Source organism: Oryza glaberrima, chromosome 11 (assembly GCF_000147395.1).
Source record: "Oryza glaberrima chromosome 11, OglaRS2, whole genome shotgun sequence".
NCBI lineage: Eukaryota > Viridiplantae > Streptophyta > Magnoliopsida > Poales > Poaceae > Oryza > Oryza glaberrima.
The window spans coordinates 3900224-3956767 of record NC_068336.1 but is presented as its reverse complement, the minus strand read 5'-3'; the positions used below and the strand labels follow the sequence as shown (position 1 = coordinate 3956767).

The following is a 56544-nucleotide window of genomic DNA, read 5'->3' as shown; positions in this document are numbered from 1 at the left end:
TTTATTTTATTTGTGACTTACTTTATTATCTACGGTAGTTTAAGTACAACTTTTTGTTTTTTATATTTGTAAAAAAAATTTGAATAAGACGAGTGGTCAAACGTTGCAAACAAAAACTCAAAATCCCTTATATTGTTGGACAGAGGAAGTATAAACTTCAATTCATTAGTTGATAGATAAGCAATAATTAACCAAACGATAGTAAAAGTGGTATTAAAAAAGTGAGGATATATATATAAAGTTTGTGTATATAAGAAAATTGGTACTCCCTTCATTTTCTAATGTATATATAATAGTATTGGCTTTTGTTATAACGTGTGACCATTCAAAATAACTTTATATTAATCTTAGCAATATAAGTAATGCTTAAAGTTTCTTAATTTAGTGATATAAGTCAAGCCACAACAAAAGAAAAAATATTTACTTAAATTCTTTGAACAAGACGAATAGTCAAATATGATGTAAAAAACTAACGGCATCATATATTAAAAAAGAGAGGTACTAGAATAAGAAGAAGGTAAGCATGTTGACTAACTTCACCACATATTAACTTAACAAGCAAGTGGAAGCTCACACAAAGTGCAGGCAATAAATTATTAGCTACATGTATGGTAAACCTTGGCACAAACTGAGTATATGACGTCAACCAATCAAAAGCTTGTCTAACAAACTATGGCACGCCCAAGCCCATTATATATTCAGCGTGGCAACCTATTGCTACGAACCGAACAACCTAAATTTTGTAAATTGTTTACTAATTTAACAATCCAGATTTTATCCCACTTTTATTGCTATATAAACAGCCCATCAATCCAGATATATGGTCGGAAATTTGTAAATATTTTGCCGCCTAATTTTTACACTAGCAAATCCGAAGAGAAAAAAAAAAGGTGTCACGATATCAAGGAGCGAATCCGCAAGGTTTTGATTTACCAATGCAAAATATAGGGTGCTCACCGCAGATCTGCAAAACCGCGAACAGAAGCCCGGTTGAGCGCCACTAAAGAAAGCGCACGTATGGCGGCTTGGTTCCATCAATCGCCTGCGCTTAAATTGATTGATTTGCTTCTTTTTGTTAGGGTTCAATTGTATGTATATATATCTCACGTCCACTTTAACGTTCGTCGTGCGCGCATATATGTGTGTGTGTGTCTATTATATATAGAGAGAGATCAAATCGAGGTCGGAGCGTTCAGGTATTATTATTATTAATTATTGAGCATGTACGAAACGGTTTGAGCTAGCGTACGTCCGATTATGCAAGTTTGGTGTTTGCAACTCGTATTGGAGTGTGCGTCCGAGTTCGATCGGACTCGTCACGATTATATTTTCGGGACATAAAAACTCAACTGAGTTGTGTTCGACGACGACGCTGGTTGTGGATGTGTTGATTAATTGATGAAATCCTATCGTCCAGAGATAAGGGGATTGTGTTGGATAGCAGAGGAGGGGAGAAATACTGCGAATATGATACACTGTATTGAGCCTCAGGGCAAGTACAATGATTGTCAATAGTAATATCTTAGTGTTGCTAATTAGGAATGCTTGTTGACATGGAAGAAAGATAAAGAGGAGAGACAAAACATCGTTGTTATGCATAACAACGGCTTAACAATGACTCTTAGTCACTATAATATGAAAATATGGTTGTATGAGGGTAAAAAAATGAAAAGAATATTAACAAAAGAAATTATTTTGAGTTAATGATTAGAGACTTTATCGTTTCAACTATTGTAAAGATACGGTCTCTAAATAATATTTATTGTTTAAGAAACCAATCTCGTCTTTACTATTAAACATGCCATTAGGGACTGATATATATAGGAGTACATGGATTAGATCTAAGTAAACTCAGAGAGATAGAGATGGAAACTAATCATATCCTATGATAATACAATACGATTTTATCCATATATTCTAACAGATTGTATGGTTAATTGTACTCCCTTTATCTCTACTATTATAAAAATTGAAGATGTTTTTTTGGTACTTTGGTACGGCATCCGTATTTCAATAGGTTTAATTTGATGTTTCGGTTTTAATCTCTATCTCTATCTCTACTTAAAAAGAACAAGAAATTTCTATAGTAAAAAAAAAGAAAAAGAGTCCCACTGAAAAGGTAAAAAAAACAAAAAAAAAAGTCCGACTAAAAAGGTAAAAAAAAAAGTCCGACTCAAAAACTATAAAAAAAAGCTGGTGTCGTCGGTAAAAACAAGAAAAAAAATCTCATCGTAAAAAAAATTGTCCGACTCAAGTAAAGAAAGGGAAAAAAAAGTCTGGCCAGTAAAAAAATCCGTTGGTTTTTTGGCACCGGTATTTTTTCGACTTTTTTTTCACGCGAAAGAGTTTTTTTTTTCACAAGCGCTATTATTTTTTTTATCCGGCTTTTTAAATCCAATCTATTCACCGCGCGCCTCCCGAGCGCTTTTGGTTTTTGTCAATTTTTTTGTCACATGTTTTTTCTCCCGTGCGCTTTTGGTTTTTCTCATCCGGTTTTTTAATCATATCTACTTGCTACACGTCTCCCGAGTTGAACTCTAGCGCCGCACCGGTGCATATTGATTGTGTGTTTTCTACTCCAACTGGATTAAAAAAATCGATTCCCACTCCTCCCTCGCTATTTTTTCCATGATTTTCCCGGCTTTATTTGGCCGGATTTAATCTAACAGTTATCGATGATGACGGTGATCTTCCTGGATCGCTTTTATCTCAAGTTTTATGCTCTGATTTGATGGGTCGAAGGAAGCAGACCAAACTGAGGGAGATAGCAAACTAGCCTAGAACTGAAACGACTTCACTCATGGCTGGATTGAAGCCTTGAAGCAAGCAGCCCAAACAGGGAGGTAGCAGACTGGCAGGCCAAACGAAGGGAGGTAGTGGACTGGCCTAGGGCTGAAAAGGAAGGATGGCTTTCGGCCTAAAACTCAGGAAATATTTTCATTAACTTTTTTAATTATAATCTATAGCCATCCCAATATCAAGATTTTCATTAACTTTTTAAATTATAATGTATAGAGATCCCAATATTTCAATTTATTGCTCAGCGTCTTTACCCGTTGCAACGCACGGGCAGTTTTTCTAGTTAACTATAATATAAGGCACGATCAAACTCAGTACGGTCTCTAAAACTAATCTATAGATTATAATTTCTCATATATTTTAAGACTTATAGTAAAAAAATTATAACCATATAAATAATTAAAAGATTCGTACGTATTTTTCCAATTGTCACACCGCTTTTTCATCCGTACTGCTATTTTTCGTCCGTATGTAACCTCACGCACACCTCCTCTCCAAATCCCACATCCAACCCAAAAAACAAAATCTCAATCTCAATCCAAATACAAATCAGAATCATCACAAAATCCTAGAGAAAACACTACTACAAGATCACAAGAACACTACTACAAGATCACAAGAACATATTTCATCAACAACAACTACAACACAAGAACATCACAAGCATAAAAACACCGACGCCGGAAGAGGAGGATGCCACCTTCGTCGCAGGGACACCGAGCCGCCGCTGCCTCCCCTCCCACTGGATCCGGCGGGGGGGAGGGCGCTGTCCCTGCCCGGCACCGTGGGAGGGGAAGGGGAAAGGGGAACGGCGCCGCCGCCGGTGGGGGAAGGAGAGTCTCCCCTTGTGCTGGATCCGGCGGAGAAGAGGACGCCACAACTGCCCGCCACCGTGGGAGGGGGAGGGGGAGCGGCGCCACCGCCAGTGGGGGAGGGGGAGCGGCGCTGCCACCGGTAGGGGAGGGGGAGGCGCTGTTGCTGGGACATCGGGCCGCCGCTGCCTCCCCTCCTGCTGGATCCTGCGGAGGGGACGGCGCCGCCCCTGCCCGCCGCCTCCCCACCTGCCGCTTGCCGCCGCCAGCCACCGTGGGAGGGGGAGGGGAGCGGCGCCGCCGTGGCGGTGGGGGAGAGGCAATGGCGTTGTCTTGAGAGAGGGGGGAGAAAAAATGATTTTAGGGTTAGGGTTTAGCTGTCGAACTTTTATATAGGTTTGGATCAATCTGGAGTGTCGATCAGATCAGAAGGCTGTGGCTGCTCCTGCGTCGGGCCGCGATTCCCATGCCGCCTCTTGGGCCGCGTGTATGCTCCGCACGGAATAAGTTCAGTTTAGGTCCCTTAAGGCTGTTGTTTCCTTCTACTAAAAGGCGCATTTTTCGCAAAAATTATCTATACGAAAGTTGTTTTAGAAAACATATTAATCTATTTTTTACTAATACTTAATTAATTATAGATTAATAAACTACCACGTTTTTCGTGATAGTACTCTCTAAGAAAATGAAAATGGCTAATCTCTATCTCTACTTATATACTTCAAAAAATTGAAAATATTTCCATCTTCCGTCTAAAATAAAAAAAGAACGAAAAAATTTCGATTTCTATTTGGTTTCATCGTTTATACGTTATCTACCTCTAATCTAACATTCTATATACCTATACCTAATCTTCCAGTGAAATTTTTGCCCGTCCTCACCTATTTTTGTCCGCAACATCCGCAGTCCAACACACAACAAATCATACAGAGTCCACATCAAATAGCACTTCAACTTCGGTTACCCAGAAGAGAACGAACGGGAAATTTCAATTCGCAGGCTGAAGAATTGAAACTATGGACAAAGAAGACTCCCATCTACAGCAATTCACTTAAACTATGGACAAAGACTTACAATGGTTAATTTAGTTCTCATCACTTCCAACCTATTACATGTGCACTCTGAAATTGCCAAAAAAAGGTTATCCAACACATTGATCGAGCCAGAAGACATTGTTTATGGAGAAAAAATTCAAATATGGAAACAAAAACTCACTCCCTGGCAGCTTGGGATCTAGTCTGTAGGCCAAAAAAGAAAGGGGGTATGGGAGTAATCAATCTGGAGTTTCAGAACATAGCTCTTCTTCTCAAGCATTTGGACAAATTTTTTTAACAAAAAGAACCTGCCTTGGGTACAGTTAATTTGGAACAAACATTATTCTAATTCAGACAAACCACCTCAGGCTCACAAGGAAAAAGGATCCTTTTGGTGGAAAGATATCTTCGGATTGATTCCCTTTTTTAGAGCGTTCGCTCAATGCACCCTGGGGCAAGGGGATACTGCTCTGTTTTGGAAAGATAAATGGACTGACAGTTATCTGGAATCCGAATTTCCCATTCTATTTTCCTTTGCAAGGAACGAAGATTCCACGATTCAAAGTTTCTTACAAGCATCAGAGCTCAGTCAAAACTTTCACATACCTCTTTCAAGCCAAGCAACGCAGGAATGGGAAACTCTCACAGACAGACTGCAGAACTTATACAATGGCAGTAATATGGATAAATGGACTTACCCTGGAATTCTGATCGATTTCATGCCAACAAAGTTTATAAAATGTTCTTTGTCCATCTGCAACATGAACGACCTCTTACTTTGATATGGAAAAGCAAGTGTGTAATGAAATTAAAGGTGTTCCTCTGGCTTTTGCTTATCAACAGACTTAACACTAAGGAGATGCTCCAGAAGAAAAATTTTAACATTCAGGGGGGATACAGTGCGTCATGTGTAATGCCAGCCTCACTGAAGATATGATACACTTATTTTTCAAATGCCCGACTGCTCAACAATGTTGGCAAAAAATTGGAATCCATTGGAACTTGCAGTCAGACATCATGAACATGATCACCTCAGCACACAACCAGTTTCCTCATAGCTTTTTCTTTGAAGTTCTAGCATTTGGATGCTGACACATTTGGAACAGAAGAAATGATCAAATATTCAATAACATCGCCTACAGCTTTGACAAGTGGAAACATGACTTTCATCAAGAATTTGCCCTGCATATGTACAGAGCAAAAGTAACATATCTTCCAAACTGGCAATCATGGATTGACAACTTTCTTTAATTTTCCCTTGTAAATTTATACATACCCCTGTAAATTATTTATTATTATAATATAGCACAGTAGGAGTCTCTCCTGCTGTTTCCCGTCAAAAAAAAAGGCTGAAGAATAAATGCTAAAACTATGTTTGTATTATCAAAATTAGCAATTAAGCTCTGAAAATTTCAATAAAATTCCAAAGAGTGTAACTATAATTTAATTATACAAGTTTGTATAATTTAATTATACACTTACCAACTTAAAAAATATCCAAATTTTTAAGGAAATTTGTATTTCAATTAATTACATAATGTAAATCTATTTCAACTTTTCCTTAATTTTCTTGTCTTTACACTTCCCGTTGCAATGCACCGGCACTTTTGCTAGTGTAAATTAAATTCAAATATCAATTCAATGATATTATTTTCAACAAATAAAATTTAATTTATATTATATTTTTTTAGTCAAATGTTTTAAATGTTAAATCTTAAAATCACTACCCCATAACCCCTAATACAAGTCGGCACTAAAGGTGCCGGAACAGCTAAAACCGGCACCTATAGTGTTATTCCCACCTCCACAGGCTGAAAATAAGAAAAAAGACACCTTGAATATACTATAGGTATCGGTTCTAGAGAAAAACATACACCTATACTATATGTGCCGGGTTTTAAAAAAAATCGGTATCTTTGACGTATTATAGGTGTCAGTTAATTAAAAACCGACATCCATAATATATTATAGGTGCTGGTTTTTTAAAAAAAATGACACCCTATAAAACAAATTGAGCCGAGCTGAGAGAGAGCCGTTTTTTTTTCTTTTAGCGCACGGGGCTGGCATCGAGATAAAATACTGCGTAGATAAGGACGCCCCCATCCCCCCACCTCCTCACTCGTCTCTCTCTCTCCCTCTCACTCCCTCTCGCCCCCGTCCCCTCCCCCTCTCTTCTCACTCGCCAGCAATAGAGGAGTCGGCGGATCCGGCGGTGGCGGCGGCGTCGGCTTTTCCCGCGGCGAATCTGGCATACAGCGACGGTGAGCAGTGGTGGAGTCAACCTTCTCTCCTTCCATGTCGGTCTTGTTCTGCAATGTTTATTGATATGTGATGTGGAGTTCTATGATGTTGTGGATTGAGATTTCGAGGCAACGCGGGGTGGATGCACTCGGTGCATCGAGCCTTTTTCTTTTGGCTCGCGTACGTCTCAAAGGTGTCGGTTTTGAAACCGACACCAATCACTCGAGTCATCGGTGCCGCCTCCGTGGCACCAGTTAGGAAAGTCGGCAACTAAGGCCTTGTTCGATTTGGAGGGGATTGGGGGGAATAACTCCACACCGCAATAGGTGTAGAATAAATCCTCTTCAATCCCTCACTCATGGGATTAACCGAATAAGGGCTAAGGGGGTTTCCCAACCGACGCCTATCAGGTGTTCTATGGTAGTGAATGCATGCACGTCTTGTATAGTGAGATAAAAAAAGAGTATAAAGGGATTGGAGATTAACTACGCTGGTTGTTGGTGGGTTGATTAATTGCTGAAATCCTACCGTCTAGTAAGGGGATTGTTCGGTTAATCCTTATGCAAAAGGGATTGGAGATCCAACGACGCTGGTTTGTTGATGGGTTATGAATTACTGAAATCCCAGGTTCAGGTAAGTAGATTGTTCAGTTAATCCCAATAAGAAAGGGATTAACTAAAAATTTTAATAGGTATAGAATAAATCCATGTCAATACTCATTGGGAAGGATAGTTCTATTATAGGAAATTCGCACGCTCCAAGGAGTAAAAATATCATCGCATCTGCTAAGAGCAAACATTAATCTTTACATTCCATATATACAAGCGAAATGTTACATTATACCAAAACAATGGAAATGTTATATTTTACTTCTTCGTTGTCTTGGTATTATTTCCCTTTTAAACATAGCATCATCCATATTAGCATCTCAAGTTCTCTAATAAAAGAGAAATTTCTTCAGTGTTTTAATTCTGTGAAATAAGTTTTTTTTAAAAAAAATAATGTGAAGTATTTCCTAACCATGCATAAGTTCGTTTACGGTTGATTAAAAAAAAGGAATTGAAGGCAGTAGAAATATCTAGACTTTATCCAAGTTAGCATATCTCTCGCTTTCTATTAGCTATGAGCAAAAGTTCTTCAACGTTATCCTAAGTATGTAAAACTTCTAGACATAGTAGTAACATCTGTACAACAAATGTGACACAATCAAGCTTCTGAATCTTCATTGGCAACTTGTCTTCAATGATAAACTTTGCAAGGCACCAGAGTAGTCACTTGTTTACCTACAGCCATAATAATATTTAACGATGTTAAGCATATAGGGTGGAGACTTCTAATTGTGTTTGAGAGGTACATACCTCCTGTAATAGACATCTATCATTCAGGCCCTGGACAACATGAAAAGTAACTTGCAATCCAACGCGTGAAGTATTGTTGAAAATTAAACATAATTAGTATAACATATAAATTTGAATAGATTATAGAACACCAGCGATAGTTGTACCTTTGGTTTTTTAACAAAACTCCCCCAAACAATCAGCATGGTAAGGACCACGATCAGGAATATTGCAAGAAGAATGACAGTAGCATAAAACTGCAATCTTGTCCATGGACTCCATGGTAGAAGTCTTATGAATGCATAATACACTAATGTGATGCTATAAATGACAAAGTATAATGTCAAGCTTGCTACGATAGAAGTCCAAAATGGTCCACTTGCTAAGTGAGCAAAGACCATAGCCATTACGCCAGGTAATCCACACACCAACGAAACTTGAATCACAAGATCCTTCTCATATTCACCGAAATCAGATTGGCTGCTAGCATTGATAGCAGAAACGCAACAATAAATGGTACCATACAAGTGAGAAGCGACTGAAAAGACTTCATAAGAACATCATTTTCCTGAAATTTAATTAAGAGTGTAAATTATTATTTTTTCTTGACTTATAAAAATAACATGTATTTATCTTTTACCACTACAAAGTTAAATTAAGAGAAAAACATAATTATTTTTTAGATTGGCGAAAATAAAGGATTATTTTCAATATTGACAGTCAAGAGATGTAATTTTATAATATAGTGAATTTCTAAAAGAATATAATGCAAAATTATCTGCATAATAAACAGAATTTACTTACTTTGTTCTGGAGCGTTTGAACTTGCTGACCATGTTGAGTTATATTTGCACTCATGTCTTGCTCTACTCCTATGATTCTTTCATGCTGATGGATAATAGAATCTTCCATTTTCACCAATCTAGAAGCGTTCTGCCTTTCTGCTGATTCCAAAACTTGAATCCTATTCTCAAGCAAATGAGCTTCATTATTATTGGTTTGCAGTTGACTGGTGTTTGATTTTACCTGCCAAGAAAATAAGGATCAGCATATCCAGCAAGAGATAAAAAAGTGAAAGGTCTTATAGTAAGTCTTATGACACACTAGCTTGTTGCTGCTATCACCAAGGCCTATCACCACTTGTTTTGACCTCCTCAACGCCATCACCTCATAAAGGACAATGTCAACATGCTGTCACAACTGCAAGCCGCAACGCCTTGATCAAGCAATACTGCTTACTCTACCACATTGTGTTGGACAATGCTATGCAAGTCTTATAATGTGCTAGCTTGCTGCTGCTGCCACTAAGGACTATAAACATTTGCTTTGACCTCCTGAACGGCATCATCTCATCAAGGACAATTCCATTGTCATGACTAGCCCTTGCCAGTGATTGCAATTTCAGAAATTTCTGAAATTCGGTAATTTCGTCCCTCACCGGCAAGCACATATCTCGCCCGAAATTTTCCCTTTTTTTTCATTTTTTTGTGAATTTGATCGAAGTTTATCTAAATTCATTCAAAATTTCAAATAATTTCGGCCAAAAAAGTACTGAAACTTCCGAAATTTCAGTTCTTTCAGCCCCCCTCCCCTCCCCCGACAAAAACCCCGATTTCGAGAATGCAAACCCTAGCCCTTGCAGCAGCCTTCAGTGACTCAGCGCGCGACCGCCTGAAGTCTGAATATAAAGTCCAAACCATTCCAATAGCACCCTAAATCTCCAGCCTCCTAGGTGCCACAGGCTGACAAGCACACAACGGTGCTACTCCCCCATGGGACACTAGAGCTCTTATTGGGTCATGACAGTGCTGCATTGATGTGCTATCTGCGTGTGCTTAATGTTTGCACACAGGCGTATGGTGAATTAATGATCTAATGAGCTTTCCACGGTGCTTACACCTGTTCTTACAGCTGTAAGGATATGGACTGCATAACTGATCCTAGAAATTTTCTGTGACCCCACCCAGCACACCCCTGGGTCCACCCCCTGTTACTACCACATTTGCAAGCCCCAAGGCCCACATTTTATACAGTAAGGAATTTCTAAAAATTATACAGTGCAAAATGTTAGGCATAATAAACAGAATTTACTTACTTTGTTCTGGAGCGTTTGAATTTGCTGACCATGTTGAGTTATATTTGCACTCAAGTCTTGCTCTACTCCTATGGTTCTTTCATGCTGATGGATAATAGACTCCTCCATTTTCACCAATCTAGAAGCGTTCTGCCTTTCTGTTGATTCCAAAACTTGAATCCTATTCTCAAGCGAATGATGATCATTATTATTGGTTTCCAGTTGACTGGTGTTTGATTTTACCTGCCAAGAAAATAAGGATCAGCATATCCAACAAGAGATAAAAATGAAATGTCTTATGACACACTAGCTTGTTAATTGCTGCTGTCACCAAGGCCTATCACCACTTGTTTTGACCTCCTCAACGACATCACCTCATAAAGGACAATGCCAACATGCTATCACAACCGCAAGCCACAAGGCCTAGATCTAGCAATATTGTGTTGGACAATGCTAAGCAAGTCCTATAACGCACTAGCTTGCTGCTGTTGTCACCAAGGACTATAAACATTTGCTTTGACCTCCTTAATGGCATCACCTCATCAAGGTGCATGAGCGGCTCAGCAAGCGACCGTCTAAGCCCAAACCTGAAGTCCAAACCATTCCAGTGCAGCACAGCTTAAGGGTCCTAATTAATCTCTGGCCTCCTACTTGCCACAAGCCCACAACATTGCTACCCCCAATGGGATACTAGAGCCCACAGCATTGCTACCCCCAATGGGATACTAGAGCTCTTATTGGATCATGACAGTGCTGCATTGATGTGCTATTTGAGTGTGCTTAATGTCTGCATGCAAGTATATGGTGAATTAATGATCTAATGAGCTTTGCACGGTGCATACACCTGTTCTCACAGCTGCAAGGCTATGGACTGCATAATTGATCCTAGAAATTTTCTGGATGCCCCCAGCACACCCCTGGGTCTGCCCCCTGTTACTCCACATTTGCAAGCCTCAAGGCCCAGATCAAGCAAGACAGTTAAATGCCAGCCTCTGCCTAGATCGACAATGCTAACCTGTCACTATGGGCATTGATTCCTGAATTTGAACAGATCTATTTGTTTCTGGGTCGCTCCTTTTTTTTCCAGAATATAAAGAGTAGCATTAACCCAGCATTATGAAGCATCATTTTTTGCAGAGGCAAGCATCTAAAAGATACAATATCAAAATATGAGCGCTAGTAAACAACTTGCTTACCTTGACCTGAAGTGATTGAACATGTTGAGTACATTGGCTTATATCCTGTTCTAGTGTTGCGATTCTTTCTTCGTGATGGTTGATCGAATCCGCTAGTTTTTGTTGTGTGAAGGTGACATGTCTTTCTTTAGATTCAAAAGCTTTGGCCATATCATCAAGATTATCCTGCATCTGTGTGTTGGTTGATCCTACCTGCCAAGATGGTAAATATCAGCATATTCAAGTATTCAACAAATAACCATAAATATCCAGCATTAGTTTATGTTATATTGTACAAGTACTAATGTGCATGGTGCCTGGCAACCGTTGCTCAAAATTGCTACTGTTTTGACAAGCATTGGTTTGCTGCTAAGTGACCCAAACCCTAACAATGGGTTGATGGCTGAACTTGTAAGTACATTTTTTGTTGCAAGTAGCCAAGTAGCAAGTGCATTTTCATGGGAACAACAAGATAAAAGTGATACATAACATATTAGCATTACATCCTTGCCCTTCATCTAGCCATAAATGCTCTGTCCTGGACTGAAAAGTATGGCAATTAGAGGTATCAGCCATCAGGACTCGCACAATTCATTTGCTCTGAATTTCGAAGATCACAGTTCAGATATCTTGCGATTGATTCAAATCCCCGTGCATTCCAGCTCCTATGGTATCGCATATATGAATTTTATTTCCAGCCTTTTCTCATTGTGACATTGGCGATGTCACTCTTTCCTTTGCTTTTATCTACATGAACAGATGTCCTAAATATTCTATGTGTACAATCAATAACTTAGTTAATGAAGAAAATTCATAGATGTTTTTGCTATTCACTGTTATACTCACCAGGGAAACCTAAGCTATGAACTAATTATATATTGTCAGGTTGTGAGGAGATCCAATTAACCACCCTTTCTTCCCTTTTTTTTTCTAGATTCATGACATAATGAATTTGATATTGTCACATGCAGTAGTCAATAAGAATTCTGGATCCTAGGGTTAGGTTCTTGCTTGTGTGCTACAACTACACCATTGCAGCTCTAGAATTTGGATGCAGCTTTAGGAGGTCACCGGCAACAGAAACGTGACATCACCAGTGCGACTTCAATCTGCAGCCTATCCCTAACAAAATTTCCACGAGATCATGTTTGTGGTTTCAAATCCACAATTTATTTGTTTACAATTGATTCTCGGAAAACCCCTTCAATATGCACGCATTAGTGCATTAGTGCCCCAATCAAAGAACTTGCATATAATCAGCCTTTTTTTTCTTAAGCAGAAGCATTTTCTGAAGATGATCAGCCCTCAGTTTTCAAAGTACTTAACAGGACCTGCGTTTGTTCACCTTGGAGATGCACCATATTGTCAAAATAATATTGTTACAACGGTATCTTATAAATTTATGATAAATTGATAATAGAGATACAGCTCCCATATAATTTTCACTTTTTTCATTGGCAGATTTCTAAGGTACACTGCTACTCTTATACAGCAATGGAAAGATCAGCACAATGCTGACAGATTTCTAAGGTACATTGCTACTCTTATATAGCAAAGGAAAGATCACCGCAAGGCTGACAGATTTCTCTTCAAGGATATCCTATGGTTCTCAATTTTCTGGTTTCTCCACTGTCTATGTATTATGCGTTCCTTGAAGCTACAGATTGATAGTCATAGCTGCTAACTGTGCATGTGAAAAGGTAAATGTTAAATATGGGCATTTTTTTAAGTGGTTTAATTAGTTCATATTTATCAATACGTGCAACTGATTACTAGTAACTATAAAAGCATAAGCTACAACGCTAGCTTACCTGCATCTGAAATCGTTCCATCTCTTGAGCAAACTCATTCATCTTCAGCCCTAGCATGAAGTTGTCTTTTTCTAACTCGTCCACCCTTTCCTTAAGACTGTATGCCAAATTCTTCAATTTGGAATTGTCAGATCTCAAAGTCGAATTGGCCTCTTCTGTCCATGAAAGTCTTGTAAGCAATTTCTCCTGCAATATGTTTTTTCTCATGCTCATGTATAAGAAACAAAAGTACAATATGAAACTAGGTTTCAGAAATCCTCTTGCTGAACATAAGAAGAGACCTTGTAATATTCTAGTGATGCGATTCTCTCTTCGAGTTGAACCAGGCTGTTGCAGTAAATCTGCTCTTTTGACTCCAACTCACTGATCTTGAGCTCGTGGGACCTCAGAAGATAAGTGATCTCAGTTACACTTCGAGGCCCTGAATTTGGGAATCCCAATTCCATCCATGCAGTTTCAGTTTGGGTCTCGCAATTCTCACTGCAGGGTTAAAAAAAAAATGGAGAATCAATAGCACGATGTGCACGAAATCCCAACCAAAACCCGCACGAAACCCCCACCAAAACCCCAAGACGATCGATACGAGGATCGGCGAAGAGGAGGGGAGGAAGGAATGGAGCGAGCAGCGGAGACAGCACACACAAACCGTTCATCCTCGGAGGACGACGACGACGACGAGGGCGGCGACCGCGAGAGGGACGGGGACCGCGCGCGAGGGCTCCAAGGCGGTGAGCGAGAGCGGCGGCGCCCACCGGCGGAGGAAGCAGCCGCGTCGCCCCGCTCCCGCTCCCGCCCCGGAGACGACGCCGGTGGAGGCTGCAGGGCGGGCATTGCGTGCGCCGCCGCGCCGACTCCAGCGACTTCGGGCTCCGAGAGGATTTGGGGGATTTTGGCCGCGCCGCTGCTTCGTAGAATCCAAATTGCTTAATTAACTAGCTTAGCTTAATTACAGGATTACTTGCGCTTAATCCATGTTCTTAGTGCCCAGTGCTTAGTGTTGTTCTCTCCCGGAGTCCCGGTCCCAGGCGTATTAGAGAGCGCGGTAATTAACTACTAATACAAAACAATGCGGTTAGTGTTGCACTTTTTGACACGTCAGATGCCCCAGGCCCACTGGAGGGCCTTTTTTATTTTACACCCACTGGAGGCCCATTGGACCCTCTATAACAGAACTGATAATAAGTTTTTTTTATAAGAAAGAGAGAGAGAGAAAAAGACCTCTTCATTGTATTATTATTATTTTTTATTCTTACTCACAAGTAGGATTACAATCTTGTGCTAGGAAATTTACAAGTTTGAAAATAGTAGTGTATTTTTTAGCAATGATTATTTAAATTGTACTCCGATACAAACTTTTATTTAGTGTAAAAAAATTATGCTAATAGGTCTATATTTCAAAGTATATCTAATAAAAAAATTTTATGATGAATCAATAGCAAAGTATAATTGAAAAAAAAGGTATAATCTTAAATATTTTTTAAAAAATTGCCATATATAAATATTTGAAGGAAGTACAATGCAAGTGATTACTATGATAGTTTACTTATATTACATATCTTAAAATAATACTCACGCAGCGTTATTCAATATTAATTACAAATTAATAGCGAAAATGCCTGTAGCCTAATGGTTACAAGAGTCTCAGTAGCACCATAGGTCCTGGGTTTGACTCCTCATGGGAGTGAATTTTCCAGGATTTAACGGCTTTGTGCTTTTAGTGGTAGGCAACGTATCGTCAATCTCTAGGATGGTTGTGCTTTTAATGGTAGGCAACGTATCGTCAATCTCTAGGATGGTGCTTATTATAACTTCGTCAATCTACAGGATGGATTTGCCGGCCTAGTCTTTGAAGATGCTCATAGTGGTAGGGTTTGTGCGTAAAATTACAAATTAATAGTTTATTTTCATATTAATACTTAGAATAGATATATCTCGTAACTTCCTTTCATATGACCAGGCTCATAAAACTTCTAAAATTTTCAAGGAAAGTTTAATTCTACAGAACTGGTGAGTATACTAGTTTAATTCTATGGTATACTATACCATTGTATGAACCTTCCCAAAAACTTATGTACAGTATTTTTTATAAAGCCTCAAGGATGCTTGCCCTCTTAAAAAAACAATAAATATCACTGCTTAAAGCCTCAAACCTCACACCTAATGTCAGAAAAAAAAAAAGAATACAAATGTAGGCGGCGGCGAATCTAGAACGAAAAATACAAAAATACCGGGTGTCATATACCTATCAAACATATACTTCCTCCGTTTCACAATGTAAGTCATTCTAGCATTTCTCACATTCATTGTTCAATGAATGTGAGAAATGCTAGAATGACTTACATAGTGAAATGGAGGGAGTAGTATATTACCCTCTTTACGTGCTAACATGAGCTAACACCAATGGGATTATAAAGTTTAGAACAGTGTTATACCCTGTGGATTTGCCCCTGAATGTAGGGGTACAATCGTCATCGGATGACATAGTCACACTCACATAGTTAATAGTTTAGAACAAGACAATTCAGTCTTGCCTAAAGGAACAACCGAACAAGTTTAGAACAAGACATATAATAATAGTATACTTAGGACAAGCAAAATTTTCAGTGACATATTCAGTCTAGCCTAAAACCGATGCCATTGCTTTCATGGTTTCGTACTTCCATTGCGTCGCATCCCTCCAGCTCCAGTCCACCAAACTCTGCGCACTGCGCTCCTTCCAATGTCGCCGCCGACTTCAGGTTCAGGTCGCTACCTTCACTTCTCCTTCAGCTTCTGATCTCCACTGGTAAGTTCTTCACTGAACTCCCACAGCTTCTTTGCTAGCTCTGCATCTCTTGCAACAGCCGTCGGCGTAGCTTCGTTGCAGTCGGCAAAGTATTTGCCGGACACGTCCTTCAATCCAGGATGCAATGCTAGATAACAGTTCGTCGCAGCTCCCTGAAATATTGATCATTTCTTGGCATTGATCATTTGGGCAGAGAATGCTGTTGTTCGTTTAGTCAGGCTTGCTTTTCTATCGTTACCTGAGGTATGCTCTTCAGAAAAGGTTTCATGACTGAGAAGATTGATATAATCAGACCTGCAGAGGGAGCATTGTGGTGTGTCAAACAGTTGGTTGATGGAAGTTTTTGTTGAGTTTTTGATTGCATTACTGTTTGTCAGGATGTGGCGAGGGAGGTTGGTGGCGATTACTCCAGGATGCAGGGAATTTGCAGTCAGATTGCATCCTTCTTCCTGAAATATAACAAGAACTCCCTGAGTTATAGATTATAAGAGTGCCAAGTTGTGTTCGGCTGGAGCAGCAAATCAAGATGCAGAAAATTGTTGGAAAGTGCATTGCTAATACTACTTTTAATGAAGGTTTGCTTTAATGAATATAAATTTTCTGGAGGCTTCTTTTCTTCATGAATCATTGAAATGTCCGAGATTACAGACCTGAAAACGCCTGGATAGCTCATTTGCATGGAGAATATTCGCTAATTTGGAATGTCCATATGCCTTGAACGGACGGTACCTGAAAATATATCTATTATATACTAAAAGTCCATTAAACTTCCCACAAACGCTTCCAAACCGCCACGTGGCGCTCTAATAAATTAGAGAAATCCAAAAAATTCTAAGAAATAAGCAAAACATCCGACCGTTAATTTTCACTTAAGATGGTAGACCCATTATTCTTCACCATTAGATCTTATCTTAAAAAAAAAATCCTAAAACCCAATCCATAATCTCCTCCCACCCCTAACCCACCACCTCTCAGGTGGCCCTCAAGTACGTACGAGACCTCCTCTCCCCTGACATCCGTACGTACATACGTCTCTTCCTCTCCTGTACTTCCTTTTGTCTTGCCATTTTCCATTCAATCTACCAATTTTCTACCTAGCAAAATTCAATATGTAAATAAAAGTAAATTCTCTAAATGATTATAATTTTTACATTATATTTTATTTATCTACATTGGCCATGTTTGGATATACAAGAATATATCTTTTGGAAAAAAATCCTATCTTTTACATGAAAAATAAAAAGTAATTAAATATTAAATTAATAACATATATATGATCTTCGCTCCTCTCTCCTTGCTCACTTTCTCCTCCCTATTTTGTAGCTAGCAACTCATTATATAAATAAAAAGAGTAAATTTCATAATACTATATCTATCTATCTATCTATCATATACTCTTTACGTCCCAGAATATAGGATGGGTCTCATCCTATCCTAGGTTGTTACATTCTAGGACAGAGGCAGTACTAAAAGTCTATTAAACTTCCTACAAATGCTCCTAAGCCACAACGTGGCGCTCTAATAAATTAGAAAAATCCAAGAAATTCTGAGAGAAAAGCAAAACATCCGAGATGAACCACCACACCTAAGACAGCTAAGGTGATTTACCAAGGTCATCACGAGTGTCGCAGCAATACTGATTTGCCAAGGTGAAGATGAATCAAATCATCAGTGTATAATGTTTGTTTTGTTAATAACACTTCAATTTTAATTTGAATTTAATTTATTAAACATGATTTCTTAACAAAAGTAAGTCTACTTTCTTTCTCGATAACTGGATGGATAATTACTCATAGGATGAATTAAATATTTTGTTGTATAAAACTAACAAATAGCTTATAAAAATTATCAAAGAATATCGTTGAAAAACAATCGTAGAGAAATACTTTTTTTGAAATTTGAAGCGTAGCATATACTGTCTGGTTAATATTCCAATCTTATAAATTTCTTGAACACAACTTACGATACATGCCCGCGTATACGCGCGGGCTACCTTCCTAGTTTTATAAAATAGTAAGAACGTTGGTTCAATTTGCTGTACTGAGTCAGCCTGAAGAACACAAATGCAAATTACTAACTTCGACTTGTCGTTCAGCTTATCTAGATCAAAGCATGAACCATCGCTTCCTCGATGCGAAATAGAAGACACGTTTATGATCCTGCCTTGCAAACCAGTCTCTTTAGCCGTGGCTTTCATCTTGTCGAGAAGGAGATTTGTCAGCAAGAAATGCCCTGTTTACAAAGTAAAATTTCAGAAGTGATTAATTCATCCGGTATCTCTTCGCTTTGCTCCAAGAAATCGGTATCTCAGGTTGCCAAGCTTCTGTACAACATACTTACCAACATGATTCGTTGCAAATTGAAGCTCAATCCCATCTTTGGATAGTCCAAAAGGGCAGGACATTACCCCTGCATTATTTCTTCAGAGAAACACAGAACAAAAAATGACTTGTCAGTGAATTCAGTAACACAATTTTCCATTACTGAAACTTTGCAATTCAGTCAGTGATGCCGAACTGTTCACACATACATGAGGACGTTCAGATGCCTATAAGACGAGTTGAACGATTTTGCGAAGCTGCGAACGGAGTCGAGGGAGCTAAGATCCATCTCCATGACATGGAGCTTTGAGCTGGGGATTTCCTCTGCAAGGCTCTGTTTCACCTTCATGCCACTCTCCAGTGTCCTTGCTGGTAAGATCACCTCTGCTCCCCTTAGTGCAAGGACCCTAGCTGTCTCCTTTCCTATGCCATTTGTTGCACCTGGTATGTACCAAATGGATCACATGATGGAAGAAAGAATGAAATAAAGATGAAAATTTGTAGGATCAGGGTATTTGAATTTTCGATTTTCTTCTTCTCTCAGATATTTGAATTTGTGGTATCAGCTAGAATTCTATTGGTACAAAAGCTGATTGAGAATGGAGTTTACCAGGTTTGGGCTACCAGCTAGTTTTCAGTTGTTTTTTTTTTGAACGATCCGCAGCAGACAGCGCCAAGATTCATTGAATTGTTTTCTTTTCAATTGTTTTCTGAACCTTGAGTGGAATTGGCACCATGCTTTCAGAAATTCAGAATGGTGTGTACCAGTGCTGCACTACATTCTTACCGGATGAATCTACAAACTATACAAATTCACCTCTAAATTCAAGTTTCATACTCATATTTATCCAATAAACGTTGGACAAAATCCCGGAGTCCTATATATACGGACGCTGATAAAATGAAGGGAAAAAGGAAATCAAGAACATTGTCAAAGACATGAAACGGCGACAGGCCGAGCAAACCTGTGACGACGACCGTCAGGCGGCTGGCGTCGACGCCGGCGGTGACCTCGTCGGCGGTGGATGCCCCGCCGAAGCCCGATGGCCCATTGCGCCGTCCACACAGCCATCCCCAGCTAAACCCCATTCCTCCTCCTCCTTGTTCTCCTGAACTACAAACTGGTCAGCAGCCGAAGTTTCAGAGAAATCAGAATTGTGCAGAAGCAGAAGTATTTGTTGCCGTTCACCATCTGGGAGGAGACAGTGACTTGTGTGGCGCACAGTGTAACACAACTTCACACATGACAACACCGGTCGCAGTGTTCTGAATTTTTGTCTAAAGATGCTTTTGTTTGGCGAAGAAGATTCTGAATTTCTGATCAGATGATTTTTCAACAGGTTCAGAAGGATCTCACACTTGGAATTTTCAGAGATCACCTGTGGAAAACCGGTTTTCACTTTTCAGAGGTGTCTAGATTGATTGATTGGACAAAAATGACACTGACGTGAGCAGACAATTCGTACTACAGACTCCAGAGTTATTGGTATCATTGGCAGCGACATTTCTTCTCCGTTTAGTCCATTTCGTCGATTCTTGGAAGAGCCTTAGCCATATCCATGGATGGAGCTCGAGAACGGTCAAGAAAAACAGGTTGACCAATTATTTTCTTCTGAAACGAAATGGCAAAAAAAGCAGGCTGATTATTAATGCATTTGAATTTGTTTACACATGCAAACAACAGTACTGACAAACAGCTCTATGGTCATATTATGTAAGCTGTATCATTCCATTGAAAAAAAATAAAAAATAGAAATAAAAAATAAAATTCTGTATCTGAAGGATCTCAGGTTGAGACATGGTCAGGTTCAGAATTTCAGACAGTCTAAACAGTGTCATTTTTGTCTGTTGAATTCTCCACGACGATTAGTATCCACGAGCTGTTCGCTGAAATCCCATAGCCTCTTCGCTAGCTCTGCGTCTCTCGCAGCAGGCCTCGGCGTGGCTTCCTTGCAGTCCGCGAAGTATTTGCCGGAGACATCCTTCAGTTCAGGATGCAGTGCCAGATAGCATGTGGTTGCAGCTCCCTGTAAAAAATTAGATTGAAGTTCATCATGCCAGGTAAAATATATCTTATTTGTGACACTAGCTAGTTACTGAAGATTTTACAGTTGGATTGTTGAGTGGTAACAAGATTGGAATCGATTACCTGTTGTGTGTTCTTCAGAAAGAGGTTTCCCACAGAAAGGATTGAAACCATCACGCCTGCGAAATATTCAGAGAGGATATGGGATTTGGAGGTTGGAACAGGTAATAATAACTGAAGAAAGGTTTGTGTTGACATTACTGTTTGTGACGACATAACGAGTGATATTGGTGAGGATCACTCCAGGATGCAGGGAATTTGCAGTCAAATTACATCCTTCTTCCTGAATGGAATCAAGATTGTTATTTCCCAAGGGGTGATATATCCACACTGTTATTTCATCACTAAAAAATGAAGAGTAAATCAAATGGGTTAGCTACCACACAAGTACAAGCACTGAACAACTGTGCTTGCACTAACATTTTGTCTTAATTGTTGCTAATACTACTAGTCGGGTTTTTCGACATTCTCAGAAACTCTAATTCTTTCTTCAACGATCAAAGTCATCAATCATCATGAACAAGATAAACGAGAAAAGGCCAAAAAAATGTGTACCTGAAAACGCTTTGCTAGCTCATTTGCATGAAGAATATTAGCTAATTTGGAATGTGCATATGCAATGAGTGGTTTGTACCTATAAATTTCGGAACAGGACAAGAACAATACTTTTAGATACTTACATTGTGATAATGTACGCGGTAACAATAAAATGAACACATTGCTGACCTAGACTTATCATTTAGCTTGTTCAGATCAAAGCAAGAACCATCACTTCTCTTGTGCGCAATAGACGATACGTTCACGATCCTGCCCTGCACGCCGGTCTTCCTAGCCGTCGATTTCATCTTGTCGAGCAGAAGATTTGTAAGCAAGAAATGACCTGCACTTGTAAGTAAAATTCAGCATATGCTCAAAAAATAAGTAACAAACTTGCAACGAACTAGTGTTCACGCGTCATTCTTACCGACATGATTCGTTGCGAACTGCAGCTCAATCCCATCCTTGGATAGCTTGAAAGGGCACCCCATTATCCCTGCATTGTTTCTTCAGACAAGCACAGCAAAAGAAAAAAAAGACTTTTGTAAGGGAGTTCAGTTTCAGATAAGTGCTGCACCAAAGGAGAGGGATTTTAATCACCCGGCTAGACGTCTACCCATTTATTACATGTTAACTAAATAGTTATAAATAAAATTTATCACTCCACAAACACGCAATTTTAAATTTGATTTTTACAAATTGTAACGAAAATAACGAACTAAACTCTAACTAGTAGATGCATATTTACAGTCAAATTTATTATTTTTTATAACAACCGGTAAAAGTCAAATTTAAACTTGCATTTTTTAAATAATATATTAAGTACTAATCTATCTTATTGTTTTGATTTTTTTTTCATAACCATTTACTCCCTCTGTATTTTTGTCCGTTGGTCGAAAAGTGAACGGCGTCATACATTAAAATATGGAGGTAGTATTTGACATGCAATAAACGAACGGATATCCCAGCTACCAAAAGAGTTTCCCCTGCACGAAATTGTTCATCTTCTGAACATTTTGCAAACTGCAATCATGTGAGTGAGTGAGTGAGTGTGGCATACATGAGGATGTTGAGGTGGGTGTGGGAGGAGTCGAACGCGGTGGCGAAGCAGCGGACGGAGTCGAGCGAGGCGAGATCCATCTCCATGACGTGGAGCCTGGACCCCGGGACCTCCTCCGCGATGCTCTGCTTCACCGCGTTGCCGCTCTCCATCGTCCTCGCCGGGATGATCACCTCCGCCCCCCTCCTCGCCAGAACTCGGGCCGTCTCCCTCCCGATCCCGTTCGTCGCTCCTGCATTTCGTTTTTTTCTTCTTTGCATCACCAAATCAATAAATAAAAATCACCAAATCAAGAGGATTCTGCTGCCGCAATGGGAAGGTGTGGTTGGTTGCCTGTGACGATGGCGGTGAGGTGGGTGGCGTCTACGCCGGCGGTGACCTCCTCGGCGGTGGAGGTGGGGCCTAAGCCCGACGGGCCTCGCCGCCGGCGATCCCACGGCCACTCCCAGAGCCCCATCCGCGCCGCCGCTCGCAAGCCGTGTTGCACGAGTATGCGATGCGAGGATAGACTATTCACTATAGAGAGACGAGTGGCCAGTGGGTGCTTGGTGACCAACGATCAGACACGTGGACGGCTGATATTGTATAGGCTCGTTGTCCCTGACCGTCCATCTGTCTCCGATCTTGTAGAGAGAAAAAAGAAGAAGAAAAAACAAAACACGCCTGGTGGGACTCGAACCCACAATCGTCTGATTAGAAGTCAGACGCCTTATCCATTAGGCCACAGGCGCCTCATGTGATTTCGGAATTTACTATCGATATATGTATTAGTTTAATAAGGTGATTGACACCCAGTAAACTCGCCGTCAGACTTAAGGCCGGTTTAGTTCAAAAAAATTTTCCCTAAACGTTATATCGAATCTTTGGACACATGCATGAAACACTAAATATAGATAAAAATAAAAACTAATTGCACAGTTTACATGAAAATCACGAGACGAATATTTTAAACCTAATTAGTCCATGATTAGCTATAAGTGCTACAGTAACCCATATGTGCTAATGATAGCTTAATTAGGCTCAAAAGATTCGTCTCGCGGTTTCCAAGTGAATTATGAAATTAGTTTTTTCATTCGTGTCCGAGAACCCCTTTCGACATCCGGTCAAACGTCCGATATAACACCAAAAAATTTTCTTTTCACGAACTAAACACAGCCTAATTGAAATGGTGTCACTGTTCAGCATACGGTAAGGACGACTTCTATGTGCGGCTTATGTGACAATAAAGAAGAAATTATCAGTCATTAATATGCCTCATTACAGCTACTACCATGTTGAATTTCATTCCGATTGGTCATGCATGTGCTTGTTCACTAGTAATCCAAAATTATGAATTGACAGAAGATAATACAATCCTCACCAGCTACCACTAATCCCATACTTGAAGGACTCGTACTCAATAAGAGATCAAGTGAAATTAAAATTGTAGTGCCCTTTTCTATTTCAACGAACTTCCAAATAAAAGAGTGATATTCACAAATTGTACAGACAAAATCATAGAAGCCCAAAACCTTTTGTAAATAAATCCAGTAGGAACACCCTTACAACATTTCATATTGATGATCACTATTCGTAGTTCAAGTAGAATAGAGTAACAGGTTACAAAGCTTTAAGCCCATTACAATCTTTCCTGGCGATTATTGTAGCGGCACATTTACATTGCAGGGGTTGTTTTCTAAATGTTTTCAGGCTTACGACAATAGCTGGACAGCTGCGATTTTAGGTATCTTTTCTCTGAGCTTCTGAGTTAGGGCAACGCGAACTGTCATCACACCAGCAGCTGGGCCCGTAAGCCTAACCTTGACGATAGGTTCCTCGATCGCAACGAATTCAAGCTCACCACCTCCTGTGCCAGAAAGGTATGGCCTAATCTCATCGAGTACCTAATAAAGGTAAAAAGAAATTTAGCATGCTCCAGCAGTTTAGTTTCCATCACAGCAATTTTTTTCCCAACCAAAATAGACTCAAAAGATGGAACATTATACAGTGACTAGGGATCAAAGGAAATTGTCATCTTCCAAGCTATTTTCAAAGAAGATAATCACAATACAGAAATTAAATAAAACAGAACCAGAGAGCAAGAAATCAGAAGCAAATTGTTTAAATATGAACTATAAAGCAGGACATCAGCAAATGCCATACAGTTATTGTTCCCAACATCCTTTTCAATTGCACTATTAAAGTAATTAGTGTGGCACAAAAAGATTTTTCAGAAGAATTTTTATCTTCTATTATGTAAGTTAATCAATTAGCCACGGTAAAGCTTAAGCTACTTCGACATGATGTACTCTACAAGAGACCTTTTGCGTATAATTTTATTTAGCCAGAAATATAAGCAAGTACCTTTTCAATATTCTCCTGGTTCAACTCAAGGCCAGTCTCCTCATCAGCAATGGGCTCGACAGCAACAATTTCAGGAATTTTCTCCATCAAGCGTCGCTCAATACCCATCTTCATTGTTGTTACTGAAGCTGGGCATGATCCACATGCTCCTTGCAGCTTCAACCTCACCACATTCCCATCAATTTCATGCAATGCAACATTTCCTCCGTCTGCCATAAGGTATGGTCGAACTTCATCCAATACAATCTCAACATTTTCAGCTGTCAATGGCAGCTCAACTGCTGGGTCTGGGTTGGCAATAGCCTTAACCACTGCAAGAGCAGCATCCAAACAGAATTAGCATCATACTGAATCCCAATTCACCCAGCATCTTAATTACCCCTGAAAAAACAGTACAGCAAGCAAAAGGTCTAGACTGTACCTATGTCTAACCTATAGCAACAGTAGATGGTGTTCCTACATCCTACTTGGTCCAAACTTACCGACCTGGTGTTGCTTATAATTGATTTGAGATGTTTGTATGCTAGAGCATCACCATCTGGAGACAATATAAAAACTAAGCTCCCACTAAATTGGTTCTGGAGTATAATACAATCCCATTGAGATTGGAGAACATATTAGAATAAACCATGCTGGATTGGTACTAAACGCGAGGTGCGCTATGGCCTATGGATAACTACTTAGCAAATACTGAATTCATCACTAAGTAAGTGTTTGCAGCTAATTAGCGATTACTGAATTCATCAGTAAGTAAGTGCTTGTAGCTTACAATTCATTGCCCCGACACATCTTAAAGATACGAATCAATTAACCATGTATTAGTGGGCACAACAGGCAATAAAAAAGCTGTCACTCATGTTCCTAAAGCTCTAATAGCCCCCCTACCAATCCAAAGGTTCTCAATAAGGTAACAACAAAATGAAGAAAAGCATGAAAAGAACACACACACACCAAGAAATTGCTCTCACCTTGCTGCTGCCGCCGCCGCCCCCGGTGAGTGGCCGCAGCAACCAACCTCGGCGCGGAGGAGGCGTGAGCAGCCGTCCCACACGGCGACGCGATCCCCACCTGTAAATAAACCCCAAATCAAGAACTCGTCAGCTTGGCAGAACCAAGGAAATCGGGTTCCCCCCCTGAAACAACAAACAGCAAAAAGGCGTAACCCTAACCTTGAAGGGGGGCGGCGATGAGGTGGAGGTGGACGGCGATGGGCTCGGCGCCCACGCCACCGCCGCCGCCGCCGCCGTCTGCATCGCCTCTACAACAAAAGATGACCTGGGCCTAGTACGGACTCGGCTCCTCGCGTTCTTGGGGGGATACTGAGGGAGGAGGGTTGAGGTTGTTGGGTTGGAAGGTTGGAACGGAGGAAAGGGAAGGAGAAGCTCTTCGATTCGTGGTTTGCCACTTTGCCTACGCCTTGTTTTTCTCTTGTTTTAATTTTTGTTTTTCCATTCGATTTTTGATTCCGGAAAAATTACTGCCTGGAATTTGGGGTGTTTGTTCGTGGAAATTTCGTGGTTCCTCTCTTGGCTTCGGGTGGTAGCCTACCGGAGTTTGAGCCGCAAACTGGATACAGTCGCGTGCACCGCACGCGTGTTGGCGTCTTATTCCTTTGGGCTGCTTGATTCCTAGTGGGCCGGGCCTTTTTCGGTCCAATAGAAAGGGCTACCTCATGAGTTTATATTCCTTTATAAGAAAGGCTGGCTCATTCATTGCATAAACATTTAGAGATTACAATATCCTGGATAAAACCAGTAACACACTGTCGAAAAGTTAAATAAGAAACACACTCCCTCGTTCTAGCCAGCAGATGAGCATCTCATTAGCACTACAATTTACATGAAGAAATGAAAACGAAACAAAGTTTTGCTTACTACTCCCTCCATTTCACAATATAAGTTATTCTAGCATTTTTCATATTCATATCGATATTAATAAATCTAGACATATATATTTATCTAGATTCATTAAAATCTATATGAATGTGAGAAATGCTAGAATGACTTATATTGTAAAACGGACGGAGTAGTAAAAGACTCGCCATTGAACAATAGGAGGAACGGTACCTTGCATAACCGTTCACTGTTTGGATTAGCGTCAAGCAATCAGACCGGAAAATCACTTTGTAAAAACCTTCATCGAGTGCAAAGATCACAGCACATCGAAGTTATGGCAAATGTCCATTTTACATCAACTGAACATGTCTTATAATTCGGGGGAAAATCCAAATACCCCCCTACAAGTCACTGCTCTTTCTACTCTCCCCCCTACAACTCAATATTGTAAACACTACACATAAGTTAATTTCTCTTCCAATTTCCCACCCTATTCGGTTTTCACGCTTTCTCTTATGCGCTCAATTTCTCGTTATCGTGGGTCTTTAGCTCAGCCCATGAGCGAAGTTTCCTCGTGCCACCTTGGCGGCAAAAGCGCGTGCATCTCCATCCGCTCTTAATTCTTCGAGCTATACGGGTAGGACGACATGACGCTAATATAAACACAGGAAAACAATTTCTAGTCCACCAGTGCAAAACAACAGTGTCTGCCTCATGATTCGTGATTCCACATCAATATGAAGAATGGCAACACCAAGTCAAAAACACATTCCAGAATATTTAAGACATGCTAATTGAAGTAGAATCCCATTAAAAATCACAATTCAAATCTGATAGTTAGAAGTACAGAAAATTATTTGTCGTAAAAAAGATGGTACTGAGATTAAGAAGGGATCAGCATCCCCCACTAATTGTAGCTAAGAATTTTGATGTAAATAATACTACCGCATAAAAATAGGAGATCAGTTTCTCCTAATTTGCAGCTTTCTTCCAATAGCACCGATATAAGGCCCATCTGGCACATGATGGTAGAGACCAACACCAAATGCATTGTCCATATATACTGGTGGTTGTGTGGATGTTGTTGGAATATCATCTCTTGAACTAGAACTAATAGGCTGGGAATTGCTCCTCTTCTTCCTCCTAGTTATTTGTGTTTTATACTGAGAGAAACAGACAACAAATTGTGAGAAGTAGCAAAGTACAATGTCTTTATATGATAAATTAGTAGTGTACTCACATTTTGAGATGAAGAACTTTGGTTGTCTTTTCCATGCTTTCTGCTGTTATGACCAAACTCTTTGCAGACGCTATATCTAATTGTTGTCTTTGCAACCGACCTTCCTTGAACCCTAGGCTCATCAGATGCTCTAGTTCTCTTTGTTTTTGGCCTCCCTGGTTGTGTCCTAGCCACAGGTGGGTCTACATCTGGAAATGGAGTTTTTTCCCATTGTGTCTCATCAGGAACGGGATAAATCATCCCACAATATGTCCTCGCATATGCATCCTTTGTCAATATGTCATCAATATAGCTCTCTGGCCTTTGCTTGAAACCTTGAATAGCTGAAACAGCATGCAAACATGGGATTCCAGTTAAATCCCATTTTCTACACCCACAAGTGTGCTTGTTCAAATCCACTACATATTGATTACCAAATGCGGACACTTGCCAAATGCCCCTACCAGCACACACAGATTTGCAATATCTTGCCTCGCTCTTCTCTGCCTCAAGCTTCTTTAATATATTTGGTGGGATTTGCCAATTGTCCCTTTCTGCACCTTCCCTCTTATTATTGAAATCACCCATCATTTTTGTCCTTATGTGCCCAACCATGGTAATTATGGGTTCATCTCTAGCTCCCAGTATCTTTGAATTGTATGTTTCACTTATGTTGTTAAGAAGAAGATCTGTCTTTGCTCTAGAACTGAACATATATCTACACCAATGCTTGGTTGGAACCTTGCTTAGCCACTCCCATGCCCTCAAATTATTAACCTTTAGTTCTTGCATAGCAGCATTGAACTCAGATTGTCTATATGCATATGCTGCTCGTTCCATCAAACCCTTCAGATATTCCCCTCTAAATCCTGCTTGGGAAAAATTGGCATGTAGGTGCCTAAGGCAGTAACGATGCTCAGCTCCTGGGAAAACTTCAGCCACTGCCTTGAGTAGTCCCTATATATGGCAGCAAAATGTTAAAAAAACAGTTGACATGTATTAATGCAAAGTAGACATATATGATAGCCATTACCTTTTGTCTATCTGACATGAATACCCAGCCCCCAAACTCTTCTCCTTTTCCAATGGCCTTCTCCAAACATAGTAAGAACCATGTCCAAGATTCTGTGCACTCAGACTCCACTACTGCAAAGGCAATAGGGAAAAGATTATTGTTGGCATCCCTGCCTTGTGCTGCTAGTATTTGAGAACCATTGTTGAGTTTGATGTGACATCCATCTATACCGATGAAGGGTCTGCAACCACCTAAGAAGCCAGTAATTTGAGCATCAAATGACAAGAACAACCTTTGAAACCTATGCCTTATTTCTGGCCCAGGTGATACTTTGCACTTAACAAAAACTTTGCTTCTCGGATTAGCAGATAGCACAGCATGAGCATAATCTTGAATTCTTTTAAACTGCAAATCATGATCGCCCATAACTTTCTTGTAGGCCTCCCTCCTTGCCCTATATGCCTTACTTATGCTGACTTCTACATTGGTATCTCACCTGACACAATCTTGAAAGGCATGTGCATCCCATTTCTTGTCAGATCTAAAGAATTCCATGTATTCATTAGTAAGCCATCTCCAGTCAAGCTATGCTATATTGTGTGATTTCCCACAGCTATGTTTTGAAACATACTTCTTTATTTTAAAGGTGTCTTCACCAGGCAATTTTGAAGCATATATGTACCAAGGACAATTATCTGCCTTACACTTGACAGAAACTTGATTCCTATCATTCTTGCCCTTGAACACCTCCCTCCCCTCGTTGATGATCATATTCTTCAAAGCAGCTTTGAAAAGATCAACATTACGGAACAACATGCCAACTTGCATGTGTGGACGCCGTAGGGTGGACTCATCAAAAATGATATCTTCAATTCCTCTTGATCTGTGCACATAGATAGGTGCTTCGTCATTGAAATCTATTGTGTCATCATTGGGCTCATCTGACAAATAATCCACCCCAGCTGATTGGCCTATATCCTTCTCTTTTCTCTTGTTAGTTTTTTTCCCTACTAATTCTTTTTCCTGTGTAGTTTTTCCCGGATGTGGTTCTGCTTGGTTAACCTCTGCATCTATCTGGCTAGTACCATATAGGTCCTCAGTATCAGAGTCTCCTTGGAAGAACATTACTGGCTCCTTGCCAATAGCAGGTTCCTTGCCTTTTTTTCTTTTCCCTCAACTGTTGTTGTACATACTCTTCATGCAATGTCAAATCATCTTTATCAAAATCACCTGGGACACTGTTATGATGTTCGATTAATGGGATACTACTTGGGCTTACAAACCTTGATGTGCTTCCATTATCAGTCACTAATTCCTGCGGCCTCGCAAAAATGTACAGTGAGCACTCTGTTTCCATCTTATGATCATCCAACATCGTCTTGATTTGTTCATCATTTAGAATCAGTACAAGACCTTGTGGAGGGACATAAGAAGGCTTCAAGTAGTATACACCATCTCCTTTTTGATATCCATGTATAAGCAATGACTCCTCCAAATCGATGAATTTCAGAGAATCCCTGTCTAAAAGATAGATCGATGAACAATTCCTTTCCCCACCAGATTTCCTAGGGCTTCCACCAGTTGTACAACCAGTATGAACAATGAAGGAAATACTAGTTCGACCCATCTGCAGAGATTATACCAATTTATTGGTTTGCAACCTAAATCAAAGAGCAAATATTCGATTATCTGAATCTAGTAATACAACAATTACATGCATAAAACATGATCCGACCAAAACCAGGGAGAAAAAAGGAACCTGTAGAATGAATTGACAAGGTGATCGAAGTACAGGATGCTTCAGTGCTTCCTTCTACGACTTCTCTTGCCGGGCAGGAGATTTGATATCCCTTCTCTTTGTACTATGCGATCATCGTCGTACTTCCCCGTTGTACCGCTGTTCTTTCGCCGCCTTAGTGTTGCAGTAGCGATCGCGAAATTAAAGCAGGGAAAGATGGAAAGTGGAAGAAGGTGCGTGCGCTTTTGCCGCCAATGTGGCATGAGGAAACTCCACCCGCGGGCTGCGCTGAAGGCCCACGATAACGAGAAATTGAGCGCATCACGAGAAAGCGTGAAAACCGAATAGGGGTGGAAAATTGGAAGAGAAATTAATTTATGTGTAGTGTTTTGAACAATATTGAATTGTGGGGGGGGGGGGGGGGGGGGGGAGAGTAGAAAGAGCAGTGACTTGTAGGGGGGTATTTGGATTTTCCCCTATAATTCGATCTTACGAATTCTGTAGTTTGCTATATTTTACAACTCCACGAGATGGGCTTCGATTTTGTCATTGTTAGCGTGTCGTGTGCTCTACCAGAATCCTCTTCAGTCATTCTGCACAGGTGTAGTTCTGTGAACGAGGATTAACAAACAAGTTCACGAGAGCTACAACGATCGATCAATCTCTTGCTCGATGCGAGACATCTCCTCGTCGTCGTCGTTGTCCTCGACGGTGGCCACCGTCAGCTCCTCGTCCAGGGACGTCGCAGACACGGTTCTCGACAGGGTGCCAACCGTAGCAGTCTCATGATCAGTCTCCTCGTATGTGGTGTCGAGGGAGCAGACGGATCTCGATGCCAGGTTGTGCCTGTTCTTGTCTTTCACCCTCTTGCACCAGCTGTGGAGTGACTCCCTCACACTCTCTGAGACCAGTGATTTCTTGAACTTGGATCCCATCTGAGATTCAAAAAAAGAAAAAGAAAGAGAAGGAAATGTGAATAAAGCTATCCTCCCAATTCTACAGCATATGATAAGAATTTTTCATGTATGAATGACATAGTGAATCTGCATAGTCAGATACTCTCTCCATCCCATAAAAAAACAAAACTAGTATAGGATGTGTCGGAGGGGGTAAGATTAAGACTATTCAAACTAAGGGACTCTTAATCAGTAATACAAGATGATTTTACCCCCTTCCGTTCAAGAAATTAGTAGTAAAAAGTTCTGAGAAATTAGGCAAGGGATTCTCTGAGATGTGTTGGTTCAATAACCAGAATACCTGAGTAATGATTACATTAAGTGGCAATGTGTTGTAGCTGCACCAGAACTGAACTAGAATCCTGAAAGATCGGAAGAAGTTCATTGAGTCCCAAGTCGACTAATATAGTTCATACTGAAATTCGCTTCTTTGTGCCAGCTTTTTTCTCAAAATGAAAATGATAAAACGTATTTAGATGCCACCTTCCTATGATGTCTAAAACTCACCCAGAAGTCAAACGGAGAACAATCATGTAATGGTTCTTCATGAAACAGGATTGCGCACTCAGTTCCAACTGAAAAAGATGAAGGCAACTATGTAAATAACCATAGGATAAACATGAAAATATCCATCTAATAATCCATAGGAAATTTTCATTAGGAAGAGAGGACTGATGACAACTGGCTCATTTCTGTGTGGACTACCAAGTCATCTAGTTGATAGCTTAAGTTTACAGTTATATTCATGTTTTAGTGGTAACATGCTGAAAACATACTAATCAAGAAAATATTACATAATACAGGAGCCATCTCATTCTCCTTATAGACTTTCCCTAATGTAATATTTGTTACTATGAACCAAATTAAATCTAGGACTAATCATAAATAGAAGGAGGCAATTCTCACCAGAGACCACACAAACGTTGCCATCTCAAAAGCATTCTGAAAGCAACAGTAAGGTTAGGATGAAGATGATGTTCATACAAACATCATAATATAACATATGGAGTGTCTTCACAAAAAATATAACATATGGAGTGAAGCAAAAGAATATCACCTGAAATGAAATGAATTGTATAAGCCACCACAGGACCCGAGGTTTTCCAAACCAAAAGAGATCATCACGCAACTTCAGTTGTGTCCCAACATATGGTGCTGTTGCCCCAACAACTTCTAAGGCCAACTGAGCAATGACATGCTGCAGCTCAGTGCCCACTAGCAGGACCAGCTTCAAAATATTCAATACACAAAATTATGACAAGACATAACAAGAAACAAGAGGACATTTAACTTAATCTTGTTGTTAGGTCAAGAAATACAGGAAATACTTACAATAGCAGGGGCAAAGGATATCCAGAAATATATATTAAGACCTTCAAATAACAAAAAAGGGTTAAGTGTATCAAACAATGATCAAAGCTGCTAACAAAAACTCTGTATGTGTGTATGTGACTGACAGAGAGAGAAAGAGTACCATGAATATTGACAAAAATGCATATTATTGCATATGCCCACAGTGGCCAACTGCTCAACAAACAAAATGTTAAGAACATGGAGAAATATGCCAGCAAAACATAGAACAAAATGTAAAAGAAGTTGTGTGGCTTAAAAACAGATCACATCTCTTGATGACAAGCAAATGGTTAATTTGGCTTCAATATGCAGTTTGACACATTTATACAGTACAGGGAGTCAAAAAAATGAAAAAAAAAAAAGAACAAATATTATATAGTCACTGGAAAGAGCAGGAACACACTGTTCGGAATTAATAAGCTCATTTCAATGCCTAATTCATCAGAGGAAAATAATATGTTTTACCTGATGCCAACACTTCCATTATAATCATCTTCCATGCTCCGTACCATGTATTTGTGGAAATTATACGAGTGTGGCAACTTATGGTACTGATGAGAAAATTGACAAGTAAGCACAATGCAGAGGAATGTAGGAAATCATAAGCATTTAAACACTTTCTCAAAATAAATATGCATCTGAACGGAAAATTGAAACAATCAAGAGAAGTCAGAGTTCTAACTGTGATAAAACCCAATCTTAATGCCATATAGTCAGACTTCTTGATGGAACGCCTAAATTGACGCAGAAAGCATAGCTGCACCATTGTCACAGTTTGTAGAACACAAATTAGAGAAAACAGAAAACTCACTCAAGGTTATAGAAATGGCTAGGTGAAGCAACCAGTGAATGAAAACAGTAATTTTCAATCCTCTACTTTTGAATATGCTGATAAGCTAAAAAACAGTGCAATGTGAATCAATGCAGCAAACAGCAGCTTGCCTGTGAAGAAAATAGTACTTACCATCCAAATAAGTATTTTATTTTTGCTCCATGGATGAGATGTGTGATGGAACACAAAGGTAGACTGCCTCTGCATCACCTTAGTTCTCCTAGCTGAGAGATATGAACGTTATTCAGGTAGAGCAAACTAACTGTACCAAGCTAATGCAAGCATATGGTTTAATTGACGGCCTAACCTTGCAACTGCTCAGTAGGGAGCTGACATGCTTGGGTTTCAAATTTCCTCCAGCTATATATCTTCAAAGACAGAAAGGAAACGCATTAACACACAAACATGTGCCAAGATGTTTGACCGATGATCAACACACCTACCTTAATCATGGACAGAACAACAGTTACAAAAGTGTACAACACATGGGTGATACCAAGGATAAACAAGAACCGATGCAGCTGTTCAAGGCCTTCATATGAAACAAAAGGCTCATGACCCTGCAAGCAGAGAAAACACCAGCTGAATCACCAAAAAGTGCCATGCCTCGAACGACCAATCGACCATCCCTGGATGGAATGGAACCAGACCGACTACCTCACTGCAAACATTCTGTGACTGAATACCAAACAGGCCATTAGGCACAACAGTCTGGTTCATCTCCATGGTAGAGCGCTTCCCTCCTACCACCAGATCCTCGTAATCTGTCTCCGAGCAAATGTAGAATCGGCTTGTGAAGAGCGACGACGGCACGCAGATTTCCGATATCCAGCGGGCCGTCTGGCTCAGCAGCAGCGAGATGACGCCGAGCAGCATCAGCTCTGCAATCAGGCATGGGTTTCCCTTGGTGAGGAATACAATCAAACACCTTGCAAGAAGCAAGACTTTTACCATTCCAAATATGGCATTGCTCCACTATGAGGATAAAATTAAGGGAAATGGCAACTATGATGGGCAGGCAAATCTAGAGGAAGCACACATGAATGAACGACTAAATTACTAAATCAAGACGACAGTTACAGAGTCTGCAAAATTACATGAATTACTTTTACGCAGATGAACAACTGAAGGTGGTGATTGGCTGGTTACTAAGTTACTATACTAACCTTCACGGATCTTCTCGAGCGCGGCGAGCATGGCCTTCCGCTTCGTCTTGCGCAGCCACTGGACAACACATGAAGCAAGCGAAGGGAGAAAAATTTGGTGATCGAGAAAAGTAGTACTCTTAAGCCAATCAATCGTGCGATTACTTGCAATGCATCGGATCAAGCCGGGGGGAAAGCGAAGCGAGTGTGTGTGTTTGGGATACCTTACCTTGGCGAAGCGCGAGATGCCGCGCTCGACGAGGAAGCAGGCGGCGACCATGAGCGTGGTGACGGTGGCCACCGACCACGTCGGCGTCTCCGCCAGTGACCTCCCTTCCTCCACCATCCTCCTCCACTGCCGCCGCCGCCGCCGCCGCCGCTAGCTAGCACACCTCCTCAACCCGCCGCCCGCGACGACGGCGAACATCGATCGATCGCTCGATCGCTCTCCTCCGTACGGAAGAGGGGCAGTTAATGCGGATCGAGGTCGGCGCGGGATCGAAGCATCGGAGAAGAAGCAGCAGAAGCTAGTAGTAGTAGAGAGTAGAGCAGAGTGATCGAATCAATGCGAAGTGAGGAGGAGTCAGTGAGGCCGACCACTGACCACGTGGGGCGCTCGTGGTGTGCTTCTGCTGTTGCCAACTTGTATTAATTAATTAATTAATTAATTGCTCCCCTCCCCCACGCGCCGGAAAGCTCCTGCGGCGCCGGCGTGCCGGCGCCGCCGGAGCTGAGGGATTCCGTCGTCGGACGGCGCCGGAGCGACCGGCCGGCGCCGGAGAAGGCATCGAGGAAGAACCCGTGGAAGCCGGAGGCATCGGGAGTCGTGAGAGATGAGATAGTCCATGGGCCTCGGGATCGTTATGGGCTGTCAGTTGGACCGTCGGTTGGATGATGGACGGCCCCACATCGGCCCAATACTGTAGCATATCCCCCAACGGAGTGGCCGCGCGAATCGCGATCGCTAGTTCGCAAGTACGCGCCGCTGGTCAAACATATAAAAAAAAAAAAAAGTCAACGGGCGTCAAATATTTTAGGATGAAAAAAATATTAGATAATGATAGTTTAAGATAATAATGGTAGAAGATAAGAGATTTTTTCCGCGATATTTTTTTAACTAATAAATAATAAAAAGGAAAATATATCTTAAGACAAATTTTCAAAATTTTAAATCTAGATTTAAAAACTTTCAACTCAAAATTTAAATTTTTTAAGTTAAATTTTAAAAACCTTCAAATTTGCACTCAAATTTAAAAAACTTTTAACTCAACTTTGGAAAAAATTTTGACCCAGATTTAAAAACTTTCAACTTAAGATTTAAAACTTTCGACTTAAATTTGAAATAAATTTGAAAATTTCAACTCAAGTTTTGGAAAATTTTAACTCAGATTTAAAACTTTCAACTCGAGATATAAATATTTTCAATTTCACATTTAAAATTTTTTAAGTTAATATATGAAAATTTTCAAATCATGATTTAAAAATTTTTTAATGCAAAATATTTAAAAACACGTGTGCTGAAAATTAAAAAAAAATCAGAAAAGGAGATAAAAGAAGAGAGAACGAAACCAGCTGAGGAGGGACCGCCACCAGTTGGTGCGCGCTAATTAGCATTCGCGGTCGAACCATTTATTAACCCTATTTTTCTCTTCTCTTTTCCTCGCGCTCGCGCGCCACTATGAATAGGTTTTCTCTTCTCTCTTTCCTCTCGCGCCCTTATGAATAGGTTAACTACTCGCACTATAAATTTAATGAAAATATCTTCAAACATATACACGTGTATAGCTAGCCCTACAACACTCCTAGCTAGCTTTACAATACTCCATATTTTTTTATCTCTTATCCACATTATCCACATAAATTTATAGCTTATTATTATCCTTACTTTAGCCCACTATTATATTATTCTTGCTTAATTTTAACCCACTATTATCTTTTCTTTTATGTATTTCTTTTGCCAGATACGAAAATATAGCGTGAATTCTTTCAGGGTTCGCCTCGGTGTTAAAAATTATACTCAAATTGGTTCACCGAAAAACATAGAAGTTCAATTTTTTTTCGAGCGAAAACTCGATACACATACATGGTGTGTAGAGAAAACAAACTGGTTTCATATAGTTGTCACTTGATGAAATAGTACAACATACACATATTAAACAAGAAGATAGTAGTGTACAACATACAACACGTAATTGCTCCCGGTAAAGCAAAGCAGAACACAGAACACACTTGTTACTGCAGTAAATTATACACACACGGCACAGTCACCACTAGTCTCACGTACTCCACGTAGTATCGCAAGCGACTAGAGGAGCAGTTAACCTCGCCGGCGCCGGCGACGATGATATCATGATCACCACCGCCGTGCGGCGCGCGACCTCCCCCCGCCGCCGCAGGAGAGCACCCGTAACGCGCGCGACAGCAGCCCGGGCTTCCTCGTGCGCACGCGCGGCGCCGTCGTCGTCGACGTCCTGGGCACTATCCGGCGCCACAGCGCCCGGAGCGACGTCGGCGTCCTCCTCCTCCTCGCTGTCGTCGCCGTCCCCCTCTTCCTCCTCCGCCACGGCGACCTCCCCGTCGTCAGCGACGGCATCGCTCTCTCTTGCAGTTAATTCGTTGCTTGCTAAGCTAATTAAGCAGAAATGCGAATGGAAAAGCTGAGATCGGCTATGGATGGATGGATTGCTGCATGGGTTGATGAGTTGATCGATTAGCAAATGACATGGGGCTGCTTTTTAAAGCTCGCCGGCCGGCTGGTCGGCCGTCCAGGTGGCGTGCCACGTGTGCTTGTGGATGGGGCCGTGAACGTGCAGGATGGTGACACGTGAGCTGGTCACGTGGGAGTAGCTTAGTGGCTTGGAGCGTCGTGCCTGCTTCGTAAACGTCAACTAAGCTTGATCGCTAGAAAGTGCTACTATGGCCGGTCATCCAGTGTCCAGTGATATGACACGTTGATATTCTCTCAATGTGCGTAGAGATAAACATAATAACTTAATAAGTTGATGTCTTCAACACCAGTGTGTCTATATACCTATATACGCGAATATGTATATAAATTCTGTACACCTGTACAATGAAACCTGCAGATATACGACGTTACGATGTCCATCTGGTTAGCAGCATATCTTTATCTTATCTTAAATCATTTGCTGATACTATCATAAAGCAAGGTACCTAAACAAGCAAAACATTACAGATGTGGATGACACATTTGTCTATTTTCAGTGTACGCTTGATTTCTGATGCTGTAAACACAGAGACAATTCAGCAAGGATGAAAACTCAGACCAAAGGCTAAATAATAATCATGTCGAATTCATGTTTCAACAGTACCTGCAGGGGAAGAAATAGAACTTCACCCATTCAGGCCATATATATCTAACTTGAATGTATTAGTTTGCATATACTACAAGGCTATGCCAAAATTGGATGTATAGCGATTCATAAGAGGGGCAATTCTAGCCACTGGATTGGATCCACACTGCACCAATATTCATCAATGTTATCCTACTACTGGCCAAAAGAGGCCACCACAAAATGAGAATCTAAATGTACTTCCCGGTACTGAGACTAATTCCTGAACTAATGAGGTATACATTTATGAGGCCAGTTCCAAGAAGAAAAATGAAGTAAAAGAAAAACATAAAAAGAAAAGGTAAAACAAAGGGAGAACAATCTCCTGTATAGCTTCCAAAAGTTGATCAGAATCTTATGAGCATTACTCCACAATGGACCTGCGCCAGCAACACACACTTCGCTGATAGGATCTATCGGCAACGGAGTAGCCGTTTGGTCACATTTGATGTTCAGAGTAGCAATTTAGTCGCATTTGATGTTTCTGTAGATTCTCCTCACAAAGAGAGTAGATCCTAGATAGCCAACAGCACCTAAACCAAAGACGTGGTGTCAAAACAGACCAAGTGGCAATTTGAAATACAATGAATACAAGTTTGAATGCTCACCGCAAAGAATTCCTAGTCCGAGGCAGAACATCAAGGTGTAGCCAAAGTAGAAGCTTGTCTGGAAGAAGCCAGACATCTTTGTCTTCACGTGATAATAGTATATTGAGTATAGGTAGACATACAAGGCAGTAGATGCCGCGGAGAAGAATGATGTCCATTGCCAATGGTAATTCTCAGCATTCAACAAGAAATAAGTACCCACAATAGTGACACATATGGTGACTATTATGAGGATAACAAAAACCAGCAGCATGAAACCATATACATAATAAACCTGCCAAATACCAAAGAAATAGGGTTACTATCTATCCATCAAATTAAAAAGAGTTTTAGGTTGGTACACATCTACTGTAAATGCCATCTGTTCTAGCAAAATAATTTGTTGAGAAGTGAGAACTGAGAAGCACATTAGTGTTCACTGATATGTTTTCTTTACCTTGTAGTTCCAGAATGAAGTAAACACAAAGTACATCTCGATGAAGATGCTGCCGAAGGGGAGTAGTCCACCCATCAATGAGATAACAGAGGGTGTAAGATACCACTTCTTCTCAGGAATAGGACGTGGAATTGTCTTAACACGACAGGGATTGTTGGGAGCACCACTCCAATTTCTACCAACTACAGTTCCCAATAGAACCAAAGGAAAAGAGATGAAAGCCCACAGGACAAATATGACAACCATTGTGCCAAATGGTATGGCTGCCAGTGAACGGTAGAAGATAGCAATGGTGTTCAACACCAATCCAATCGAAAAGCACAAGAACGGAAAAAGGGATGCAGTAAGGATCATAGACTTTATCCAGTTTTTGCCTGCCATGGATCAGAAATGGATTCAGTGAACAGTAGATAAGAAACACAGAAATTGAAACATTTCAAAACTGAATAATCTATTTCAGGATAGTAGAATAAAACAGGCAAGTCCAACAACAAAAACTATATATATAGAAACATACCGCCATTCCTTGAGTAGAGGCCACCACTAACATATCCAGAAATGAAAGATGTAAGGGCGTAGCACACGATGAAGGTCGTGATGATAGCTCCTCGTCTGACAAATAAGAAGTACAGCATTTAGTAGGGTGCAAAGAAATACTAGCTAGCTGAACAAACATTACTGATTATTGTCAATCCAGAAATGAAAGATAAAACAATGTAGTACACAATACAGATGTAATGGTAAGCTACGTCTGGCAAGTTGAGTATGATATTTTAGTTAGGAAAAATGACATTGGAAATTCATAGTCATATTATCTGACTATAACATTATTCCATATGGTAATGAAAGCAGTACACTTATTTCACCAATGTCTTATGGTAGATAGAGTTGAGCCCGCTGATATAAAGAGACCACTGCTCCAGAAGGCAGCATGGATGAGCTTTAACAGAGGTTGTAATCGGACTAAACAAATAAGCCATATTATATAGCAATGAGGTTGAAATCAAAATTAATAATGGGGTCAAAGGCATCTCTAGGTATAAAATATACCATGCTTATACTATTGTGTCATTGTCCATCTATTCGAGTATCCGTCACCTTGTAGAAATTAGGGTTGTGCAATTAGTGATGTTCCAGACAAGCATATTAATGGCTCCAAAAGTACCTTCAACTGTATTGTCACTTAGGGCCTTTCATATTGCCCTACCAAAGACTCCACTCGTATTGCCCATATTTCCATTTTTCAATCCAAAGGGTGCGTATTCTATGCCAAATACATGTGCACATGCGATGCAGAAAAAAAGGATACTAAGAAAGCTGATTTAGAGCTTACCCAACATATAACATGCCAACAATGGCCAATACAATCACGAGCAGAATAAGAGCCGCCAGCTGAGTGCCAATACCAACAAAAGCAGAAAGAAACACCAAGCTACGAGGAGGCCGGAAAACATCTCCATGGACAAGCTTCCAACCAGATTCCTCACTAACATCTCTTTCCTGATAAAAGAAAAATATAAGTTAACAAAACTATCAAGAGATTAGATGAAAATAATGCAAAATGATTTGCTATGAATATTCAAATAATTCGTCCAGTCACACACACACACACAAAAGTTATCATTATCGGGAGGGTACTGTAAAACTTGATGTTTTGACTAGTTTACTTTTGTTGAATATTAGATTGCTTGCATGAAAATGATGAGTAGATTCACTGTAAAATCCATTATGAAATTCAAAAATAAGATTACATCTCAAAGACCATTAAAGTAAACAAAAAATGACTCCTGCTACCAGAGGGAATACACAAGTGATTGTAAGCGTGAGGCTTCACGTTCAGTACTTACAAGCGACTCCAGATCATCATCTTCACGAGCATATTTCGCATAATCATTTCTCAGCGTCCTCATCAATATCATTGATACCAATCCAGTCAAGAAAATAACCATCATGAACGAATTGAAGATGGAGAACCAATGGATCTGAACATGGAAGGTTGCAGCAGAACTTAGTTTTCTTGTAAATTTCAATTCCTCGAGAGTTTTAAAGAAAATAAAGTCTACCACTTTGTCAAAACCACCACAGAGCAAAGTAAATTATAGCACAAAAACTGTCCAGCAAAAGACATAAAAAGTAATGTTGGTTCGAACAAAGATTACCTGATGTTCAAAGAACGGGTAGTCCAAGTAAACTTCAAAACGTCGTGCAAATGCAACGTTTGTTTGCACCCACTTCACTGAATAGGTCATGTCCAATTTTTTGCCAGCTTCAAGAAGCTTAGGTGACTCTTGAGTAAGATTGACATGAATTATCTGCAAAAAAATAATAATTAGCCAGTATAATAGGTTTCAGCTAATATTTTAAGGTCTTAAAGCAGACCAGCACATACCCTGTTACCATTGTATTTAACAACAATGTTCTTGTGTGTGTAGAGGTAGTGCTTATTTTCATTGTTTTTGTCAGTCTCACCAACAAAACCTGCTCAGAGGCAACTTGCATGTTATTCAAGAGAGGTAGAGGGTAGAAAGTGTTAAAGCAAAAGAAATGTCATTTAGGTTTAGAATTTGTTACCCCATAATGGAAGATCATCTAGGCGGTTGGACAATAGAAAGCAATGCAGAGAAAGTTGGATAAAAAGAATGTCAGTACTCAGAAATGAGAAATAGCATACAAAATAAGAAAACAATGCCCAATTAAATGCAGATTCATACCTATGAAGAGTTCAAACCAATATGACCTTTCAATGGCATCAGTAAATTGTTGAATCTTGTTGTCATCAAGTTCAATTGTGCAAATGGGACCCTTCTCCACATTTTCTAAAACAAAGAAGTTTAATGTAAAATGGTCAGGGAAATCGGTTAGTTGCAAGGAACATACATTGATGCACATTCCAAAAGTAAATAAAATCAAGGAGGGTATGAAAAGATCAACTTACTTAAAAACTTTATATCAACCTGACTATCGATCAGCTCATTGCCGCCAAGGACCTCTCCGAGACCACCCCATTTGTGTGCGGGGTTTTCAGATGGCTGACAAAATGGGAGGCTGTAATAGTTGTAAGTTTCTTGCGGGTTATTGTACGGGCCAACCTTGTTTACCCAGAGTTTAACCGTTTCTTCAGCTTTGTACTGCATAAAATTAAATAACAGGTAGATGAAGTGATTACTAACATACAAAAGTTGTTCTCAGTGTGATTACAAATCAGTAGGCTTTTAGTTTTTAGAAATGGCAACTAAGCGACAATAAAGTTAAACTTTAACACTCAAAACTTCTGAATCTGTATACTGGTACGAAGTGCAATTTTCTAAGTTATAGAGAATAACAAAGATCATGACCAGTTTGTGATAGTGTTAAGAAGAATGACCAAATTGAAAATAACGCCTTAAGGTTCATCCTAAGTTCCTAACTTGCTTATTTTGCAGGCTCTTCCATGCTTCACGAAGAATTTAGACTGTTCAATACATTCAATATCAACCACGATGAAATGTGTTCTATAAAAAACTATAGCCAAAGTTCTCATGCAATTTTCTCATTTTTAGAGATGATTATTAAATCATCCTTTAAATTGATAATTAGATACCTGAGTTTTTTTTAATGTAGATATGTAACATAGACTTGACAGAAATCAGTATTTCAGCTTTCAGCTAGAAAACTGCATCCTTAGTCTCTGTTTGCCTCTTAGGTGGATTCCAGGATGCAAGTTCCATATGTTATTGCTTATTTGGAAATTTCCTTTTAGAATAGTAACAGCAATACTTACTAGAAGAAGCATAGACTTTCGGTAAAAAAAAATTTCCCATATCACAGTTCATGAGTGCAGCATAACAGAACACAATCAAAGAGAGACATAGACTCACACTCAGTTTCAGATTTCCACATCAAACTAGAGAGCCATGTAATTACACTACAGAGTATACTTACCTTATCTAACAGAATTCTACCATTATGATTCTAAGAATGATAATTTTATCCAAATCTAGTGTGCCAAAAGTTCTTGTACAGAGACCACAATGTCAACCAAGTCTTATTCGATCACATGAAAATTCGTCGACTGATAAAATGCATTAGAACACCTGACAAAAATATTGCTATAGGTATTCCAGGATCATCTCACAAAGTTTGGCTTCAATGGTTCAACCAATATAAAAAGTCTTTTTGGGATTTGCATAGCCATGTAATCTAGAACTAGTAACTTAATTTCAAATCCAACAAAGCATAAGGGAAATAGAATAGCGGACCTAAAAAACAGCCATAAAGGTAATATTAAATATTAGTTATTTCTCTTGTCTCTTTCGATGGCTGCATGTGAGAGTGGGATTTCGAGATTCGTGAACACCGTGTTACAGGAGCTCCTTTTTTGCTCATTGGCATTGACCCAGAATGTATGTTCCCAGGTCCACCCCTGCATGCCATTATTACACGTTCAACTAGTAAGCTCCCCGACATTGGGAAGCTTTGCCAAAATAGGAAAAAAGAATTAATGAAAACATTCAAGACGCAGCAAGGACAAGGATAACTGCCCCGTCAAGGCGCCAAAGGATAATAAATCAACTGTAACAAGCCCACAACAGTGTGGGCTTCATGTATCCCAAGCATGAAATGCTTCGCATCTCAGCATTTTGATGCGCCACCAAAAGGTCAAAATTTTGATGATGTGAAGCTAAGGCAGGAAAAGTCTGCTGTCATAGTCTTATTCAAAGGCCTAGCATGATACAGATTATTTGAACAGCAATACAATTGCAGTGGCTTGTCTGCTCAAATAACAAGCTAATCGAAGCACTACAGCACCAAAAACGTTTTTTCTACCAAATGTGTTTCCACTAATGATTTTTTTCTTCACTCTCATGGCAAACAAGATCATCAAGTAGCAAGCCTTTAGAACAGCCTTCGAACCAATCCTCCAGCCCATAGCTTCCGTATTCCTAGCTGTCCAGCCCTTCCTATCATATTGCTAAGATCAACCTTGCACCTCGAACCACGCAGCACTCGCCCAAAGCAAAGCGGCCACGGAACCCAAAGCTACCGAAACCGCGCCGCCGCTCCTAGATCCAGCGCGGCGACTCGGCGGATCCAGCGTGAGGAACACGTCGGGGGTTCGGATCTAGGGTTAAGGGAAGGAAGAAAGGAAGGAAGGAAGAGAGAGAGAGAGAGAGAGAGAGAGAGAGAGAGAGAGGGGGAGTGGGGGAGCGGGCGACAACGCACCTTGTGGTCGGACTCGGAGGCGGAAGCGAGGGGCAGCCCCGCGACGGTGAGGAGGAGGACGACGGCGGCGGCGAGGAGGAGGTGGAGGTGGTGGCCGCCGCGGCGATGCATCTCGTCGGCGGCGAGATCTGGGCGGGGCGCGGTCGGGGAGGGGAGGGTTTGGTCTCGCGTCTCGTCTCAGTCTCGCCGCCCGAGCACGAGCTGCCTCCTCATACGGGGACCTTCGGTGTTTTTGCGGGGAGGTGCCTGTGGAATGTGGTATTTCATGCAGCATGATCCTTCATTTGTTTCGTGTAGTGAAAGTAAGGCAGAAGTAGTTTTTTTATACTTTTCAAATTTGATAAATGACCATCCTTTTTAAATAAAGTCTTAAATTTTGTCTCTTTTTTTTTTCAAGATAAGAGTGAAGGCACATATATCACTATACTTGCGCTCCGGGAATGTGTGCCCGGACATAAGGTCAAATAGATGGAGACTAGCAGCAGCTCCTTAACCTTTGCTAAAATTCTATTGAAAGCACACGCTCATATGAATTCAAATAATTTGTTGCTGTCATCTACAGTACATAGCATGAGAGACTATGATCCTATGGGGGTCATTTGCTTAAAAAGCTGACCTCACCAAGGTTTAGTTTCGAGGCCAATTATAGCTTGTTATAGAGACATCATGACCAACAAAATGATAAAAGGCATAAGTTAGCCTTAGCTAGGGAAGATGTTTAGTTTGTGTTAAGTGGGTGTTTATTTCAAGAAATCGTGGGCAAAGGCTATTATGCTCACGAACGAATTATCTAAGAAACTATAGTGTGTCTAAATTTTGCATGTGAAAAACATGTCGTGTTTATGTAGCTCATTTCAACAAACATAGTTTTGTGGAGATTGATCACGAGTAACTAAATCCGGTTATGACCCTACAATATATTTTTGAAAAAGAAAATAAGAAAAAAAAAACTTTCTCATACTAGGATAAAAGACCTGTTTTTTCATCTAGACATAAATCTGTATATTACAACGAGAGTCTAGGTAACAAAATCTAAGGTTTAGGGTAGACCACCAACTAGTTTTGAGTATGAGAAATGGAGAAGATAGATATGCTAGCCTTTTAATTATTGTTTGTGTTTCTTTTGGTGCAATTTTAGGCAAGTCATATATTTGAGAGGGGGAAGTAAATGCTAATTACTGTATGATTGACGAATTTATATCATCCTATGTATAACAAATAAAAAGGTATTGTTATCAAAGGAAACAATTTGTTGGGGCAAGAACTTAGGCTGTATTCGGAAGCATATGTTCCCAACACGCACAGTGCACACGGAAAACGGAGTGGTCCATTGGTGTGTGATTAATTAAGTATTAGTTTTTTTAAAAAAATGGATCAAAATGATTTTTTTAAGCAACTTTCGTTTAGAAACCTTTTGCAAAAAATGCACCATTTAGCAGTTTGAACGTGCACGTAGAATACGAGGTAGAGGGGTTGGAAACTTAGGGTTCCAAATACAGCCTTAGAGAAGTTCCAATGCCCTTGATGTGATGTACGCTCAAACCCTAATCTTCTTAATTCTTAAAAAATATGTTCATTGCATTTCCCTTGAAACCCAGTATTGTATAGGGCTAGGGTATGGTACATAGGTAATTTTATATCCCAACCCCTTACAAATAGGTATGTACAAGGGCATACATGTCTTTTTGCAAGCCTCCAACTTCTAGGTCCTACGGGCCTTGTTGTGGGGCTTGGCCTCATAGGACAAGCCTACTCTGTTGGACCTAAGTGGTATAAACTCTCTCAAAGGTCTTTACTATCCGCTAGTGGTCTCTTATACTTCCAATGGTCCACGTCACCTCTAGTGGCCTCCATCACGTTCAGTAGTTTCTGTCACTTTTTGTGCCTTTTCTCTGATGAAGCCGCATCTGTCATTGTCAAAGGGGTCAATGACCTTCCTTTGACAAGTATAAAACATGTATTTGTCTATAGCGGAACATGACAAGCTATTTTGACTTCATCAAATCTTTCATGATTTAATTTGCATGTGAAACTGTGATTCCATTTGATAAAATTAAGACAAGACTTGAATTATCACAGCAAATATAACACTTACCTTAAATCTCAATGACCTTTCATTAGTAAATTGGTTATGTTTTTTTAATTAAACCTAGCATAACTAATCTTTTGGTAGCAATGGGGCACTAAAAATAAAAGGGAACAACTTATTGCTAGACATACAAGAGAGGAAATCCAAAATTATGAGCATGCTAATATGCATAGTTTATACAGGCAATAACTCTTCTGTCACATCCAAGCTTTTGGCGATCTAATTTACTATATTTTGTTTAGGATTATAATCCAACTAGTTCAAATATACTACTAACCCAACAATCTAAAACATGCTATCAACACAACAAATCTAAGTGACGCATCCCCAATCATGACACCAACATGAGATGCATAAACACTTGCTTGGATTATTGTCACGGATTGTTTATTTGATTAATATAATGATTAATATTTTGAAGACTAAACTTAAAAATAGTTTAGAATAGGTTGTCTAATCACTGTAGTGGAGAGAAAGTTTTTTTTTTTAAGAAATCATATTTTTTAAGAAGTGAGGAGCAAATAATCCGTGGTAAAAATCTTGAGAAAAATTCTAAAAGGAGCAGGGCCATTTTCTCGTAGCAGGTGGCCAGGTGCTAGAGGCAACACAATTACACAAGCGCAAAACCCATATGTAAGAGTTAAAAATCACAAGCTTATCTTCACGCCTTTTCAATCCAAGTCCTGGAAGGACCTGTTAATGATTTCGATAAAACCAGTGGTGGGCCTAGCAAAGAAGAGACGATCCCTTGCAAATGCGAAAGCTTCCCAAGTGGGCCCCACGCACCAGTGTCACAGCGCCAAAACGCCGTCGTCCGCCGCATTCCCGCTAACGCCCAAGTGCACAACACCATCTCTCAACAACAAAAAAAAAAGAATTCGAAATTTCGAGGACATTTTGATTTGATCTCTTGATTTTTACTCCCATTTCAAAATCTCTCGGGGGGCAATGGAGCTCACCGCCGCCACCGCGGGAGCGACCCGTGCCACCGGAGGATTCCTCGGGACCAGCCGTCGCCGGCCGCAATCGGTGAGCTCCCGCGAACGCATCTACAGTTAGTTCTCTCCAGCTTTTCTACTCCATCTAGGGTTTGATTGCTTGTTGCTGCGTGTGATGTGAGGTTTGAGGGGTTTTGCCGCGGGATCGGGGGAGCAATCCGTGGGGTTAAGAGGATGGGGGAAGGTGGGGGGGGGGGGGGGGGGGGCAATCCGTTGCAGATGATGTGGTAGCTTCCATCGGGTGTTGTCTCTGCTCTGCTGTTCGCGTCATTCCACAGAGTAGAGGAGATTCGGCGCCGGGATTGCGATTTTGGTTCGCCATTGGCGGCGTCGTTGATTCTCGTCGTGTCAGCTCTGGTACGTTAGGTTGTTGGTTGCCTGCCTCCCCACGCCCGCGACCTGCTCGGTGGTTTGGCTGATCGGTGATCAGCACCGTCTTGGCAGTTTGGCATACGCCGCAGCCACAATTGCATCGTCTCTTGTCTGTGTGTGGGGGGGAGCATTTGCACGGCGACAACAGCAAAAATGTAATATTCACCAAGAAGGGGTGGTTTCAGTGTTAGTCCTTTGGGATTTTGATCAGCTGCAGCGATTCACACTGTTTGATGAAAACAAAACAATGAACACACAGAAAATAGGGAAACCCTGTATTTTATTAATCATGATTCATTAACATGAATGTTTACAAATACATGAGGGCTCCCACAGGAGTTCGCCTTTTGCCTTCGCGAGAAATGCTTAATGAAAAGGTATGCTGACTGGAGATTGCGTGCAGTTCGCTGATTCCCGGCGCCTAGCAATGAGGCTACCGGTTAATTACATCCACAGGACGAGCCTATGGAATACCTCCGATTAAGCTGCGCTTTGTGATCGCCGTCTTCAAAATTATTTGCTCGCCGAAGGTTGAGGTTGGTGCAGATTTTACGGTGAATATAGTGAATGTGTAACGGGTGGCTTTGTTTCACCAAAACCCAGTCACAGTACACTACCATCACGTCGGCGTGCGGAGGGAATTTGGTGAAGCGGGTGACTTTTGCCTCATCGGTGCCCAGTCATGTATCTCGGCCTTCATCAAACATGGATTTTTTGTGGTTGCTTTTGCCTCGTCGGTGCCCAGCAACGGTGTATCCGGCTCCCGTTCATTTTAGACTAGACGTGTTAATAGTATAGTGACCTGGCCTTGTCAGCACTCGGCCATGGTTTCGCCTATAAATAGACATATATAACAGCCATAGCATTTTTCAGCTTTAGCCAATGCATTGCTTGGCCTCGTCGGTCACGAACATAGCATATATCTTTTTTTTTTTATCTCCACTCCTCCTTTGTTTATAATTTAGGGCTCGCTCCCGGCATGCGCACCATAAAAACAAGAGTTTTGATTATAAAAAATATGAGGATAATCCAATCCGCAGATTAGACAAATCCAAGTTTATGCTTCAAGAAAATGGAGGTGATTTGATTTCCAAAGCGCTCCAATTGATGAGAAGGAGGAGGTACTCCGATAATCCATTAGAACGACTGGTTTACCAACAGGGTTGGAGAGGATTATTTATCATACTTACCATCTACCACCATCATCTCCACTTGCGACATCGGCTCGACAACGAGAGATATTTAATCTCACTGTGGCGCGCTTGCTCACGAACCGCAGGCGAGTCACCGAGAAGTTTCTAATCTCCTCGGAACACCACCAGCAAATAGATCAATGTGATTTGTTTTTGTGCGCCTCTCCCTGCTTCTCTTCTTCTCCTTCTTCCGGTCTCCTCCCCTCTCCCGCGACACCTAGTGGTTCGCGTCTTATATAGGCAGAGGCGATGGAATCTGCCTCCGAATTTCTAGCGCCTGAACGCGCTGATGAAGCCTAGAGGGGGGGGGGGGGTTGAATAGGCTGTCCCTGAAAACTTAAAAACAAATCGAAGCGGTAAAATTCAAACAGACCCGGAGCTTCCTGGTAAGGAACTCCGGAACTTCCGGCCTCCCAGGCCCGGAACTTCCGGTGTTCTAAGACAGGAACTTCCGGGTAACAGAAAAGAGATGAAATTCAAATTTCGAAACAAGAGACTAAGCTAATCTTCACAAGATGGTGCACAGGTATTCTAAGCAGAGGATATATCACAGAATCATCCACAGAAACATCACAGAAAGAGACAAGAGCGATTTTTTCCCGAAGTTCGGATCTTGCGATCCTACTCTCTGTTGAGGAGCTCCAAAGAGCTGGGTCTCGATTAACCCCTTGCCTCACTTGTGCAAAAACCCTAGAGAAAATCCACAGCCTTCAACCCCAAACACCCCTAGGCAAATTTCTAGAATTGAGTGACCACCAAGATCCAACTCAACCTACTTCTAGAAATCCACCACAAGTGTGGGTTGCTCTACTTGGAAAGCCTCTAGAATCTCAGCACAAGAACTTCACTAACTTACCTCGTTCCCTTTCGGAGGAGAGGAAATCCTTCACAAACTTACCCGGGACATCCACAGTATGCAACGGATTCTCGCGGGCGACACCTAACCATCTAGGAGATCATCTCCAAGAGTAATAAGCACCGAGATGACAGCCCACGAGATATTCCAAGTGCTCACCCAAGATCTAGTCTTCACACATCTCCAAATCTTCTTCTCTCCCTCTCAATCTCTCTTTCTCACAAGAATTAGGCTCTAGATTGAGTGGAGAAGGCCAGAAACACTTGGGAGAGGCTAGCAATAGCTCTAGGTTTGAAAAATGAAAGTGGAATGGCCAAGGAACGAGCTGGAAACGAGCTGTATATGTATAACGGCTAGGTGACGTCATCTAGCCGTTACTCACAAATTTGAACTGGAAACTAGACAGGAAGTTCCGGACCTGGAAGACCGGAACTTCCGGACTACACTTAGGAAAATCTTTTTCACAAGACCGGAACTTCCGGACCTGGAAGACAGTAAGTTCCGGACTTGCATTTTTGGACAGATGGAGTATTTGCAAAAATGACTCCTAGGGAAACTTGACACTTGGTTCACACTAAGAGCACTTGATATATCTCAGAGCATCACCTGGAACCCCTCTTAATAGTACGGTTTTTCCTAAAAACTCGATTTCAAAAGATAAACTATCCTATGCACTTCTCGAGTTCCGGTCCGCTTTGATTTTGTACTTTTTGGGGTCTCCAAGCATCCATCTTCCACACCTTGGACTAATGCACCTGAAAGTCACTTAATGAACTCATTAGTCCCTTAACCACATTTGTCATTAATCACCAAAACCCACTAGGGGGATTAATGCACTTTCAGCGCCACGCGTTAATCTCCGTGATAAGCCAAGCCAGAGCGCAGAGATGAGCTAACCCATCGACGTGGTACTGAAGTCTGGAGATAATCAGGAAATTATCTCTACTAATGACAGTGGGTCCCACCTTTAATGTAGTTGCCACCAACAGATCAAATGTAATTTACACGTAGTACTAGTCAATCTCTTTTTATTTTGAATACCTCAAAACTTCAAACTGTGCATCAAATTTGAAATCTGTTTGCACCACTATTTTTTATTCGGAATACGCAACAGAACAAGTTCAATATTGGATATATTTAGACATGTTTATTATTTGATAATTTTGGGCCCATGTATCATACAGTTCTGCTTCATGTGACCGATATTACTTGAAATATTTATTCGATGAATTTTAGTAAAATAATTTATCAAACACACACTGACCACCCAATTGCAACCAATTTGCCAATTTGAAATCAATGGTTGCAATTGGGTGGTCAGTGTGACTGAAAAATTGGCTTTCAGGTTCTTATTATAGGAATCTGTAAATTTCTGCCTAGAGCATAGCATGACCTCAGGTACAGACCTAAATTGTTGCGTAGCAGACAACATGACTTGCATATTGGTCTCAACCATAGTAAGCTGATATGGTTTCGCACGGTTGAGCATTTGGTCGATGTTCACCAATTGAAATGTGAATGTTGATCCTTGCTTTATCCTGTAAATACTTAGTTGACAATACAAGTTTTCCGCCATGTCTTTTATAGTGGTCAACAATCAACACAATGGCTATTTATTGTAAAAGAAAAGAATAAAATAGCTATTTATATTTATACGCAGGTAGTGGTTTGTCTTGAACAAAATAGCTATTTATATTTATACCCAGGTAGTGGTTTGTCTTAGCACTTTAGCAGTTCATAACTAACGACCAATATTATTACAATCTTCCCACATTTTATGGTCTGATGCTCTGTCACTAGAAAGTTGCACTGTATCTTGAGTTCAGGATTAAGGGAATGGTTATGCATTTTAGTTTGTCCAATACAAATACTAATTATGCAGAAAATTTCCTTTTTTTCAGTGGGCTTTTCAGTTCTGCAGGGATATACATCAGCACTGCTCAAATGAAGCATCAATGCGTACCACAGATAGATTAGAAGTACATATATAAAAGAGATTACTGTTGGCTGGAGCAAATGCATCTGTGTGATACGATAGTGGTAAGGCACTCTGGTTCAGGTATGTTGACAATCCTGATATATGCGGATATGCCTATGTCTATATAAAACACAAGAAGAAAATAAGCTTACATGCTAATCTTCTATTTCTTGGCACACTCCATTAAATTTTCTGCTTGCATTGAAACTTCGATCTTAAATAATGGAGTGGTTTATCTATGGTCATGCACAGATCAGATGATTGCCCAGTGGATATGATACTGTTCTTGTTTCCATTGTACTTGACCTTGACTAGAACTTTAAGGTTTTTTTATGGAGCTCAGGAGCATACTAAAACATACCTGGCCCAATGGCATGATGCTGTTAATAAGGGAATACAGGGAGGTAAGTCACTAAGGAAACAAGGATAATCCTAATAATTCTTAGAACCAAAGGGCTAAGCATCAGTTCTGGACTTCATTAGAACGAGACCAACATATTTACAGAGTTCCAAGCTGAAGAAGCAGTACAGGCCCAAAATTCCACACATGGATGACTTCACGGCACACTAACCCAGAGTACAAAGATTTGTAGACAGCAACGCATGCTTTTGGCACACAAATCTAAACAACCTGACATGCTTTCTGATTACTTCTCATACATAGGGTAGAGTTCCTCCACTTCAAGCTCTGCCCCTTGCTCCACAGCTCAATCTTCAATCTCTTCTGTACCAGCCCCTTCTTCACTCTTTACATATTCTGGTCCATCAGCCATAATAGCTGTCTAGGCACAACATTCCCCAGACTCCAGTTCCTCAATGTCAGCATCATCCTGTGCTGCACAATCTTCATACTTCTTCAATGTAACACAGAAAAAAAAAGTAGGTCATTTCTCATATTCCACAAGGATGTTAAATCTTGTTTCCACTTATAGCAACACATTCAAAGTTTAAACTATTACCAAAACAGATAGCATGTCTGACTTCCCTTAATAAACTTTGGCCGGCTTCTGCCGGCCTGGCGAGATAACATGTTCGACATCTCTGTCCAAAGGATTTTAGCAACATTGCAGTAATTTTTTTTTTTGGTACAGATTCATTTTCAGAGCAGAATCAACAAGAACCATCATCTGAGTGTTTTCATTTACCCAGACCCATTCTGATCAGAAATCTATTATAGCCTTCACAGACCAAACAATGAATTTAAGAACAGAAAAGTAGATAAACAAGAAATTTAATCAGAACCAATTGCCCACCATAGGATAGAATTCTGACCCTCCAGCCAGCCACTCTTCACAACTTTATCAACATTAGGCTGGTTATCTTTTTTTTCTAAGTCTATTTAAAATGAAGGTGGGCTCCCAAATACTTCAAAGGAAAAAGCATAAGTTTCCAACCCATGATTTGAGCATCAAAGCACGGTCATTATCAACAACATCCAAAGGAAGTAAGGAACTAATCATATTTGTGAAGTAATAATCCTCAAGCTGGTGATGCAACGACAAAGATTCAAGAAGCGGTGTAAATATGGAAATCTGTAAATCACAATATCTTTTCCTCCATCTTGTCTGCCTTCCTTGAAAACTAGGGCATGATTTTCTTGGAGGGCATAATTTTTGTAGTGTGACTTAAATGATGGTCTGGAATTCAGGCCCAAGGCCCATGACTGGCCTTGTTAATTCTTGCTTTCTTCTAAATGCTTGAACAAGAATTGGATCCCATGTCTATGTTCTTTTCATGAATTGGCCAGCCCATCCAGAAGTTCTTATTTTGAACATCTGGTCAATTGCTCCAACTGTTCAACCATGTGCAGCAAAATATTTTTAGCTTGTGTCATGAGTATTCTGTCTCTGAGGTTTATCATCTCATGTCTGTTTGTAGGATGACCTGAGCAGTTAGCATCTTTTGGACACACCTCTTCAGAAAACACAACCTCTCCCAGAATCTGAGTTTCCTGCTTCTGCTGTACAGTATTTATCTTCATCAAATATTTGAGAAATATTGTCCTAGCAAGGTACATTTTTCAGCAGCTGATCACTTTTGCTTTATGCATTTAAAGTCAACCACATCTAAATAGGCTTCTGCTGCAACAAACATTTATTTCATAGACAATTTTGCTCTACCATGGAAACTCCTTTAAATAACTTGTCTAAAAGGCCTAACCTGAACCTTTGGATAGACATTTCCTTTTAATAATGCCATACAAGCTTAGTCACCTTTGTGCAGGTCATATCATTTCGTACATATTGTTAATATTTACATTGCTCTTGCCTATCATGAGAGGGACATGAATCACTATATTAGTTAGTTGCTATTGCTTGAAAGTGGAACAACAGTAATGTAACAACTAAGATTTTCTTATTGTTATTTTTTTGACAGTCTGCTGAAAATAGGAGTTAGACAAGGACAGTGGTACAATTAATTACTAACAAAATGTTACAGTCATGATGTCATTCTGCAAATATGAAAAAAACTATCTCTTGTTCTCTGCATGTTAGGTAGCACCCGTGATGCAATGACAAAGATTCATAGAAGCTTCCAATCCATATCGAGCCTACCATATCTTCAAGCTTTTATCATACCAGAGTGGCTTGGTGGGTGCACTAGAGGTTATAATATCTTTTTAATCCTTTCTCTTGTTAGGTGCCGGTTGTGATGCAATATCAAAGGTCTTAAGTATTTTTGGACCTGACCTACCTCGTTCTAGAAGGGGTTATTGCACTCTACATCATTGATGTTACTTAAGATCATATATGCCATCTTTCAGTTGCTCAAGCTGTGGTGTTAGGTAAAGCTATACTGAGCTTTGCATCATATCCGCATGCTTCCACAATATCCCACCTACTTTAGTTTTTGGGTTTTGCACGGTCCTTCTCATGGGTAGAACCTTCACTAGACCTAACTCATCCTATGTAGTATGAATGTCAAAACATCTTTAACCCTTTTCTTCTCTTTTGCTTTGTAAAGTAGATTTATTGAAAAGTTTATGTGACTTTCAAGAGAAAAAAGTTACCTGGGCACTTATGTGCCCACTCATGTCATGTATGCAGCATGTTCGAAAAGAGTGAGAGCAATTTGGCATGCAGTCAAACCAGCTGGGCATTTCGCCTTGTTGGTAGGGAGAATCTCATCAGTTGTTCTAGTGCTCTATAATGGAGTACACATGCATGCCTTCAGAATACTCTAATCTTTTTTTCTTGTACATATATGTCTAATGTGCTATCCTGTTCTTGCTTCGTCTCTTAAAAAAAGGGATTATTTTGTTCTTGCCATATTTTGCTACTACTTAATAGTAACTACCGTCTCAATGTTTTTGAAAAAAAAAGTTGCTCGCTGTATCTGTTGGGCTTGGAATGTGGAACAATGAAATTGTTGATTAGCGTATGTATTGCTGTACTTTCCCATAGTGTAAGGTGTTTCCTGTGAATGTTACTTCTTGTATGTCTGGCGGTGGCCCCTTTGGATACTTAGCAGTACACAAGCTTGATTTGACAGAAACTAAACCAGACAAGTCTTATTAGTGGTCAAACTTTGCATACATTACATATACATAGTTACATACCATATACCATTTGCACAATTTAAAATTTTGACGTGTGTTATATATCCTGAACTTATGAACTCCCAACTCAAAAGGTTTAACACTAAATTCACGAAAAGGTTTAACACTAAGGATGCAATGGATCGATGATTTAGTACTCCCAGAACAAAAAAGTTTTGACAGTAATGATATTGGATCCATGCTGATAGATTAGGATGGGGTTTCTAGTAACCATGCAAGCAATTGCTGTTTTCATTACTCAACAAACTAATTAAGTTCACATAGTTCTTCCTTTATTTGACTTGGGGGGAAATAGAACAAAAGATTTTTATGATGTATTGATGTCTCAATCTTAGCATTTTTTCTGGACGTGCCTTGATATGCAGGTTACTATGACCTGGTATTTGCGCGTCTTGTAGTCCCTGTGGTTTCCTTTTTCAAGGTACATCAAAATTAAAGGAATGGTAATCAATAGATTTGTCAAAGACCATGACTTTGGAAAGTTTATGGTACTTGGACGAGCACCTTCAGATGCTCCTGCAAGGTAGATACTTTTTTCTCAAATAATCATCCTGTAAGTCACCTTGAAAAAGAGCTGAGGCAGACTGGACAATGGCACAGTAACTTGCAGAGTATTCTTACACATGTATTGCATATGTTTTTTTGTAGGTTATATATGCTTGCACGCATGTGGTGATACTTCCTTTCCATACCCCCAGGCATGCACCATGCTTCGTACATTTTCTGAAGACTCCAACACTCCTACATAACCAGGTCTGTACACAATACACCCACTTAGATACATGGGCAAGGGGACAAGATCTTAAGGGGATGATCATCATGGGCATGTGACTGTGATGTTACAATGGTTAGGCAGAAGGATAAGATCACTTTTGTTCTCTTAACAAAAATATCAGCGCACACTCACCACCAGTCACCACTCACTAGCTAGCACCCGATAATTTGTGGGTGATAGGATTTTAGACAAAGTGCATCAAAGTTTGCCTGCTTCGATCTTGACCGTTTGTTAGACGTTGGGTAGGCCGGAAGCGATCCAACCCAAACCTCTCATTGGAAAAAAAAAGGTTGTATAATGGAGCCGCTATGCTGGATTTAAAGTTAATCGATAAGCCGTTGAATTCTTGCGCCGGCTATGACTAGGAAAGGTCTGGCTGTTATCAGTTTCAGCTTTTCTTAAGGGTATAGGAGCAGCTGCCTCTTCTTTCTTGGAAAAAATAATTACGTGATTCCGGCACACTGCATGCCACCTTTTTCACATCCATTGCAGCTGAGGGCATGTTTAGATGCATTTGGAATGGCAAAAGTTTTTGGTATTGTAAAAGTACTAGTTGGTGTTCAGATGCATCCTGAACTTTTGCCATTCTAGCACTTTTTGGTGGAGAGAGAGAGAGAGTG

The 56544-nt window shown here is 40.4% G+C and overlaps 5 protein-coding genes, 1 long non-coding RNA gene, 1 other non-coding gene and 1 pseudogene across 10 annotated transcripts in view; 1 reads left to right on the top strand and 7 right to left on the bottom strand.

The window, feature by feature from the left end:
- Window positions 1-7962: 7962 nt before the first annotated feature.
- Window positions 7963-14167, bottom strand: LOC127753740 (uncharacterized; annotated as a pseudogene).
- Window positions 14168-15655: 1488 nt separating this feature from the next.
- On the bottom strand, window positions 15656-19713 carry LOC127755564 (short-chain dehydrogenase TIC 32, chloroplastic-like). Of its 2 annotated transcripts, XM_052281242.1 has the most exons (9): window positions 19576-19713; window positions 19352-19500; window positions 18596-18827; window positions 18406-18485; window positions 18144-18297; window positions 16716-16794; window positions 16433-16514; window positions 16304-16359; window positions 15656-16217 (listed from the first exon to the last, which is right to left on the bottom strand). In XM_052281242.1, exons 1-9 carry the CDS (start codon window positions 19629-19631, stop codon window positions 16035-16037), a joined length of 1071 nt encoding a protein of 356 aa, XP_052137202.1. In that variant the 5' UTR covers window positions 19632-19713; the 3' UTR covers window positions 15656-16034. The 2 variants fall into 2 exon arrangements, with proteins under 2 accessions (XP_052137202.1, XP_052137203.1); XM_052281243.1 differs by lacking the exon at window positions 19576-19713 and having other exon boundaries at window positions 19352-19547.
- Window positions 19714-19862: 149 nt separating this feature from the next.
- On the bottom strand, window positions 19863-22569 carry LOC127755565 (short-chain dehydrogenase TIC 32, chloroplastic-like). The gene is made up of 8 exons (XM_052281244.1): window positions 22403-22569; window positions 22070-22301; window positions 21437-21516; window positions 21199-21352; window positions 21028-21106; window positions 20674-20755; window positions 20536-20591; window positions 19863-20413 (listed from the first exon to the last, which is right to left on the bottom strand). The coding sequence occupies exons 1-8, from the start codon at window positions 22524-22526 to the stop codon at window positions 20222-20224; spliced, it is 999 nt and encodes a 332-aa protein (XP_052137204.1). The 5' UTR covers window positions 22527-22569; the 3' UTR covers window positions 19863-20221.
- Window positions 22570-22727: 158 nt separating this feature from the next.
- On the bottom strand, window positions 22728-22800 carry TRNAR-UCU (transfer RNA arginine (anticodon UCU)). The gene has a single exon. It is a non-coding gene; the product is annotated as a tRNA-Arg (tRNA).
- Window positions 22801-23481: 681 nt separating this feature from the next.
- LOC127753835 (nifU-like protein 1, chloroplastic) lies at window positions 23482-25944 on the bottom strand. The gene is made up of 4 exons (XM_052279283.1): window positions 25582-25944; window positions 25381-25480; window positions 24413-24723; window positions 23482-23952 (listed from the first exon to the last, which is right to left on the bottom strand). Exons 1-4 carry the CDS (start codon window positions 25663-25665, stop codon window positions 23761-23763), a joined length of 687 nt encoding a protein of 228 aa, XP_052135243.1. The 5' UTR covers window positions 25666-25944; the 3' UTR covers window positions 23482-23760.
- Window positions 25945-30750: 4806 nt separating this feature from the next.
- Window positions 30751-35263, bottom strand: LOC127753736 (MLO-like protein 4). Its single transcript, XM_052279159.1, has 15 exons — window positions 34735-35263; window positions 34527-34584; window positions 34018-34241; window positions 33804-33920; window positions 33668-33728; window positions 33493-33584; window positions 33211-33285; window positions 32994-33079; window positions 32650-32699; window positions 32508-32548; window positions 32233-32403; window positions 32082-32117; window positions 31683-31750; window positions 31477-31537; window positions 30751-31154 (listed from the first exon to the last, which is right to left on the bottom strand). The coding sequence occupies exons 1-15, from the start codon at window positions 34849-34851 to the stop codon at window positions 30864-30866; spliced, it is 1548 nt and encodes a 515-aa protein (XP_052135119.1). The 5' UTR covers window positions 34852-35263; the 3' UTR covers window positions 30751-30863.
- A 2781-nt stretch (window positions 35264-38044) lies between these two features.
- On the bottom strand, window positions 38045-44340 carry LOC127754791 (transmembrane 9 superfamily member 1-like). Its single transcript, XM_052280374.1, has 12 exons — window positions 44105-44340; window positions 41838-42030; window positions 41614-41718; window positions 41474-41491; window positions 41292-41380; window positions 41062-41214; window positions 40750-40884; window positions 40236-40402; window positions 39420-39514; window positions 38903-39276; window positions 38467-38740; window positions 38045-38391 (listed from the first exon to the last, which is right to left on the bottom strand). The coding sequence occupies exons 1-12, from the start codon at window positions 44213-44215 to the stop codon at window positions 38324-38326; spliced, it is 1782 nt and encodes a 593-aa protein (XP_052136334.1). The 5' UTR covers window positions 44216-44340; the 3' UTR covers window positions 38045-38323.
- A 2739-nt stretch (window positions 44341-47079) lies between these two features.
- LOC127754859 (uncharacterized) overlaps window positions 47080-56544 on the top strand; it is a 14776-nt gene continuing 5311 nt past the window's right edge. Inside the window, exons 1-6 of one of the 3 annotated variants that reach the window (XR_008012904.1) lie at window positions 47080-47222; window positions 51514-51671; window positions 53469-53601; window positions 54086-54181; window positions 55515-55672; window positions 55798-55902. This is a non-coding gene — a long non-coding RNA (uncharacterized LOC127754859). Of the gene's footprint in view, window positions 47223-51513; window positions 51672-53468; window positions 53602-54085; window positions 55673-55797; window positions 55903-56544 lie in introns of all 3 variants that reach the window. The other 2 variants (XR_008012903.1, XR_008012902.1) reach the window with 2 other exon arrangements.

What these genes read in the sequence shown, in the direction of transcription:
- LOC127755564 (XM_052281242.1), bottom strand. Translation starts at nt 19,631, where the DNA reads ATGTGTGAAGTTGTGTTACACTGTGCGCCACACAAGTCACTGTCTCCT. An exon ending in TCACTGTCTCCTCCCAGATG is followed by an intron (nt 19,501 to 19,575) that starts GTGAACGGCAAC and finishes ACCAGTTTGTAG; the next exon opens with TTCAGGAGAACAAGGAGGAG. An exon ending in AGCTATCCAGGCGTTTTCAG is followed by an intron (nt 16,515 to 16,715) that starts GTCTGTAATCTC and finishes GTTATATTTCAG; the next exon opens with GAAGAAGGATGCAATCTGAC.
- LOC127755565 (XM_052281244.1), bottom strand. Translation starts at nt 22,526, where the DNA reads ATGGGGCTCTGGGAGTGGCCGTGGGATCGCCGGCGGCGAGGCCCGTCG. An exon ending in GTTCGCAACGAATCATGTCG is followed by an intron (nt 21,353 to 21,436) that starts GTAAGAATGACG and finishes TTACAAGTGCAG; the next exon opens with GTCATTTCTTGCTTACAAAT. An exon ending in AAGCTAAATGATAAGTCTAG is followed by an intron (nt 21,107 to 21,198) that starts GTCAGCAATGTG and finishes CGAAATTTATAG; the next exon opens with GTACAAACCACTCATTGCAT.
- LOC127753835 (XM_052279283.1), bottom strand. Translation starts at nt 25,665, where the DNA reads ATGCAGACGGCGGCGGCGGCGGCGGTGGCGTGGGCGCCGAGCCCATCG. An exon ending in CATCGCCGCCCCCCTTCAAG is followed by an intron (nt 25,481 to 25,581) that starts GTTAGGGTTACG and finishes GTTTATTTACAG; the next exon opens with GTGGGGATCGCGTCGCCGTG. An exon ending in GCGGCGGCGGCAGCAGCAAG is followed by an intron (nt 24,724 to 25,380) that starts GTGAGAGCAATT and finishes CTGCTCTTGCAG; the next exon opens with TGGTTAAGGCTATTGCCAAC.
- LOC127753736 (XM_052279159.1), bottom strand. Translation starts at nt 34,851, where the DNA reads ATGGTGGAGGAAGGGAGGTCACTGGCGGAGACGCCGACGTGGTCGGTG. An exon ending in AATGGAAGTGTTGGCATCAG is followed by an intron (nt 32,700 to 32,993) that starts GTAAAACATATT and finishes TTTGTTGAGCAG; the next exon opens with TTGGCCACTGTGGGCATATG. An exon ending in TATCCTTTGCCCCTGCTATT is followed by an intron (nt 32,404 to 32,507) that starts GTAAGTATTTCC and finishes AATATTTTGAAG; the next exon opens with CTGGTCCTGCTAGTGGGCAC.
- LOC127754791 (XM_052280374.1), bottom strand. Translation starts at nt 44,215, where the DNA reads ATGCATCGCCGCGGCGGCCACCACCTCCACCTCCTCCTCGCCGCCGCC. An exon ending in GGTTGATATAAAGTTTTTAA is followed by an intron (nt 41,719 to 41,837) that starts GTAAGTTGATCT and finishes TCTTTGTTTTAG; the next exon opens with AAAATGTGGAGAAGGGTCCC. An exon ending in TTAAATACAATGGTAACAGG is followed by an intron (nt 41,215 to 41,291) that starts GTATGTGCTGGT and finishes ATTTTTTTGCAG; the next exon opens with ATAATTCATGTCAATCTTAC.